Source organism: Hyla sarda, chromosome 4 (assembly GCF_029499605.1).
Source record: "Hyla sarda isolate aHylSar1 chromosome 4, aHylSar1.hap1, whole genome shotgun sequence".
Classification (NCBI taxonomy): Eukaryota; Metazoa; Chordata; class Amphibia; order Anura; family Hylidae; genus Hyla; species Hyla sarda.
The window spans coordinates 159,358,275-159,430,363 of NC_079192.1; the positions used below are offsets into that span (position 1 = coordinate 159,358,275).

A 72,089-nucleotide genomic window follows, 5' to 3' on the forward strand; every position below is an offset into this window, starting at 1 on the left:
TCAAAGTTGAACGCCGTGTTTAAAGTGAAAGTGTGCCGGTTAGCTCAGTGGGCTGTTCGGGATAGCCGCGATGAAATCAAGGCATCCCGAACAGCTTACAGGACAGCAGGAGGGTCCCTACCTGCCTCCTCGCTGTCCGATCGCCGAATGACTGCTCAGTGCCTGAGATCCAGGCATGAGCAGTCAAGCGGTAGAATCATCAATCACTGGTTTCTTATGAGAAACCAGTGATCAATGTGAAAGATCAGTGTGTGCAGTGTTATAGGTCCCTATGGGACCAATAACGCTGCAAAAAAAAAAAGTGAAAAAAAAGTGAATAAAGATCATTTAACCCCTTCCCTATTAAAAGTTTGAATCAACCCCCTTTTCCCATAAAAAAACACAGTGTAAATAAAAATAAACATATTTGGTATCGCCGCGTGCGGAAATGTCCGAATTATAAAAATATATCATGAATTAAACCGCACGGTCAATGGCGTGCGCGCAAAAAAATTCCAAAGTCCAAAATAGTGCATTTTTGGTCACTTTTTATATCATAAGTCAATAAGTCCTATCAATGCAAAAATGGTACCATTAAAAACTTCAGATCACAGCGCAAAAAATGAGCCCTCATAACGCCCCATACGCGGAAAAATTCAAAAGTTATAGGGGTCAGAAATGACAATTTTAAACGTATTAATTTTCCTACATGAAGTTATGATTTTTTCCAGAAGTACGACAAAATCAAACCTATATAAGTAGGGTATCATTTTAACCGTATGGACCTACAGAATAAATATCAGGTGTCATTTTTACCGAAAAATGTACTACGTAGAAACGGAAGCCCCCAAAAGTTACAAAATGGCGTGTTTTTTTTTCAATTTTGTCTCACAATGATTTTTTTTTCCATTTCACCGTAGATTTTTGGGCAAAATGACTGACGTCATTCCAAAGTAGAATTGGTGGTGTAAAAAATAAGCTATCATACGGATTTTTAGGTGCAAAATTGAAAGAGTTATGATTTTTTAAAGGCAAGGAGCAAAAAACGAAAATGCAAAAACGGAAAAACCCCCGGTCCTTAAGGGGTTAATAAAATAAAATAATAAAATTTTTTACACTAACATGCTGGTGTTGCCCCATACTTTTCATTTTCACAAGAGGTAAAAGGGAAAAAAAAGACCCCAAAATTTGTAACGCAATTTCTCCTGAGTACAAAAATAACCCATATGTGAATATAAAATGCTCTGCGGGCACAACAAGGCTCAGGAGTGAGAGCGCACTACGTACATTTGAGGCCTAAATTGGTGATTTGCACAGGGGTGGTGGATTTTACAGCGGTTCTGACATACACGCAAAAAAATAAATACCCACGTGTGATCCCATTTTGGAAACTACACCCCTCACAGAACGTAACAAGGGGTATAGTGAGCCTTAACACCCCACAGGCATTTGACACATTTTTGATAAAGTTGGATGGGGAAAATGAATAAAAAATGCTGGTGTTACCCAATTTTTTTTCATTTTCAAAAGGGAAAATTTGAAAAAAAAAATTTATAACCCCATTTCTTAAGTAACAGCATTCTTCAGTAAGAACATACCCCATACGTGGATGTAAAGTGCTCTACGGGCGCACTACAATGTTCAGAAGAGAAGGAGCACCACTGGGCTTTTGGAGGGAAAATTTGTCCAGAATTGAAGGCCATATGTGTTTACAGATGGCCCCTGACTTCCATTCCAAACAAATTCTCTCTCCAAAAGCTCAGTGGCGCTCCTCTTCTGAGCATTGTAGTGCGCCAGCAGAGCACTTGACGTCCACACATGAGTTATTTCCATACTCGTAAGAAATGGGGCTACAAATTTTGGGGGCATTTTCTCCTATTACCCCCTTAAATTTTTAATTTGGGGAAAAAACAGCATTTTAGTGAAATGTATTATTATTTTTTCATTTACACATCCAACTTTAACAAAAAGTCGTCAAACACCTGTGAGGTGTTAAGGCTCACTGTACCCCTTGTTACATTCCTTAAGGCTAGGTTCAGACTACGGAATTTCCGCCGTAATTTTCGCTTTGAAATTTCCGGCAGAAATTCTGCTTACTATAATGCATAGTGTAGTGAATGGTTTTCCGTTCACAAATTCACACTTCGGAATTTGTGAAGCGGAAAATTCGGATGAAAAATCTGCTAGAAAATTTCCACCTGAAGAAAGGGGTTGCTCTTTCTTCAGGAGGAAATCCTAGCAGAACACATAGTAGTCTATAGGAGACTGCAGTGTCCGCGCGGTCCTAGCGCCGACTAATTCAGTCGGCACAGGTGGAACTCGGAATCTCCGGGCGGAAATTTTCTGCCCGGAGATTCTGTAGTCTGAACCTAGCCTAAGGGGTGTAGTTTCCAAAATAGTATGCCATGTGTTTTTTTTTTTTGCTGCTCTGGCACCAGAGGGGCTTCCTAATTGCGACATGCCCCCCAAAAACCATTTCAGCAAAATTTGCTTTCCAAAAGCCAAATGTAACTCCTCCTCTTCTGAGCATTATAGTTTACCCGCAGAGCATTTTACGTCCTAACATGGGGTATTTCCATACTCAAAAGAGATGGGGTTACAAATTTTGGGGGGCATTTTTTCCCATTACCCTTGGTAAATTTGGGAAAAAAACAGCACTTTAGTGAAATGTTTTCTTTTCATTTACACATCCGACTGGTCCCTGAAAAATTCAGATTTTGAAAAATTTTTAAAAAATTTGAAAATTGCTGCTGAACTTTGAAGCCCTCTGATGACTTCCAAAAGTAAAAACATGTTAACTTCATGATGCAAACATAAAGTAGACATATTGTATATGTGAATCAATATAACATTTATTTGGAATGTCTATTTTCCTTACAAGCAAAGAGCTTAAAAGTTAGAAAAATGCTAAATTACAACATTTTCCTCAAATTTTGGAATTTTTCACCAAGAAATGATGCAAGTATTGACAAAAATGTACCACTATCAAAAATGTCATGAAAAACCTCTCTTGGAATCAGAATGAAAAGTAAAAGCATCCCAGAGTTATTAATGCTTAAAGTGACAGTGGACAGATGTGCAAAAAATGGCCTTGGGGACAGAGGGTTTTCCAGTTTTTGCACTTTCGTTTTTTCCTCCTTACCTTTTAAAAATCATAACTCTTTCGATTTTGCAGCAAAAAATCCATATGCTTATTTTTTGCGCCACCAATTCTACTTTGTAATGACATCAGTCATTTTACCCAAAAATCGACGGTAAAACTGAAAAAAAAAATCATTGTGAGACAAAATGTAAAAAGTAATGCAATTTTGTAACTTTTAGGGGCTTCCGTTTCTACGCAGTACATTTTTCGGTAAAAATGACACCTTATCTTTATTCTGTAGGTCCATACAATTAAAATTATACCCTACTTATATAGGTTTGATTTCGTCGTACTTCTGGAAAAATCATTACTATATGCTGGAAAATGTATACGTTTAAAATTGTCATGTTCTGACCCCTATAACTTTTTAATTTTTCTGCATATGGGGTGGTATGAAGGCTCATTTTTTGCGCCGTGATCTGAAGTTTTTAGTGGTACCATTTGTGTATTGATCAGACTTTTTGATCACTTTTTATTCATTTTTTCATGATATAAAAAGTAACCAAAAAATACGCAATTTTGGACGTTGGAATTTTTTGGCGCGTACGCCATTGACCATGCAGTTTAGTTAACGATATATTTTTATAATTCAGAGATTTCCGCACACGGCGATACCACACATGTTTATTTTTATTTACAGTTTTTAATTGGGAAAAGGGGGGGGATTCAAACTTTTATTAGAAAAGGGGTTAAATGATCTTTATTCACTTTTTTTTGCAATGTTATAGCTCCCATAGGGGGCTATAATACTGCACACACTGATTTTTTACATTGATCAATGGTCTCTCATAGGAAACTTTTGATCACTGATTCTGCCGCTTGACTGCTCATGCCTGGATCTCAGGCACTGAGCAGTTATTCGGCTATCGGACAGCATGAAGGCAGGTAGGGACCCTCCTGCTGTCTTTACAGCTGTTCGGGATGTCGCAATTTCATCGCGGCGATCCCGAACAGCCCTCTGAGCTAACCGGCAGTGCTTTACTTTCACTTTAGATGCCGCGTCTAAAGGGTTAATAGCGCACAGCACAGCGATCAATTCTGCCATGGGTCCTTCCTGTTTTTAGAGGCGTGGCTCCCCGTTATAGACAGGGAGCGGGCTGAGGGCGTACGGGTACGCCCTCCTTCCCCAAGGAGATAAGGAGTTAAGTTGCTGGGTCCTTAAAGGGTTAAAAAAATAAATTAAAAAAATAAAGGTCTTTGAAAAATAAAAGAAGTTATATTATTTAGTTGTCATGGCCAACTGGTAAGCTTTTCCTTTGCACAGATTTTGATAAATCTCCCCCATTGGATGCTTTGTAAATAAAAGTTTAAAGGGGTTATTTAGGAAAAACCTTTTTTTTATATACCAACTGGTTCCAGAAAGTTAAACAGATTTGTAAATTAAAAAATCTTAATCCTTTCAGTACTTATGAGCTGCAGAAGTTGAGTAGTTATTTTCTGTCTAAGTGCTCTCTGATGACACGTGTCTCGGGAACCGCCCAGTTTAGAAGCAAATTCCCATAGCAAACCTCTTCTACTCTGTGCACTTCCCGAGACAAGCAGAGATGTCAGCAGAGAGCACTGTTGCCAAACAGAAAACAACAACAACAACTCAACTTCAGCAGCTGATAATTATTGAAAGGATTAAGATTTTTTAATAGAAGTAATTTACAAATCTGTTTAACCTTCTGGGGCCAGATGATATAAAAAGAAAGTTTTTTTTCCTGGAATACCCCTTTAAATCTTAAAGAGTATCTAAGCAAAATACTAGTGAATACTAAAAATAGATACCTGTAGCCCGCAATACTATGATTTTTGTGCAGCTCCCTTTAACATATATGGAAGTTATGTTAACCGAGTGAAACAGCCCACAATGCTGTTTATAAATTCCTGGCCACTTCTGGCCGCCACAGCCAGACTGGAGGGGCCAGGACTATCTTGTTTAAGAGATAAGTGGAACCCATGTCTATCAGAAAGGTCTAAGAAAAAATTATTAAATTCATCACAGGTTAGAACTTTATTAATGTGTCACAGAGAAGACAATAAAAATCAATATGCATTCCAATGCACTTCTGCTCACAACAATCTATACCACTTAGTGTCAAATAGCATATATACTGTATATTAAAACTTACTTTACTCACAGTTGTCATACTGTGGTAGTATATCTCTGGGTATTTCTACTGTATTAACACTCCAATGAAGATAATGTATGGTATTTGTGAGGGTGAACGTATCACTTCAGAGAATATCAGGACACCAACTCTATGATGACTACACCATCTACCTGTCAGACACTGATACTACACAGTATCTCATGTAAAAATGCTCTCTTTAGCAACCCCAACACAGTACAAGTGTAACCTTAAAGGGGTACTCCACCCCTATTCATCTTATTCCCTATGCAAATGATAGGGGATAAGATGTCTGATTCTGATCACTGGGGGTTGTGGAGGGGGCCATGGCGTGACATCACAAACACAGAAGCCCCAAGCTTCCGTGTTTAGAATGCCACAGCGCTGTCTCGGAGATCACGAGGGGTCCCAGCGGCCAGACCCCCCCCCCCCCGCAATCAGACATCTTATCCATTATCCTTTGAATAGTAGGTAAGATGTATAGGGGCGGAGTACTACTTTTAATACCACTGCCCCCACATGGTAATAGGGCCCCCTAAGTAATACCCAAAACAACTACTCACATGATCCCTTTCCCACAATGCAGCTCACACTACAAGCTTCTTTCAGCCTCTGTTTGTTTAATAGCATAGCGCATGCGGCCATAACAACATCGGTGCATTGCAACAACCTGTGCCAGGGTCCCAGTGCCTCAGAGGCTGTCGCCTGTGGCCTATGAGAGTGAATAGTAGAGCAGGAAGCTTATGGAGCAATAAAAGGGTTAAGCTTATGAGGGCTTAAAGGAAAACTGTCAGCCAGTTCACCCACACTAAACCCAATACACTGGGTTATAGTGTGGGTGAACAGGAGTCCATACACAGGTCACTTATTTTTTTTAGGTTTTCTTGCCGCCGAGTTGTTGTCCTCTAAAGTTCCGTAATTTTGGCCTTCATTTGCGCTCTGAAGGCAGGTCCCCCACCAGCAGCCTTGCTTTGGGTTCTGGAGGAAACCCTTGTTCGCATATTAATTTTCCCCCTGAGCGCAGCACTCTGTCTACAGAACACATGCGCTGAAGATTCTACCCAGCTCTCACGTCCAAAATAGCTCTGACTTGTAAAATATTGGAATCCCCAATAGACGATTGGTCCTTTGGTATCTGGCACCTAGATGTCATCAAGGTGGGACATCCATGGATTATACTTTTCTAGCAAATCCAACTTATGTTGAATTGAATTTAGATATGGACAATATCTAAATCAATATCCAAGTGAACTTTCTAGAGTGCATCCTAGTGCCTTCTCCAGCAGTAAGCATCCTGCAATGAACACGTTGTGGGGAAACAAGGAGGGAATCTCCCTCCTTTTATTCATCCATGGTTTATCTGATGTTTACATGGCCATTGCAGGAACCTTTGGTGGGAAACAGGGACAGCATGGGCAATTAGACCATTTTGCAGCTACACAGCCCTGTAATGCATTTCATGTTCTGACACCTTTCTATCATAGCCAGCATTAATATTTTCAGAAACTTGACCTTTAGTATCTCTTCTGTAGATGCTTGCCCATTTCTCCTTCTTGAAACACATCAGCCCAATAACTCATTGTGTACTTGCTACCTTAAGTATCCTACCCCTTGACAAGATAATCTATTTTTTCTCTCTCTTGTCTGGTGTTTTAGGGTGCTCTCCCACATTGCACTAGCAGCTGTGGCTAGAGCATGCAGGCAAGTAGACTTCCTTATTTAAACAGTAGCGAGATCGGAAGTAGCCCATCAGTGAATATGCAAGCCAGAGTTGGCAATTCACTGATCATTACAGGCTTCACCGGAACTTGCCACAGTTTAAATTAGCAAGTTTAAGACCTGCCTGCAGCTCACAAATGCATGAGCAGCTACCGCTAGAGAAGCATTGAAGAGCACCCTTAAAAGGGTATCCCAGTACTTTGAAACGTATTCCCTATCCACAGGGACTACATTTTTGATCCGACTGATCTTTAGAAGGGGGAACCGTCTCTTCATGTGCATGAAGCTATGTGAAGGCACGATCTCCCTGCAGTCTATATGGAAGCACCGAAGATACCAGAGTACATTTCTCGTGGATCTCTGGCTCTCCCATAGAGAATGCATAGAGCGCACGCTGACACGCTGCTCCATGCACAAGGAAAGACAGGGCCATGTTCTGGAAATCCCAATCAGAAACATATTCCCTATTCTGGGTATAGGGGGTTAGTTTTAAAGTACTGGAGTACCCTATTAAAGTTATGGCTAATTATTAAGTACATCAAAACACCTACCTACACCACAGTGTTAAGAAATCTCAGTTTTGTTTGTGCATTGGGAGCGAACGCTGATTGTCTATAGTTGATTGTAAAAGTCTTTCTAATTTGCTGTTTTATTACCCGGGGTACTTTCTATTTATGCTTATTGTTTTATTACGTGGAGGTTCATATTGTTCCTTGGGATATGTTTATTTTAATCAGCCAAATACAAAAAGCCTGAGGCTGCAATATGTAACCTTTTCATTGCTGTACTGAGACTTAAAACATAATGACTTTGCTTTGCCGTGGACAATCCTGCCAGTCATGCAAGTAAGCTCAAAAGAGTCTGCTTCATTCAATTAGCTTTTGCCTGAGGGAAGAAAAGCCATCAAAATTATTGAAGGAAATAAAAAAGCGGCCTCTGATTTCCAACCCAGCCAATCTATACATTCTCAAATTCAAAGTAGGAAAAATAAATCTTCCAGACATGTGCTTTGGATGTGTGAAATAATGGTTTAGAAAGTTTCAAATATTGCCATAGGATGATATGTAGCAATTGGTTAACTTTCAAGTATCCCTCCAATAATATCATTGTTTATAATTGCATTTGTTCATTACACCTACGCCAACATCACTCTGGGTTGGTGGGAAGAGAGGATAGTATTTTGCGATGGATTTGCACAATACCACCAATGTGTAGTGTACTGGGGTCGCTACATTAATGGTGTAGCATTGATTTGGTCTGGCACTCAAAATCTATTTACACACTTAATTTCTGACCTGAATGTTAGTAAGTAAGCGTATCTGGAAAAAAAAAAAAAAGAAAAAAAAAAACTCCACTAAGAATCTTCAACCTAACAACTCAAATACTGTCTGAAAGAGAGAGAGAGGTCCTAAATAAGGGACTCTCTTTCTGTCCATCAGAAAAGATCAATGAGTTTGATCTTTTTGTGGACTTGAACACATACGTGAGGAAACTAACCCTCGCAAGACATTTTGAGATAATGAAGAAAAACCCTCCGAATATCACAGCAAGCAATACCAATGCCATTACATTAGACTCCCCCCCCCCCCCCCCTATCAACACTGGTTTAAAACCAAAATCAACCTTCTATCCCTTACATCACAGAGGCCATCACCTAGATACATTCCTCTTACTGGTAACTCGTGACTTTACAACCATCAATAAGCATAATCAGTACAAACATAACCTAAGTAAAAAAACAAATGAAGCAATTAAATCTCTGGCGAATAATTCAAATATCATAATACGGAGTGCTGAAAAAGGTGGGGGAGTGGTCATCCAAGATAAAGAGGTCTATGTTACTGAAGCTCTACGAATCATCACTGACCCTGCCTACTACGTACCCCTACCCAATGATCCCACTAAAGGGTTCATTAAAGAGTGCCCCCTCATGGTGGATGAAGCCTTTGAAAAAGGGGTCCTCTCTAAAATAGAGACAGATTATCTTAAGATAAAAATCCAAGACTTCCAATATTTTACCACCTCCCAAAGGTCCATCCACCAGGAAGACCAATAATTTTAGGTGTTAACTCACTCACTAACAAGCAACCTCTCACACAATGTCAACTTCCTCCTTCATAAACACATCATGCAACTTCACTCATACCTAAAAGATACTCCCAACTTAATATAATTACTGGAAGATCAGGTATGGGAGAAGGGGTACATGTGGGCCACTTTAGACATTACCGCCCTTTATTCAAACATCCCACACAAGAAAGGAATTTACACTATATCGAGAATTTTGGATGAGGACCAATCAATGCCAGCCAAACAAAAGTTTGTAGTAGACAGTATTACATTAATCCTATGCCTAAGACAATTACTTTTGTTTCCAAACTAAGATGTTCTTGCAGACCACAGGTACAGCGATGGGAACAAATTTTGCCCCATCGTTTGCCAACCTATATATGGGCAGATATGAGGATGAATATGTTTATACAGAACACCCCTGGAGGAAGTACATCAAATTCTACAAAAGGTACATAGCTGACCTCATATTCATCTGGAGCGGCACAGAAGAATATTTCTTACAGTTCACAGAATATCTCTTAAGAATCTCTTAAGAGCTCTTAAGAATCCACCCGGGATCAAGAAGAATAGGATGGTCAAACAGAAGGAACAGGAACCACAGGAAAACAAAGAATTCAGATATAATTTCATTACCAACTACTTGGCTGGTCATTGAAAAATCATAAACACAATAGAAAAACACTGCTATATTCTTCAATAAGAACAAACTAATACCTGAAAGACTGAGATTCACATATAGTCGGGCTAGAACAGTCAAAAACATCATTGCTCCAAGCCGCTTGAAAGAAAATATAACAACAGAAAGCGTTTCAACCATTCCCGGTTATTGTGGAAAAGAAACAATAGGCTGTTACAGATGCGGAATGAAAACAAGCAAGCTCTGCAAGAACATTAACCATGGAGCAACCAAGTACAAAAGTGACAATACAGGAGAAAATTTTAACATCAGAACCAGTGCTGCTCATCAACTTACATTATTTATCTAATCGAATGTGACTGAAAACTGCAGTACATAGGCAGGACGACACAACAACTCAAAACCAGAATGAATAACCACCGTCATAATGTAACCCATGGATTTTTCAAACACAGTGTGTCACGTCATGCCACTGAATTCCATAATAATGATTTCACAGCATTGCCCTTGAGCAAATACCCACAGACACACATTACTGCTTTGAAAGTCTAAAGAAACTGGAATCATATTGGATTTTCAAAATGAATACACTCCATCCTTTCGGTTTGAATGAAGAATTTGATAACATCTAGCGTCTCTCACTGACTATAATGCACCCTTTAAAATCTGAAGACGTACCAATAACATAAGACTTTCACCATCTAGTAATCTAGATGTTACCGTATATATATATATATGTCCACACCAACCTGCACCATATATATGCATATTGACCAATATACATAAAATGTGTCAATAATAAAGAACCACTTTTTGACATAAAAGTCCTTTTATATATACATTTATACACCCTTTTATTCGCCCAATAAAATAAAAATTTCTGCCCATTCACTTCTACAATGAATTTACAGCCACACATAAATGCATACATACTGCACAGCATATATCTACCCCTTCCTATAATATTCTCTTTCTATCTAGGCATTACAAATATAACTAAATACTATGGCCCGCTCAATTCAAATACAATTGTCTACCTATTCCAATAACTACATCTATATAATACATTCCATTAACTACATCTATATAATAACCTCTCCTCACACAGTTCTCCCGAATATAAGAAAATATTGTTTCCCACCTACTATAAATAACTACAGCCCAATAAATTGGTACATGCATTACATGAAATATATATATCTAATTGGTCCACACTATCATCCCAATCTCTCTTCTAAACATCGCCATATATCTGAATTATCCAGGGGCAGACACTCACAGTATCTGCGCGCAGTATCACTGCATGTCCACGGACAGCTATCTATTCGCACTGCGCGCATGCGCGAACTCCAGCATCCCTAGCAACACTTCTATCTATGAGCTCACTGCCGAACTTGGCCAGGAATCAACCTAGACCTCCGCTGACAGCGAGGAATAACAGACCTCCACTGACAGCGGAGAATAACAGTATACACCACATAAGATCCACAGCTGAAATTACCTCCCCCTGGCACAATACAGCGTGCGGACAAAGAGAACAAGTTTCAATACACCACTTCACATTGTTTTATACAACCAACATCCTGATTAAAGTTCTTTGAACACATCAAACACTGTTTGCACTGTACGTCACTCTCCTGCGTTTCCGGCAGGAGAACTGACGTCAGTCACCTGCTAATCACTTGACTCTGGGCGCCCTTTTTAGCTATATAAGCACACTGTTTTGCACACGGATTGCGCCGAAGACCCATGGATTTTTTCCTGTCTCTCCTTGACCTGAATGTTAACGATTTAAGTTAACAAGAATTCATTAGTATTCTTGGATGTCCTATTAGTAAGAGGCAGGGCAGGAGAAATTAGCACTAATGTATATATAGGAAGCCTACGGCATAATCTGCTCCTTTGGGATAAACATCATCCCTATATATTGAAAAAAGGCATACCCATAAGGACAGTATCTCAGAACAGGAAGAAACCGTTCAACAGACACTGCATTCCTAAAAGAAGCAAAAGACCTCCGGTGTAGATTCAAAGCCAGAGGCTACCCAGATGCTGTGCTTAAAGGGGTACTCCGGTGCTTACACATCTTATCCCCTATCCAAAGGATAGGTGATACGATGCCTGATTGCGGGAGTCCCGTAGCTGGGGATGCCCGTGATCATGCACGCGGCACCCCGTTTGTAATCAGTCCCCGGAGCTATCACGCCTCCTCTCGTAGGCTTGCATTGAGGGGAGGAGCGTGACGTCACACGGGGGCGGAGGCATGACGTCACATGCCACCGTCCCTGCGGTCGACCGTAATCAGACACGGAGCGAACACGCTCCGGGGACTGATTACAAACGGGGTGCTGCGTGCATGATCACGGGCGTCCCTAGCTGCGGGACTCTCGCGATCAGGCATCTTATCCCCTATCCTTTGGATAGGGGATAAGATGTGTAAGCACCGGAGTACCCCTTTAAGCAAGCTTTTCTACATGCCAAACAATCTGATCGGAGGCAACTTTTGGCAACAAAACCTAAAAAGGCGGATCAAACCATCTCCTTTACTCGCATAATTGGTACGTTTGATGCAGCATCAAAGAGGATCAAACATATCATTAACAACTTTTCGCCAATTTTTAGCACAGACTCCATAGTAGGCGACTTGGTGGAGAAAAGACCCTCCATTACATATTGGAGGGGGAGAAACTTGGGTGACCTATTAGTCCATTGTCATTTTCTAGCCCCACAAAAAACGGGCACATTGCTGGACAAGCAGGTATTAGGGACCTACAATTGTGGGTCAAGCAAAGCATGCAAGTATATTAAAATATCCAAAGAATTCCATAGCCTTATGGACAACAGAACCTATAAGTGTCATAATTATGCAAATTGCAAAACCCCTTTGGTAATGTACTTGACCACATGCCCCTGTCCTAAAGCCTATGTGGGCAAAACACTGGGGGAACTCAGACGACGGGTCCTGGAGCACTTAGGCGATGTAAAACATAAACGTGATAAACCACTGGCCATACATATGAATACATGTCATCCAGAAAACCCCCTTGAGCTTAAATTCCAAGTAATTGAAGTCTGTTAAAAGGACCTTAGGGGAGGTAATACAGACAAAGTATGTTTGCAGAAAGAAACACGTTGGATTTACTGTCTTTTTAACAAGGCTTCAAATGGCCTTAATGATGTCATCTTTTGCATCCTTTATTTAACCCCTTAAGGACCGGGGGTTTTTCCGTTTTTGCATTTTCGTTTTTTGCTCCTTTCCTTTAAAAAATCATAACTCTTTCAATTTTGCACCTAAAAATCCATATGATGGCTTATTTTTTGCGCCACCAATTCTACTTTGTAATTACGTCAGTAATTTTGCCCAAAAATCTACGGTGAAACGGGAAAAAAAATCATTGTGCGACAAAATTGAAAAAAAACACGCTGTTTTGTAACTTTTGGGGGCTTCCGTTTCTACGTAGTACATTTTTCGGTAAAAATGACACCTGATATTTATTCTGTAGGTCCATACGATTAAAAAGATACCCTACTTATATAGGTTTGATTTTGTCGGACTTCTGGAAAAAATCATAACTACATGCAGGAAAATTAATACGTTTAAAATTGTTATCTTCTGACCCCTATAACTTTTAAATTTTTCCGTGTATGGGGCAGTATGAGGGCTCATTTTTTGCGCCGTGATCTGAAGTTTTTAACGGTACCATTTTTGCATTGATAGGACTTATTGATCATTTTTAAATGATATAAAAAGTGACCAAAAATGCACTATTTTGGACTTTGGAATTTTTTCGCGCGCACGCCATTGACCGAGTGGTTTAATTAATGATATATTTTTATAATTCGGACATTTCCGCACGTGGTGATACCATATATGTTTATTTTTATTTACACTGTGTTTTTTCTTTTATTGGAAAAGGGGGGTGATTCAAACTTTTAATAGGGGAGGAGTTAAATGATCTTTATTCACTTTTTTTTTTCACTTTTTTTTTGCAGTGTTATAGGTCCCATAGGGACCTATAACACTGCACACACTGATCTCCTATGCTGATCACTGGTTTCTCATAAGAAACCAGTGATCAACGATTCTGCCGTATGACTGCTCATGCCTGGATCTCAGGCACTGAGCAGTCATTCGGCGATTGGACAGCGAGGAGGCAGGAAGGGGCCCTCCCACTGTCCTGTCAGCTGTTCGGGATGCCGCGATTAGCAGCGGCTATCCCGAACAGCCCGACTGAGCTAGCCGGGAACTTTCACTTTCACTTTTAGCTCTGAGCGCACGGTTAAAGGGTTAATAGCGCGCGGCGCCGCGATCGGCGCTGCACGCTATTAGAGGCGGGTCCCGGCTTCACTATGACGCCGGGCCCGCTGTGATATGACGCGGGGTTTCTGTGTAACCCCGCGTTATATCAGAAGAGCAGGACCAAGGACGTACCGGTACGTCCTTGGTCCTTAAGGGGTTAATTGTACATTTCCCGTTTTCAGTGGTGTATTGTCTATGTGTAGTGTAATGGTTAACCCCTTACTCATAGATGGATAGAGTATGAATACAACTTTAAATGGACACTGTCAGATACAAAAGCTTTTTATATGTTGTATATCTTGGCAAAACATTCACCTTTCTAATATACTTCATAAGAAAATGTTATTTCCTTTTTATAGAGATCATGGGCAGCTGATAAAATCATGGCTTTGTCCAAGCTAAAGCACAGGCATGACAAAGTCCAGTAAGTGAGCGTGGACTAGCACTCCTCTGTCTGATAGGACAGGAGAGAGCCCAGATGAGTCCTATCAGACAGGAGAAAATACAGAGGAGTGCTATCAGACAGGAGAGAGTACAGAGGAGTACTATCAGACAGGAGAGAGAACAGAGGAGTGCTATCAGACAGGAGAGAGCACAGAGGAGTTCTATCAGACAGGAGAGAGCACAGAGGAGTACTATCAGACAGGAGAGAGCACAGAGGAGTCCTATCAGACAGGAGAGAGCAGAGGAGTGCTATCAGACAGGAGAGAGCACAGAGGAGTACTATCAGACAGTAGAAAGCACAGAGGAGTGCTATCAGACAGGAGAGAGGACAGAGGAGTACTATCAGACAGGAGAGCACAGAGGAGTGCTTTTACGCCGAGCGCTCCAGGTCCCTGCTCCTCCCCGGAGCGCTCGCGGCGTTCTCCTCTCTGCAGCGCCCTGGTCAGACCCGCTGACCGGGAGCGCAGCACTGTCACTGCCGGCGGGGATGCGATTCGCGTAGCGGGACGCACGCGCCCGCCCGCGGGTCGCATCCCAATCTACTCACCTGTCCCGTTCCCCGGCTGTCACGTCCTGGCGCGCGCGCGCCGGCTCTCTAAGATTTAAAGGGCCAGTGCACCACTAATTGGTGTCTGGCCCAATCAGTGTCTATTAGCTTCCTTGCTCCACCTGTATATAAATCCACTTCCCCTTCCTGTCATTGCCGGATCTTGTTGCCTAGTGCCCAGTGAAAGCGTTTTCTGTGTTCCCAAGCTTGTGTTCCAGACCTTCTGCTGTTGCCCCTGCCTACGACCCTTGCTGCCTGCCCTGACCTTCTGCTACGTCCGACCTTGCTCTTGCCTTGTCCTTCTGTACCGCGCCTGTCTCAGCAGTCAGTGAGGTTGAGCCGCTACCTGTGGACCCGACATGGTTGCTACCACCACAGCAAGACCATCCCGCTTTGCGGCGGGCTCTGGTGAAAACCAGTAGCAACTTAGAACCGGTCCACGCCAATCCCTCTCTGCCACAGAGGATGCACCATCAGCCTGCCGAATCCTGACAGTAGATCCGGCCATGGATCCCGCTGAGGTGCCACTGCCAAGTCTCGCTGACCTCGCAACCGTGGTCGCCCAACAAGGACAACAGCTGTCGCAGTTGACCGCCATGCCACAGCAGCTTCTGCCTCTACAGCAGCAACCCTCCGCCTGCTCCTGCTTCTCCTCCGCAGCAAGTTGCCACTTCCAGACTCCGCTTGTCCCTACCTGACAAGTTCGATGGGAACTCTAAATTGAGCCGTGGGTTCCTGTCCCAGTGTTTCTTGCACTTGGAGATGATGTCGGACCAATTCCCCACTGAACGGTCTAAGGTGGCTTTCGTGGTCAGTCTCCTGTCTGGAAAGGCCTTGTCATGGGCCACACCGCTCTGGGACCGCAACGATCCTGCCACTGCTACAATCCAGTCCTTCTTCGCTGAAGTTCGTAGTGTCTTTGAGGAGCCAGCCCGGGCCTCCTCAGCCGAGACTGCGTTGCTGAACCTCGCCCAAGGGAGTTCTTCCGTAGGCGAATACGCCATCCAGTTTTGTACCCTCGCCTCAGAGCTATACTGGAACAATGAGGCCCTCTGCGCGACCTTCAAGAAAGGCTTATCCAGTCACATCAAAGATGTGCTGGCCGCACGAGAAATTCCTGCTACCCTATCTGAACTTATCCAGTTGGCCACCCGCATTGATATGCGTTTTTCTAAAAGACGCCAGGAGCTCCTCCAGGAAAAGGACCTTGATCTCTGGGTACCTCTCTCCCAGAATCCTCTGCAATCTACTCCTGTGCCTCCCGCCGAGGAGGCTATGCAAGTGGATCGGCCTCGCCTGACCCAAGAAGAGAGGTCTCGTCGCAGAGATGAAAATTTGTGCCTGTACTGCGCTAGTACCGAAAATTTCCTAGTGGACTGCCCTATTCGTCCTCCGCATCTGGGAAACACATGCACGCACCCTGTTCACGTGGGAGTGGCGTCTCTTGGCATAAATTCTGCCCCTCCACGTCTGACCGTACCTGTGCGGATTTCTCCTTCCGCCAACTCCTCCTTCTCAGCAGTGGCCTTCTTGGACTCAGGTTCAGCAGGAAACTTTATTTTGGCCTCATTCGTTAATAGGTTCAGTATCCCAGTAACCCGTCTCGTCAAGCCGCTCTACATTTCTTCTGTCAACGGAGAAAAATTGGACTGCACTGTGCGTTACCGCACAGAACCCCTGCTTATGAGCATTGGACTGCATCACGAAAAAATTGAATTTCGTGTTCTGCCCAACTGCACCTCTGAAGTCCTCCTCGGTCTGCCATGGCTCCAACGTCATTCTCCTACCCTTGACTGGACCACCGGGGAGATCAAAAATTGGGGTCCTTCTTGTCACAAACGATGCCTCACATCTGCTCCCACTTGTCTAACTCCTGAGGTTCCACCCTTACCGGGCCCTCCCAAGGCTTACCAGGACTTTTCTGATGTTTTCTGCAAAAAGCAAGCAGAGATCTTACCTCCTCATAGCCTCCTTCCTGGTACCACTCTGCCCCGTGGCAAGATTCACCCTCTGCCCCCCCTCCCCATTCCCACTTCTTCTGGAGTTCCTGCCATAGATGAAGTAACCCGGGACTTCTCCGTTATCTGGAAGGAGACTCAAGAGTCGCTCCCACTGGCCTCGTCTCGTATGAAGGGACATGCAGATAAAAAGAGGGGGAGACCTAAGGGGGGTACTGTTACGCCGAGCGCTCCGGGTCCCTGCTCCTCCCCGGAGAGCTCGCGGTGTTCTCCTCTCTGCAGCGCCCCGGTCAGACCCACAATACAAAGTCAATGAGTACGGTTTGCAATACGGTTCCATACGGTTTTGACACTCAAACCGTATACGGGAACTGTATTGCAAAAACGTGGTGTGAACCCACCCTTATCTTTACCACAGTGGGGCAGTTTTCTGTCAGTTAGCTTCAGCAATTCTTTATATGAATGTCAGGTCAGGGAAAGGAGGATGCTGCTGTGGGAACTTGTAGATGAGCAGCCACATAAAACCAGCACATTCAGATGGAGCTGCCCTCACCCTCTTCCTCTGTTCCGACATCACTGCAGAGACCAGGAAGGGCCCTCCTCAAGTGTCACTTGGCCTAGGCTTTAAGCTGCAGTTTCTGGCTCCTGGCAGCGCTGGAGCGCTCAGCCGAACAGAAGCCCTGGTGTACTGGTGGTGCTGCTTCCTGATTTGCCACCTAATGATCATGTGACTTGCCTCACTTTGTATCCTCCCAATCATCTGTGAGTAGCTTTTGAATTAAAACGTCCTGGCTCTGCACTGATTGCTTGCAGAGATGGAAAGTTTAACCCCTTAAGGACGCAGGGTTTTTCCGTTTTTGCATTTTCATTTTTTCCTTATCAACTTCAAAAAATCATAACCCTTTCAATTTTGCGCCTAAAATTCCATTTTATGGCTTATTGTTTGCGCCACTAATTCTACTTTGCAGTGACATTAGCCATTTTACAAAAAAAATCCATGACAAAAGGGGAAAAATGTCATTGTGCAACAAAATTGAAGAAGGTCCATACGGTTAAAATGATACCCTATTTATATAGGTTTGATTTTGTATTACTTCTGAAAAAAATCATAACTACATGCAGGAAAATTTATACGTTTAAAATTGCCATCTTCTGACCTTTATAATTTTTTTAATTTTTCCGCGTACAGGCCGGTATGAGGACTCATTTTTTGCAGCAGTACCATTTTTGTATTGTTCGGACTTTTTGATCGCTTTTTATTAATTTTTTCATGATATAAAAAGTGACCAAAAATATGCTATTTTTGAATTCTGAATTTTTTTGCACGTACGCCATTGACTGTGCGGTTTAATTAACAATATATTTTTATAGTTTGGACATTTCTGCACACAGCGATACCACATATGTTTATTTTTATTTACACAGTTTTTTTTTTTAATGGGAAAAGGGGGCGATTCTTACTTTTATTAGGGAAGGGGTTAAATGATCTTTATTAACCTTTTTTTTTACCCTTTTTTTTTTTTTGCAGCGTTATAGCTCGCCCTAGTGGCTATTACACTGCACATACCGATCTCATACACAGATCATTGTCGTGCATTAGCACGGCAAAGATCAGTGTTATCGGCGGTCAATTGCTCAAGCCTGGATTTCAGGCTTGGAGCAATCAATCGCCGATCGGACGCAACAGAGGCAGGAAAGAGATACTTCTGCTGCGTACTAGCTGATCGGTACATCCCGATTTCACAGTGATGGTCCCGATCTGCCCGAATGAGCTGCCGGGAAGCCTTCACTTGTATTTTAGATGTGGCGATCAACTTTGAACGCCGCATCTAAAGGGTTAATAGCATGCAGCACAACGATCGGTGCCGCGCGCTATTAGCCCAGTGCCCCTGCTTTCATTAGCCCCCGGGACCAACCCGGTACGACGTGACTCCGCGTTATATACCGGGACCGAGTCCAGGGCGTCCTTAAGAGGTTAAAGGACAGCTGTACTGCATGAATTTTACATATTCCTGTGCCTGGGCTGTAAAAATAAAATAAACTTTATCTCACCTTCCTACGCTCCCCCCCCCCCCCCCATTGCTCCGGTATTGTGCTCACATTCCTCCGCTGCGATCCTCTTGTTGCTTCCTGGGGACGGGAACGTCACAGAGCCGTCATCGTGTCACCGGCCGCAGCGATGTCCCGCCTCAGCCGGTTATACATGACAATGCGCTCAGCCTATCACCGGCCGAGGCGGGACATCGCTGCGGCCAATGACACGATGACGGGTTTGTGACGTTCCCGTCCCCAGGAAGCAGCAAGAGGATCGCAGCGGAGGAATGTGAGCACAATACCGGGGGAACGTAGGAAGGTAGCCTAAGCACAGGAATATGTAAAATTCATGCAGTACAGATGTCTTTTAATTCAGAAGCGGGACAGCGTTCTGTTCCCGGAAAGCGGAACATGACCCCAAAATAGGGAATTTCCCGCAGGATGTGGGATGGTTGGGATGTATGTGGAAAGCTGTCAAGGCATGCTAGGAGTTGAAGACTTGCAACAGATGGAAGCACCCTGGCAACTCCCAGCATTGCCATACAGCAGAAAGCTGTCAGGGCATGCTGCCTGTTGCATTTGTAAAACAGCTGTAGGCACCCCTGTTGTAATAACGTTATATACAGGCAACTGTATAATGCTCCAACACTGCTGATTCTAGCTATGAAGACTGTTGTCTACATTCGAGGGGATATTCATTGGGGAGGAACTTTATGATCATTTCCTTGGGGAGAGAGCAGGGGGAGGGCAGCAGCTTACAGGAAGTAAGTGCAAGGAATCATGGGCAATGTAGTTTCTAGGCGCAGCACCTTATTTCTCCGGCTGGACCGATTTGGACTGGAGAGTCATTGTTACATAGGTATTTCCAAGACCTATTGCATAAGGTCTCCTTTAACGATCTAGCAATAATCATATATAGTGTCAGCCACAACTTGCCTATGGGGCACTCATTTATATTCACTGATGTTTCCCAACCAGGGTGCCTCCAGCTGTTGCAAAACTACAACTCCCAGCATGCTCGGACAGCCTTTGGCTGTCCGGGCATGCTGGGAGTTGTAGTTTTACAACAGCTGGAGGCACCCTGGTTGGGAAACACCAATATACACACACTCATACATTTCTCCCATTGTACTGTACTTCCCCTTGTCAGCATACACATGCATCACTTCCATTTTATTCATGTACAGACAGCAGCTTCCCTATATATCCCCCTATATCAATCTGTATCGATGATCCAGCCCCCCTGTATCGAAGATTTGGCTCCCGTCATCTCCAGCTTCCTCCCAGCTGGTCATGTGACTGACACGTCATATACCTGCGCCTTCTGCTGCCCTCAGTATAGTCCACTCTCTCCCCTGTGGGGTCAGAACTAACACGCTGATCTGGTGAGCTGCTCCGCTCCTTCCCCTTATACTGGCATTGCCTGTATATACACATTACCTCTGTATTATGCATGAAAACTGCCTTATGCTGACCTGTACTGTTTACTTGTATGGCCGCTCTATATACTTTACTATAGCAGTGCTGCAACCTATCATACTCTGCTAGTACACTGCATTCACCCTGTTAACACCAGGATTATAGGGGGGACATTTACTATTGCTTTTATGGGGATTTTGTGGCGGCAAAAGGGCAGTATCTTTGAGCACAGCGTGTTAACCCCTTAAGGATGGGCCCATTTTTAACCTTAAAGGAGATGTCCGGTGCTCACTTTTCTTATTTTATCTGTTCCGGGCTGAAAAATAAAAGAAAACAAATTTTCTCTTACCTGCCTAGGCTCCCCCGGTGCTTCAGTACAGGTGTTCGGTCCTCGGGCTGTATTCTTCTTACTTCCTGTTAGCCCGGCACGTCACACGGAGCTTCAACCTATCACCGGCCGCAGCGATGTCCCGCCTTGGCCGGTGATAGGCTGAAGCTCTGTGTGACGTGCCGGGCTAACAGGAAGTAAGAAGAATACAGCCCGGGGACCGAACACCTGTACCGGAGCACCGGGGGAGCGTAGGCAGGTAAGAGAAAGCTTATTTTCTTTGTTTTTTTTGCAGCCCGGAACGGATACAATAAGAAAAGTGAGCACCGGACATCCTCTTTAATGACCAGGCTCTTTTTAAAAAATTTGACATGTCACTTTAAAGGGGTACTCCGGCACTTAAACATCTTATTCCCTATCCAAAGAGTAGGTTATAAGATGCCTGATCGCAGGGGTCCTGCTGCTGGGATGCCCCCTCCCATAGGCTTACATTGAGGGGGCGGGGTGTGATGTCACACGGGGGCTGAGCCGTGACGTTACATTGCTCCAGCCCCGTGATCGACAGTAATCGGACCCGGAAGAACACGCTCTGGGGACTGATTTTAACGGTGTGCGGCGTGCAAGATCACAGGGGCCCCAGAGGCGGGACCCCGTGATCAGGCATCTTATCCCCTATCCAAAGGGGATAAGATGTCTAAACGCCGGAGTACCCCTTTAAATTGTAATACATTTAGAACGCTTTTCTGGGCGGAGCGATTCTGAGATTGACATTATAACCCAGATTTATCAAATAATGTCTATGGTAGAGCTATTGTCCCACGTTTATTTGGGTGGTGGGTTTGACTAGCGTGCATCTTATTTATCAAGAAGGTGCAGCAGGATGATGAATTTTGCGCAGCGCTGCTGTGGTGGGAAAAGCTCTACCACATACACTTTTTCTAGACGCTTGTGAGTGAGGGAAGTAGACACTTTCCCGGGTCCTGAATTTGGCAGTTTAGGTGTTTTACTTATTTTCACAGAACTGCCGGGACATTTTAACTTTCATTTTAGACGCTACAATCAAATTTTATTGCGGTGTCTAAGGGGTTAAGCTGGGCATCGTTGTGACCACCCAGCTATGACCCACACTCAGCTCCTGAGCACGTGTCATAGAAGAGGAGTGGGACGCTGTCACCCACAAGAGGTTAAAGGTTTAATTGCGGAAGGTAGAAGTGACGCCTACTGGTAGATGGTGTAGCTTTGTGCCTAAAAAAGTACCTTTGCGCACAAAATAGCGACGTTTGACAAAGGTCGCAAATGATAAATATGTGACCACTGCATGGTCAAAAAGAAAAAGTTCTATGGGTAGGCAAAAAGAGTGAAACTGTCTATATCAAACGACGCATAAAAGTTGCTAAATATGCTGCTTGCGCCTGAACTGCGCCAAAACAGACAAAAAAAAATGCTCTAAAAGCAATGATAACTCTCCCCCCCATTGTACTTCCTATAAGTGGTGCATTTTTGTTGATACATGAAGCATTTTTTGTGGAAAACCTCCAAAATATTGTGAAAAACTGGAAAATTTCTGGCGTTTTTATTTTGTTCACTGTGCGGTAAAAGTGATGTTATATTTATTGCTGGCAAGTCATGCCCATTTCTACCAAACCACTACCGTTTCCTTCTATTTTCACTCTACAATCTCTTCATCTGAGGATGGGATATGAGGACAAGTACTTCCGCCTAGGATTAGTTAGGAAAAACCGGGCAGGGTTCTCTGCAAGTATATATGTGTGTGTGTGTATGTATGTGTGTATATATATATATATATATATATATATATATATATATTTATTAAGGGACTTACACTGGATTTTTGGTGTATATTTGCCGCAAAAAAGTCACATGTGCGACTTTTAGTTGTACGCCGAGCTGCGTAATTTCTCACAATCCAGCTGTTTTACATGAGTTCTGTTTTTTGTTTAGCTATAGGCAGGGATTTGTCCCGAACAGCGTAATCTACAGCAAAAAAATGTGGCTTATAAAAAGAAGCGTAAAGTCCTGCCCGCATCTAAGGCTGCTTTCACACTATAGAATGCTCCGTTTTAAAAATCTGTTATAATGACCCATTAACAAAACCATTCAAAACGGACGTCAAACGCCCATTAAAGTGTCAAAATCCCATTATAGTGTAAGAGATTTTTATTAACCGTTTTAGCCAATCATAGACCGCTATTAACCCCTTAAGGACGCAGGACGTAAATGTACGTCCTGGTGAGGTGGTACTTAACGCACCAGGACGTACATTTACGTCCTAAGCATAACCGCGGGCATCGGAGCGATGCCCGTGTCATGCGCGGCTGATCCCGGCTGCTGATCGCAGCCAGGGACCCGCCGGCAATGGCCGACGCCCGCGATCTCGCGGGCGTCCGCCATTAACCCCTCAGGTGCCGGGATCAATACAGATCCCGGCATCTGCGGCAGTTCGCGATTAAAATGAACGATCGGATCGCCCGCAGCGCTGCTGCGGGGATCCGATCATTCATAACGCCGCACGGAGGTCCCCTCTCCTTCCTCCGTGCGGCTCCCGGCGTCTCCTGCTCTGGTCTGTGATCGAGCAGACCAGAGCAGAAGATGACCGAAAACACTGATCTGTTCTATGTCCTATACATAGAACAGATCAGTATTAGCAATCATGGTATTGCTATGAATAGTCCCCTATGGGGACTATTCAAGTGTAAAAAAAAAATGTAAAAAAATGTAAAAGTAAAAAAAAAGTTAAAAATCCCCTCCCCCAATAAAAAAGTAAAACGTCCGTTTTTTCCTATTTTACCCCCAAAAAGCGTAAAAAACATTTTTTATAGACATATTTGGTATCGCCGCGTGCGTAAATGTCCGAACTATTAAAATAAAATGTTAATGATCCCGTACGGTGAACGGCGTGAACGAAAAAAATTTTAAAAAGTCCAAAATTCCTACTTTTTTAATACATTTTATTAAAAAAAATTATAAAAAATGTATTAAAAGTTTTTTATATGCAAATGTGGTATCAAAAAAAAGTACAGATCATGGCGCAAAAAATGAGCCCCCATACCGCCGCTTATACGGAAAAATAAAAAAGTTATAGGTCATCAAATTAAAGGGATTATAAACGTACTAATTTGGTTAAAAAGTTTGTGATTTTTTTTAAGCGCAACAATAATATAAAAGTATATAATAATGGGTATCATTTTAATTGTATTGACCCTCAGAATAAAGAACACACGTCATTTTTACCAGAAATTGGACGGCGTGAAAACAAAACCTTCCAAAATTAGCAAAATTGCGTTTTTCGTTTTAATTTCCCCACAAAAATAGTGTTTTTTGGTTGCGCCATACATTTTATGATATAATGAGTGATGTCATTACAAAGGACAACTGGTCGCGCAAAAAACAAGCCCTCATACTAGTCTGTGGATGAAAATATAAAAGAGTTATGATTTTTAGAAGGCGAGGAGGAAAAAATGAAAACGTAAAAATTAAATTGTCTGAGTCCTTAAGGCCAAAATGGGCTGAGTCCTTAAGGGGTTAACCTGTTCAGAACGTAGGGCGTATGCATACGCCCGGCATCCCGAGTCCTTAAGGACGTAGGGCGTATGGATACGCCCTTGGGAATCATTCAGCAGGCATCCCGGCACATCCCCCGAGTCGGGATCACGTTAGTCGTGTACGGAAGCACAGCTTGATGAATTCCCCCCAATGTGTGTATGTTCCAGCATAATTTCTAAACGGTTAAGATTTTGCTCCCAAGACTCAGAGCAGATGTGCCATCACTGTAAGGCTAAGTTTCCACTTGTTTTTTTTTCCTGGCAGTTTTTGAGCCAAAGCCAGAAGTGTATTCAAATGGAATTCGACATATAAAGGAAGGACTTACACTTCTCCTCCGTTATGGATCCACTTCTGACTTTGGCTCAAAAACTGCAGTGGCAGATATCCAAAAACTGCCAGAAAAAAAACCAAGTGGAAACTTGGCCTAAGGGAGACAGCCTGAGACGCCCCTCCAGCCAGCAAGATGAAAAAGTAACTCAGCAGCAAATAAATGCTTTTTTCTCTGGATATATAGGTTCAAGACACATAAAAATCCGGATTAGGTACTGAGTAACATATCATTTTTTTTTTTTTTTGGGCATAATGACAGGTACACTTTAAATTAACCCTAACCTACCCCATGCAAGTATATAGGGCTTCTGGTACCTTACTGCACAAGCCCCCGCTCTGCATCTCCTGGTAAATGTGTCAGTCCGGCTGACAAGCCACACCCTCCTCACATTCCATGCCCCTTCTTGAAAATACACGCCCACCCTTTAAGCCGCACCCCTTTAATTTTCAGCTTACGATATCTTCATCACAACTCACCCCACCTGAGGACAGGAGATGAGGAATAGAAATGACAGGATATGAGGATGGGATTTGGGGTCGGGATATGAGGACAAACATCTTCTCCTTTGTTGCTTTTCCTCCCCACAAGGATTAGGTAGGAAAAAACGGGCAACGCCGGGTACTCAGCTAGTATATTTAAAAAATTCTAATATTGAGTAGCACCTTATTGCTAGAATTGTACCATGTGTAATCATACATCTACCGATCTATCATATCAACTACCTTTCTTTGTTTTTTTTGTTTTGTTTTTTTTGCGCACATGACTAGTACTTCTCAAGCAAAATATTTAGATTAAGTATGCCAGTTCTTTCTCTTTTGTTTATATATGTGTGTTTACTGCCTACTAAGAGCACGTTCACACTGCTGGAGTGCTGCGCTAAAGGGAGCGCCATCGATCAGCCTAACTGAAGGACGGGAGTTGAATGGAGATAAAAAAACAGTGCTACCGTATATACTCGAGTATAAGCCGACCCGAGTATAAGCCGAGACCCCTAATTTTAACCCAAAATCCCAGGAAAAGTTATTGACTCGAGTATAAGCCTAGGGTGGGAAATACATCATCCCCCCCCCCTGTCATCATCCAGACCCCCGTCATTAACATCCTCATCATCATCACCGCCTGTCATCATCCAGACCCTCATCATCATCACCTGTCATCATCCCACACCCCCCCCCTTCATCATCCCCTTGTCATCATCCCCACCCCCCTTCATCATCATCCCACCCCCCCCCCTTCATCATCCTCTTGTCATCATCCGCCCGCAGTGGTCTTCAACCTGCGGACCTCCAGAGGTTTCAAAACTACAACTCCCAGCAAGCCCGGGCAGCCATCGGCTGACCGGGCTTGCTGGGAGTTGTAGTTTTGAAACCTCCGGAGGTCCGCAGGTTGAAGACCACTGCGGCCTTCGACATCATCCAGCCCCCTCTCACCCCACTTTAGTTCTGTACAGTACTCACCACCACTCGGCGCTGGTCCGGTCCTGCAGGACTGTCCGGTGAGGAGGTGGTCCGGTGGGATAGTGGTTCCGGGCTGCTATCTTCACTGGGGGCGCCTCTTCTCCGCGCTTCCGGCCCGGAATAGAGGCGTTGCCTTGACAATGACGCAGAAGTACGTTGGCAATGAACGTACCTCTGCGTCGTTGTCAAGGCAACGTGACTATTCTGGGGTCGGGCCCGAAGCGCTTAGAAGAGGCCTCCCCGGTGAAGATAGCAGCCCGGAACCACTATCCCACCGGACCACCTCCTCACCGGACAGTCCTGCAGCACCGGACCAGCGCCGAGCAGAGGTGAGTACTGTACAGAACTAAAGGGGGGTGAGAGGGGGCTGGATGATGTCGAAGGCCGCAGTGGTCTTCAACCTGCGGACCTCCGGAGGTTTCAAAACTACAACTCCCAGCAAGCCCTTGCTGGGAGTTGTAGTTTTGAAACCTCTGGAGGTCCGCAGGTTGAAGACCACTGCGGGTGGAGAGTTCACTCGAGTATAAGCCGAGGGGGGTGTTTTCAGCACGAAAAATCGTGCTGAAAAACTCGGCTTATACTCGAGTATATACGGTATATCTTTTTTTTTTTTTTTTTTTTTTTTTTTTGTCCACTCAACTCCTGTAAAACTCCCGACATTCAAGTCAATATGATCTATTGGGATTCGGTGGTCACAGTTCTGCGCAAAGAAAAAAGAGCTGAACGAATGGATGGGAGCACATTGACCCTGTGAACTTAGCATAAGGCTATGTTCACATGGTGGAATGTCCACAAGGAAAATTTCCAGTGCAATGTCTCATACACGGCAATGCATTTCCTTGGGAAATCTGTAAAAACATTGAACATGTTCATTGTTTTTGTGGGCACCCGAAACAGGATTGGCTCGGAACATTGCCATGTGAACAGAGCAGAAGTATTCCATTGGACTCTGCTGCTGCAGAGTGTTTGTGCGGAAGATTCATGCGAAATTCTGCAGACATTCTGTGTGAACATGGCCTAAGCCTGTTTTAAGAGGTATGGTAGCTTAGGGTAAGTTCACACTACTGAATTCAACGTGGAAACTTTCCTCTGCAGTTTTGTGCACTTTCTGCCGGTAAGCGAAGAAATTATGCTGAAGCGACACTTCTTTCCACAGTGTTTTGCTGGGAAAAAAGCGCCCAAATTCCAAGTCCCGCAGATTTATGGACTTTTACTGTTGGATTCCTGCGGAAGTTTAGTTGCAGAACTGTTGTGTGAACTGAGCAGCACAAACCCTGTTAAAGGCAATGGAAGTGTGCTGAAAGACAAAGTTTCTTGCGGCTTCCACATTCGAATTCCAAAATTTGAACAGGCCATTTATACTGTATGTGGTTCTGATGCCTTCTCTGTAAATTCCATTCCCTTTTCTCATCTGCCTTTCTGTATGCATACTGGATTTATTGCATTTACTGAATCACTTTTTTTTTTTTTTTTGTCCATATTAATTGTAAACCCTCTCTGTCCAATGTACTGGAACAACTCTTACCACCTGCTTGTTATTGATTACTTATTACTCAATATGCTTTGTATGGGTTTTTCCTGTCATGGGATTAAAGTGTTCTTTTAATTAATATTATTGATTATTTGATTTATGATTATTATAAATTATAGTTTTTTTTTAAAATACCTTTTTAAGGATTAAAGTGTTCTTTTAATTACTTATTATTATGAATTATTACTGGATTCCCTGACCACTTGGTATGGGCTTTTCCTGACACAGGATAATAGTGTTATTGTGTTGTGTTATTGTCACTTTTGTTGTATTTATTCACCCCGGTATTTTAATTTGTGTTTTCCACAGTGTCTGATGAAGATCCGCTTGTTCTGGACTGAAACATAATCTATTTGTTTGAATTGCATACACAATAAAACCTCCTGAATGCATACCTTGAGTGAAGTCTAACATTTAATATGTGTATAAGCATGAGGTAAACCTATTTTGACACCCAAAAAACTGATTGGCCTTTTGGAGCTCCTGGACACCAGTGACGTGCCAAAGTGACAACCAGAAGTTTATAGGAATAAAGTTATTGTTCACGGATTGAAAAACAACATGGCGGCATCTATGGTTAGGGTCACAGGTAATACAGGTTTAACAAGAGAGCTTGTGTTAGTGCACAGCCATTACTTAACACTGAGTCACATATAAAAGGATGATGTTACTATTGTGCTGTGCACTGCAGATGATGCTGCTCTCAGGGAGGGGGGAATCTGCAGTGTCTTATGTCACAAAGCATGCATGACAACCAGGACACGTAATGGTGTCTAAAAGGGGTAGTCTGACCTTACTGAACACCTCTGCTCCTACTGTACATTATGCACAATGCGCCCTGAAATAAATTAAGAGGTGACAGTTCTCGGAGACGGGAATATATTTGTGTGTATGTGTGTATTATTATTTTTATTTTTTTAACAACAAATGGGGGATAACCTCCACTAGACACCCCCACAAAATTTTTTAAAATATAACCTTTTATTTTATGCCAAAAAAAATAAAATATGAAAATCTGTAATGGTAATTCACCTTTGCCACCACTAGGTGTCAGTATCACACAGAAGTGAATTAAAAACACAGCTTGTCGTGCACTGATGTTCAGTTAGTAATTCAGGGTCGCCAACATGGTGTGCCACTATATCTTATGGGCAACTCAATGGCTGACAGATTATTGAGCTAAGGCTGACCTAAAATGCTGCTGATTAAAATGTCACGTTAGCCTAAGTCCTGGCGTTTTGCTGGAAGCCCACCCACCGTGGTACTAGTAGCTGCCAGTCCTCTGATGAAGCTGGGTTTCCAGCAAAATGTCAGGACTTAGGCTAATGTGACATTTTAATCAGCAGCGTTTTAGGTCAGTCTTAGCTCAATAATCTGTCAGCCATTGAGTGTCCCATAAGATATAATGGCACACCATGTTGGCGACCATGAATTACTAACTGAACAGCGGTGCATGACAAGCTGTGTTTTTAATTCACTTCTGTGTGATACTGACACCTAGTGGTGGCATAGGTGTATTACCGTTAGTTTTTCACCATTTTATTTTTTCCGGCATAAAATAGGTTATATTTTGACATATTTTTCTGGGGGTTTCTAGTTTAGAGTAGCCCTTGGGGGTTATCCCCCATTTGTTACTAGTATTACTCTGTTCCCTCTGGGGGTTTGTTGTTTTTGTGTATATCTATCAGACAATCCATGTACGATCAGTGGGAGTGGGTGTCTATGTAAAGTTTTGGTATTCTTTCCTTATATGCAAACCAATATCATCTATGTTTTTTAAACTAAGATGAGAGTTTTGACTCTAGAATTTTGCATTTAAAGGTTTTCTATGTAGACTTCATGGTGCCATCCATACAGGGAGGAATTTGGCATCTTCAGCAACTTTGGATCAGAAGATACCCAATGCCTTATGGAACTTGGGACGCCTGAATCATGTAGCCATTGCTGTACCTGACTTACAAAAAGCCAAATCATTATACCAAAATGTTTTGGGAGCAAAAGTGAGTGAGACCATTCCCCTTCCCGACCATGGTGTATATACCATATTTGTCGAACTCGGAAACACAAAACTGGAACTCCTTCATCCACTTGGACAGAACAGCCCTATCTCTGGTTTTCTTCAGAAAAACAAGGCGGGTGGAATGCATCACATATGCATTGAGGTATTGTTACAAAACCATTAGATGAAAATAATTTACTTATATGTGAATTTATCAATCATGTGCTTTTCCTGGAATTCCAGGAGAAATGGTGGAACGTGGATAGATCCTTGAGTCGCATGAGGGCTCACTTAAGTGGTTAGCCAATTCCCCATTTATTTTTTAAATGGGCACTGTCAGATACAAAAACTCTTTATGTTGTAAAGCATGCAAAACCAATAGGTTTTGCAATTGCTTTCATTAGAAAGTTTTCAGTATTTCATACTAAAAAAGCAAGTCAAACAACTGCCCCCCCTGTCTGCTTGGACACATACTAGTCCTGCTGTGTCCATGCGTCATCACCTATGTCATGGACACACTTCCTTGATTGACAGCTCAAAGGGCTCAAAGCTGTAGGAAAAATCCTTCCACCGTCAGCTTGTGTCCCGCTACTGTGAGGACAAGCCAGGAGTTGTAGTTTTGCTAATACTAGGGAGATGTGAGCAGACAGCATACTGAGGGAGGGGGCGGAGACCTGCAGTGAGGCCACACCCACTCCCTTTGAGAGGAATTCAGACTAGTGAGCTAAATTAAAAGTGTAAGAAAATAAATAAAGGTGCTAGACACATAAAAAAAATAGATGTACATGGTCAGGATTAGGTACTGAGTGATATATTTAAAAAAAAATTGTTTTTGTGATGGGTACGCTTTAATTATTATTATTTTTTTGAGTAAACCATATAATGTACTACAAAACAGACAAAAAATATTGGTCTGGAAAAAAAATCTGAAACTTTTAAGGTATTAAGTTTTTGCACCATTACTTGTAGTAAAACTGATATACTGGCCTAGATTTATCATAATGTGTGAGAAAAAACTGAAGATATTTTGCTCATGGCAACCAATCACAGCTCAGCTTTCATGTCTTAAGCGAAAGTTTAGCTGTGATTGGTTGCTGTGGGGAAATTTCTCACACAGTTTGATAAATCTGGGACATTATCTTAATTCTGCACATCAGGATGATTACTGCAATACACAATTTACTGTATATATTTTTATGTAAAAAATGTAACATTTTTATGATGATAAAAAAAATGCTTTCAAGGGGTTATCCACCATAAGGTGATTTTAGTATGTACCTGCTAGACAGTAATAGCCATGCTTAGGAAGGATCCCTGCTTGTCTTGGGGCTAAATGGCTATGTTGTTAGATTCCCGTAAAGCTAAGGCTTTTTGTGAACTGGCTATTTCCTGTTAGTTTGTTCCATTAAAGGGGCAGGGGTGTGGAAATAAAATAAAAAAAACTACTTGTCCAAGGGACTAAAGCGGAACACCATCTACTTGTCCCTCAAGAAAATCCACTTGTCCTGATAGATAAAATAATTTCAACCAAAATAGTACGATCCACCCCACTAGACCACCAGGGATGGATATAAGATCCCTTTAGACACTGCTGTCAACTTAGACAGCGCTGATCTAATGGTTTAATAGCGGCCACGGTGATCACAGCATGCCAGGCTATTAGCGGCAGGAGGGCTGTAGCTAGCTCCTTTTACACCTGAGGCAAGCCCAGAAAATTGCGCGCCCCCCCCCCCCCCCAATCTGACCCCCATAACTCCAATTTTTCCATATACAGGGATGTATGAGGGTAATCTTATGTGGCATGAGCTGTAGTTTTTATTGGAACCATTTATCAGAACTTTTATTAGGAAAGGGGCTTATTCACATATATACGCACTTATTAAAATATTTTAATCACTATTTTTCAGTCTTCATAGGGACTTATACATGGAGTCTTTTGATTGGAAAACACTGAACTCTGCTGTGTTACGGTGTTACGGGGGGGGGGGGTTGTTCTGCTTCTCTAGTTTGTGTGGTTCATTTTATTTACTCTAATTTGTGTCATTATGTTGCATTTAGTTACTAGATAACTACAACTCCCAGCATGCCCTGATGCAGCCTATGGTTGTGTGGGTGTTGCAGCATGTTGCACTGTATAGGACAGTTAAGGTTATTGTGTAACATGCTGGGAGTTTTGGTTTGTGTCAGCTGCAGAGCCATAGGATGTGTCAAGGAATACTGGGAATTGCAGTTAGTAACTACAACACCCAGCATGCCCTGATGCAGCCTATGACTCTGCAGCTGACCCGAACCGAAACTACAACTCCCAGCATGTTACACTTTATAGTTCTACAGATTAGGTTATGGTGCAACATGCTGGAAGTTGTAGTTTTGTTCGGACGTGTTTGCGTGCATCCGTGGGGCTCTTGGTCGGCGGGTGAGTATGAAGGGGGTGGAATTCTGGGGGTGCAATTTAGTGCGGGTGGCCAGAAGACGCTAAAAATAAATTAAAAAAATTAGATGGCACAAATGGCAGCAGCACTTGTCAGTCCGCCCCTGTACAAAACATACATGCATACACATCATACATACACATATACATACACCGGCCACTGACCCCTATATTATACATTCATCATACATAAACACATCACACCCACCGCTGCCCCTCCCCCACATCATACATTACATACACACATCACACATACACACATCATATATACACATCACACATACACTAATACTATACATACACCTGCTGCTGCCCCCCCCCCCCACATCATACATTTTATACACACATCACATATACACCATACACACATCATACATACACTGGGCTGCTGCCCCCTATATCATACATAACATACACATCACACACAGACACATCATACATACACACATCATATATACACATGACACATACACCATCCATATGCACACATCATACATACACCCGCCGCTGATACACCCCACATCATACAATACATACATATACATGCCGGTGTGAGGTGAAATCCCCAGCCTGTGCAGAGCAGTTCAGTATGTCTCCTCACACACATCCTCTCCCCTCCCCCCGCTCTGTGTTTTCCCCCGTGATAAGCGAGGTCCTGTGTAGACAGAGCAGGGGAGGGGCTGTGTACGTCCTCATTCTCCCCCTGTCGTCTTGTATTATGCAGAGCTGCGCTCTCCATACTCCGGGAGGGGGATGAGGGGGCGTGGCTTAACCATCTTCTGCAGACCGTCCTCGGGCTGGAGGGGCTCTGAACAGCGGCCCCTGGCTACTGAAATCAGCTGCGGGCCGCTGTGAGGTGAGATGGGTTCGGAAATCTCACCTCACACCGCCGCCCCCTCCATACACCCTTGCATCGGCTCCTGCGCCTCACACCGGCATTAAAGAAAAATAAGAGGGAAGTCGGTCCAGCCCTGCTTGCCCGATACAGGGCTAAATATATGACAAATTCACCTGCCCGGTGCCCAAAACTACATGTCCCGGGCGTCGGGCGATAGGATTTCCACATCCCTGAGGGGTATTCCAGGCAAAAAAAAAATTAGAATATATCAACTGGCTCCAGAAAGCTAAACAGATTTGTAAATTACTTCTATTAAAAAATCTTAATCCTTTCAGTACTTAGGAGCTTCTGAAGTTAAGGTTGTTCTTTTCTGGCTAAGTGCTCTCTGATGACACCTGTCTCGGGAACCGGACAGTTTAGAAGAGGTTTGCTATGGGGATTTGCTTCTAAACTGGGCGTTTCCTGAGACAGGTGTCATCAGAGAGGATTTAGACAGAAAAGAACAACCTTAACTTCAGAAGCTCATAAGTACTGAAAAGATTAAGATTTTTTTAATAGAAGTAATTTACAAATCTGTTTAACTTTCTGGAGCCAGTTCATATATAGAAAAAAAAGTTTTTGCCTGGAATACCCCTTTAACCCCTTAAGGACTCAGCCCATTTTGGCCTTAAGGACTCCTTCTAAAAATCATAACTCTTTTTTATATTTTCATCGCCAGACTAGTATGAGGGCTTGTTTTTTGCGCGACCAGTTGTCCTTTGTAATGACATAACTCATTATATCATAAAATGTATGGCGCAACCAAAAAACACTATTTTTGTGGGGAAAACGCAATTTTGCTAATTTTGGAAGGCTTCGCTTTCACGCCGTACAATTTATGGTAAAAATGATGTGTGTTCTTTATTCTGAGGTTCAATATGATTAAAATGATACCCATTATTACATCCTTTTCTATTATTATTGTGCTTAAAAAAAATCACAAACTTTTTAACCAAATTAGTACGTTTATAATCCCTTTATTTTGATGACCTCTAACTTTTTTATTTTTCCGTATAAGCAGCGGTATGAGGGCTCATTTTTTGCGCCATGATCTGTACTTTTTTTTTGATACCACATTTGCATATAAAAAACTTTTAATACATTTTTTATAATTTTTTTTTTTAATAAAATGTATTAAAGTAGCAATTTTGGACTTTTTTTTTTTTTTCCGTTCACGCCGTTCACCGTACGGGATCATTAACATTTTATTTTAATAGTTCGGACATTTACGCACGCGACGATACCAAATATGTCTATAAAATTTATTTTTTACGCTTTTTGGGGGTAAAATAGGAAAAAACGGACGTTTAACTTTTTTATTGGGGAGGGGATTTTTCACTTTTTTTTTTACTTTTACATTTTTTTTACATTTTTTTTTACACTTGAATAGTCCCCATAGGGGACTATTCATCGCAATACCATGATTACCATGTACATGAATACCATGTATAGGACATAGAACAGATCAGTGTTATCGGCGATCTTCTGCTCTGGTCTGCTCGATCTCAGACCAGAGCAGGAGACGCCGGAAGGAGGAAGGTGAGGGGACCTCCGTGCGGCGATCCGATCGTTCATTGAAATCGCGCACTGCCGCAGATGCCGGGATCTGTATTGATCCCAGCACCTGAGGGGTTAATGGCGGACGCCCGCGAGATCGGCAGCCGGGATCAGCCACGCATGACACGGGCATCGCTCCGATGCCCGCGGTTATGCACAGGGCGTAAATGTACGTCCTGGTGCGTTAAATACCACCGCACCAGGACGTACATTTACGTCCTGCGTCCTTAAGGGGTTAAACTACAAATCCCATCATTCCTTGTTTGTGTGAGGTAATTTTTCTCCCTTCCACACATCAGCCACCCCACCCATTGAAACACACCTGCGATCTGTTCAATGCAAAAGACCAGTGTTTTCCTACCAGGGTGTCTCCAGCTGTTGCAAAAACAGAATGATCTTCCTCCCACCACAGTTGCTCCACCCATTGAAGCAAAGACAAGCTTCTGCTGATCACATGACTAGTGATGTAATGTCTCAAGCCACACTGCGACCTGGGAAAACCTGAGACCTTTTGTGTGCTGTACCTTAGGGCAAAAATCACAGAAGAATTGTGAGACCACCATCAAACACTGGCACTATATCATGAACTACACTAGCTTTACATCCCCTGTAGCATAGTCAAAAAAATATCCTGGGATTCCCCATATTCTAACCCCCCCCCCCCAAACATTTTAGTTTTTCATCTATGGAGCTGTATGATTTTTTTTTTATTTTTTTTTGTGCTGTGATCTGTATTTTATATTGTCAATAGGACTGTCCGGACATGCAGGGAGTTGGAGTTTTGCAGTTTGGAGACCACTGCCCTAAGGGTATCTATGTACTGCGTTAATCTGAGATCTGTGCTCTACTGGTAAAGCCTGTCACAGACAGGCTTCATCAATAGAAGCGTTCCAGCAGCCAAGAGGCCTTGGGCTGCCCTAACAACTGAACAACTCCCTGTGGTCCTCTTCCTGATTGCCAGGGGTCAACTCGTCAGATTGCAGCTCAGCTAATGGGTGTCCACAGCGATGTCCCATCTTGGCCAGTGATTGGCGGAGCGGCAGTGTGGTGTATGAAGCCCCAGTGCACAGCTTTCTCCAGCGCTCCTATACAAATGAATGAAGTATGTGCCGTCTACAGCACGTGCTCCGACCCCCCCCCCCCTGTGATCAGATGCTTATCCCCTTTCCTGTGGATAGAAGATAAACTTATTTTTGCTGGATAACACCTTTTAGATTAACCTCTTAAGGACGCAGGGCGTATCCATACGCCCGTGGGAATTCCGGCCCCCACCGCTAGCCGGTTGGGGACCGGAGCCGGATGCCTGCTGAAATCGTTCAGCAGGCATCCCGGCATATCGCCCAGGGGGGTCATTATGCCCCCCCATGTCGGCGATCGCCGCAGATCGCTGGACAATTCAGTCCAGCGATCTGCGGCGATTCCGGGTCAATCGGGTCTCCAGTGACCCGGTGACCCGGAATTACTGGCTGTTCGGGGCCGTCTCTGATGGCCCCGAACAGCCAGAGCCTGCAGGGGTGAGGTGGCACTGGTGCCACCTCACGATCGCCCTGATTCGTCGGCCAGATTACCGGCCGACCAATCAGGGCGCCTGCTGCGGGCGTCACTCCCGCACCCGCTCCGCCCCTCTTCCGGAGGGCGTGAGCGGGTGCGGGAAGACGACCCCCGGTGCTGGGGACCCCGATCCCCGGCGTCCCTGTTGGGATCGGGGCCCCAGGAGCGACGGCGGCGGCGAGGGACAGCCTGCGACGGAGCAGCAGCAGGAGGTGAGTTACAGCCTCCTGCTGTTGCTTAGCAACAGCTCCCAGCATGCAAAAAGGGCATGCTGGGAGCTGTAGTTATGCAACAGCAGGAGGCAGACCACCACAACTCCCAGCATTCCCTTATGGGCATGCTGGGACTTATGGTTTTGCAACAGCTGGAGGCACATTTTTTCTATGGAAAAGTGTACCTTCAGCTGTTGTATAACTACAACTCCCAGCTTGCACAAACAGCTAAAGTGCATGCTGGGAGTTGTAGTGGTGCATCTGCTGGTTGCATAACTACAACTCCCAGCATGCCCGTTGGCTGTCGGTGACTGCTGAGAGTTGTAGTTTTGCAACAGCTGAAGGCACACAGGTTGTGAAACTTAAGAGTTTTTTTTTTTTACCTAACTCAGTGTTTCACGACCGGTGTGCCTCCAGCTGTTGCAAACTACAACTCCCAGCAGTCACCTTACACCATGCACCGTACATGCTGGGAGTTGTAGTTTTGCAACAGCTGGAGGCACACTGGTTTTGAAACACTGAGTAAGGTCACAAACTCCGTGATACATAACCAGTGTGCCTACAGCTGTTGCAAAACTAAAACTCTCAGCATGTACAGTCTGTCAGTGCATGCTGGGAGTTGTAGTTATGCAACAGCTGGATGTCCCCCCCAATGTGAATGTACAGGGTACACTCACATGGGCGGAGGCTTACAGTAAGTATCTGGCTGCAAGTTTGAGCTGCAGCAAATTTTCTGCAACAGCTCAAACTGCCAGCGAGAAACTACTGTGAACCCCCGCCCGTGTGACTGTACCCTAAAAACACTACACTACACTAACACAAAAAATAAAATAAAAAGTAAAAAACACTACATATACACATACCCCTACACAGCCCCCCTCCCCTCCCCAATAAAAATGAAAAACGTCTGGTACGCCACGGTTTCCAAAACGGAGCCTCCAGCTGTTGCAAAACAACAACTCCCAGTATTGTCGGACAGCCGTTGACTGTCCAGGCATGCTGGGAGTTTTGCAACAGCTGGAGGCACCCTGTTTGGGAATCACTGGCGTAGAATACCCCTATGTCCACCCCTATGCGATCCCTAATTTAGGCCTCAAATGCGCATGGCGCTCTCACTTTGGAGCCCTGTCGTATTTCAAGGCAACAGTTTAGGGTCACATATGGGGTATCGCCGTACTCGCGAGAAATTGGGCTTCAAATTTTGGGGGGTATTTTCTGCTTTTACCCTTTTTAAAAATGTAAAGTTTTTGGGAAAAGAAGCATTTTAGGTAAAATTTTTTTTATTTTTTTTACATATGCAATAGTCGTGAAACGCCAGTGGGGTATTAAGGTTCACTTAACCCCTTGTTACATTCCCCGAGGGCTCTAGTTTCCAAAATGGTATGCCATGTGTTTTTTTTTTTTGCGGTCCTGGCACCATAGGGGCTTCCTAAATGCGGCATGCCCCCAGAGCAAAATTTGCTTTCAAAAAGCCAAATGTGACTCCTTCTCTTCTGAGACCTGTAGTGCGCCAACAGAGCACTTTTCACCCCCATATGGGGTGTTTTCTGAATCGGGAGAAATTGGGCTTCAAATTTTGGGGGGTATTTTCTGCTATTACCCTTTTTAAAAATGTAAAACTTTAGGGAAACCAAGCATTTTAGGTAAAACAATTTTTTTTTTTTTTACATATGCAAAAGTCGTGAATCACCTGTGGGGTATTAAGGTTCACATTACCCCTTGTTACGTTCCCCGAGGGGTCTAGTTTCCAAAATGGTATGCCATGTGGTTTTTTTTGCAGTTCTAGCACCATAGGGGCTTCCTAAAGGTGACATGCCCCCCAAAAACCATTTGACGCTCCTTCCCTTCTGAGCCCTCTACTGCGCCCGCTGAACAATTAACATAGACATATGAGGTATGTGCTTACTCGAGAGAAATTGGGTTTCAAATACAAGTTAAAATTTTCTCCTTTTTACCCCTTGCAAAAATTCAAAAATTGGGTCTACAAGAACATACGAGTGTAAAAAATGAAGATTGTGTATTTTCTCCTTCACTTTGCTGCTTTTCCTGTGAAACCCGTAAAGGGTTAAAACGCTTACTGAATGTCATTTTGAATACTTTCGGGGGTGCAGTTTTTATAATGGGGTCATTTATGGGGTATTTCTAATATGAAGACCCTTCAAATCCACTTCAAACCTGAACTGGTCCCTGAAAAAAAGCGAGTTTCAAAATTTTGTGAAAAATTGGAAAATTGCTGCGGAACTTTGAAGCCCTCTGGTGTCTTCCAAAAGTAAAAACTCATCAATTTTATGATGCAAACATAAAGTAGACATATTGTATATGTGAATAAAAAAAAAATTATTTTGAATATCCATTTTCCTTACAAGCAGAGAGCTTCAAAGGTAGAAAAAATGCAAAATTTTCTAATTTTTCATCAAATTTGGGGATTTTTCACCAAGAAAGGATGCAAGTTACCAAAAAATTTTACCACTACGTTAAAGTAGAATATGTCACGAAAAAACAATCTCGGAATCAGATTGATAACTAAAAGCATTCCAGAGTCATTAATGTTTAAAGTGACAGTGGTCAGATTTGCAAAAAATGGCCGAGTCCTTAAGGTGAAAAAGGGCTCAGTCCTTAAGGGGTTAAAAAAAAAAACTGATACTACTGTATATGCTGTAATGTTTCCATTGCTTTATCCTAAAAAAAATCCAGTATAAGTCAGAGATCTGTTTAACTTGGTTATAAAACATATCTTTTGTAACAACCAGGTGACTCTGGCAGTAGTGGAAGCAATAACCATAATGTGAACAGACCCAAGGTTCACATTTGCAGTTTTGTATCCATTTGTGATACATTAGCAGTAAGGCTTCAGTGATTTTTCAGTTTCCTGATCCTCCACTCCTAGGCCTGTAGCTGTCAGCTCATCCCTTCTTGTTGAATGTTTCTGATAATGTTTTTTAAAGGAAACAAACTACTGTGATATATCTCAATGACACATATAAGAAATATACTTTATGCATGAATACAATTGTGAGAAATCTGTTTTAACCTTTTAAGCGAAATCTAATTCACTGGGGTCCAGTAATATCAGCATGTGTTCCATGTATATACAGCAAGCCCAATCTGCTTCTGCCCCTGGTTATTAAAAAAAAAAAAAAAAAAAAAACATTTTATTTATAAGAAGAAAATGAGGATGAAATATTCTTTACATCTTTGTTAATCAGTTTCCCCAGCAGAGGGCATCAAACCCTCCCTCTACAATAAATCAGTGGCTGCCAGAAGTGTTAAAAATGAATACAAATCATGTAATTACTGAACTGCAAAATAATCTATCACTACAGACATTCAGTCATAAAAAATAGACTGACAAAAAACAAATCCTGTCAATACCACTCTCAGTATTCATATTGTGAAATACATTATTAGAGATTTAAACAGAATTCATCCTCTACAGCAGTGGTCCCCAAACTGTGGCCCTCCAGATGTTGCAAAACTACAACTCCCAGCATGCCTGGACAGCCGATGGCTGTCCAGGCATACTAGGAATTGTAGTTTTGCAACATCTGGAGGACCACAGTTTGGGGACCACTGCTCTACAGAGTAGTTCTAACCCTGGATGGTAAATATCAGCAATATTATCTCTGCCTCAATATATGGAGCATTATATAGGTCTTTTATGCCAGGGCTTGACAAATTTGCTTTGAATCTAGGAGCCAGCAAAATAAGATTAGAGCCAGGATTCTTTCAAAAGGACCAGCACTTTTTTAGTTTTTGTACTGTGACTTTCTAATCACTTATTACTTTTTTTTTTTTTTTTCTGGAATGTGTTCAAAAATCAGCAAATTTGGATATTTAGAATTACGTTTGACAAATATGTTTTATTTTTCTTTTCATTTTTTTTATTTGGAACATGGGACAATGAAGTGATTGTCATTTTTATTGGGGAGGGAGGGTCACAGCAGTGACACAAGGGGCAACAGTAGGAAGGGTGATGGTAGGTGCAGCAGGAAGGAGGAGGAGTCACAGGAGATGCAGCAGGAAGGATGGTGATAGCAGTGACAGGAGGTGCAGCAGGATGGAAGGTACAGCAGTAATAGGAGGGGGACAGCAGTGACAGAAGGTGTTAGGGATTTGTGAGCCAAATACAGAAGCTTTATTCTGCCGCACGCTCATTCTGACATCCACTGCTCAGGAAGGGGATTGTTCGAAGCAAGCACTGAGCGTACCCTCACTCACCATGCATTCACTTTTTCCCTATGTCTTCTGTGCTGTTCTTGGTCTGTTCATCCAATAACCGCAGGCTGCTCTGTAACCCCCTCCTCTCTGTTTTCATGCTGCAGAGTCTGATAGACAGGACAGGAGTGAGCACAGAGGAGTGCCATTCCCACCCTTCCTTACTTCCTGGACTTTGTCTCAGCTGAAGCATAGCAGTATGATTCTGCAGCTGGACCCTAACAGCCTTTTTGGGTGATTGCTTTTTCTAGAGCCCCCCAAACATCTTATAATATGTATTGTAAGGTTTATAACATTTATTTTTTTTTGGGCTATTTTCTTTTGGGACATAATTTGGATCAAAAGTGCAGATCTTGTGAGGTGTTTCAGATATGCAGTAAAAATCTGTCCCAAAAGCGCAAAAAAAAAAAAATGTTTTTTAGCTTTTGTTTTTTTTTGTGAGGGGGGGGGGGGTTTATAAAAAAACATATATTTTCTTTTAGCTGTAAAATACAACTTAAAAACATTAAGGCACAGAGTGTAGTTTATTAGCATACAGGAGTATGCTCATACAGTATTGGTATAGTTAGTATATTAACCCCTTAAGGACGGAGCCCATTTTCACCTCTAGGACGAAGCCCTTTTTTGCAAATCTGACCACTGTCACTTTATTAATAACTCTGGAATGCTTTTAGTTATCATTCTGATTCTGAGATTGTTTTTTCGTGACATATTCTACTTTAACATAGTGGTAAATTTTTGCGGTAACTTGCATCCTTTCTTGGTGGAAAATTCCAAAATTTGATGAAAAAATTAAAAATTTAGCATTTTTCTAACTTTGAAGCCCTCTGCTTGTAAGGAAAATGGATATTCAAAAAATTTTTTTTTTGGGATTCACATATACAATATGTCTACTTTATGATTGCATCATAAAATTGATGAGTTTTTACTTTTGGAGGACACCAGAGGACTTCAAAGTTCAGCAGCAATTTTCCAATTTTTCACAAAATTTTCAAACTCGCAATTTTTCAGGGACCAGTTCAGGTTTGAAGTGGATTTGAAGGGTCTTCATATTAGAAATGCCCCATAAATGACCCCATTATAAAAACTGCACCCCCCAAAGTATTCAAAATGACATTCAGTAAATGTTTTAACCCTTTAGGTGTTTCACAGGAAAAGCAGCAAAGTGAAGGAGAAAATTCAAAATCTTCATTTTTTACACTTGCATGTTCTTGTAGACCCAATTTTTTAATTTTTACAAGGGGTAAAAGGAGAAAATGTATACTTATATTTGTAGCCCAATTTCTCTCGAGTAAGGACACACCTCATATGTCTATGTAAAGTGTTCGGCGGGCGCAGTAGAGGGCTCAGAAGCGAAGGAGCGACAAGGGGATTTCAGAGAGTACGTTTTTCTGAAATGGTTTTTGGGGGGCATGTCGCATTTAGGAAGCCCCTATGGTGCCAGAACAGCAAAAAAAAAAACACATGGCATACCTTTTTGGAAACTAGACCCCTTGAGGAATGTAACAAGGGATAAAGTGAGCCTTAATACCCCACAGGTGTTTCACGACTTTTGCATATGTTAAAAAAAAATAAAAAATTCACTAAAATGTGGGTTTCCCCCCAAATTTCACATTTTTGCAAGGGTTAATAGCAGAAAAGACCCCCCAAAATTTGTAACCCCCATCTCTTCTGAGTATGGGATACCCCATAAGTGGACCTGAAGTGCACTGCGGGCGAACTACAATGCTCAGAAGAGAAGGCGTCATATTTGGCTTTTTGAGAGCAAATTTTGCTCTGGGGGCATGTCGCATTTAGGAAGCCCCTATGGTGCCAGAACAGCAAAATAACCCCCACATGGCATACCATTTTGGAAACTAGACCCCTCACAGAATGTAATGAGGGGTACAGTGAGCATTTACCCCCCACTGGTGTCTGACAGATCTTTGGAACAGTGGGCTGTGCAAAATTTTTCATTTTCACGGACCACTGTTCCAAAGATCCGTCAGACACCTGTGGGGTGTAAATTCTCACTGCACCCCTCATTACATTTCGTGAGGGGTGTAGTTTCCAAAATGGGGTCACATGTAGGTGTGTTTTTTTTATGCGTTTGTCAGAACCGCTGTAACAATCAGCCACCCCTGTGCAAATCACCTCAAATGTACATGGCGCACTCTCCCTTCTGGGCCTTGTTGTGCGCCCCCAGAGCACTTTGCGCCCACATATGGGGTATCTCCGTACTCAGGAGAAATTGCGTTACACATTTTGGGGGGCGTTTTTCCCTTTTACCTCTTGTGAAAATGAAAAGTATAGGGCAACACCAACATGTTAGTGTAAAAATGTTTATTTTTTTACACTAACATGCTGGTGTTGACCCCAACTGTTCCTTTTCATAAGGGGTAAAAGGAGAAAAAGCCCCCCAAAATTTGTTAGGCAATTTCTCCCGAGTACGGCGATACCCCATATGTGACCCTATTCTGTTGCCTTGAAATACGACAGGGCTCCAAAGTGAGAGCGCCATGCGCATTTGAGGCCTGAATTAGGGACTTGCATAGGGGTGGACATAGGAGTTTTTGTTTTGCAACAGCTGGAGGCTCCATCTTAGAAACACTGCCATACAATACGTTTTTCATTTTTATTGGGGAGGGGGGTGGTGGGGGGTGGGCAGTGTACGTGTGTATATGTAGTGTTTTACTCTTTATTTTATGTTAGTGTAGTGTTTTTAGGTTACATTCACACTGGCGGCAGATTACACTGAGTCTCCCGCTAGGAGTTTGAGCTGCAGCGGAAAATTTGCCGCAGCTCAAATTTGTAGCGGGGAACTCACTGTAATCTGCCGCCAGTGTGAATGTAGCCTGTACATTCACACGGGAGGGGGGTCAAAACTACAACTCCCAGCATGCACTGACAGACCATGCATGCTGGGAGTTGTAGTTTTGCAACAGCTGGAGGCACACTGGCTGGAAAACCTTGAGTTAGGTTCTATGACCTAGCTCAGTATTTTCCAACCAGTGTGCCTCCAGCTGTTGCAAAACTACAACTCCCAGCATGTACTGATTGCGGAAGGGCATGCTGGGAGATGTAGTTATGCAATGGCTGGAGGCACGCAAGTACAACTCCCAGCATGCCAAGACAGCCTTATGCTGTTCCTGAATGCTGGGAGTTGTAGTTTTGCAAGATTTAGAGGGGTTCAAGTTGTAAATCACTGTCCAGTGGTCTCAAAACTGTGGCCCTCCAGATGTTGCAAAACTACAACTCGCAGCATGCCCAGACAGCAAACTGCTGTCTGGGCATGCTGAGAGTTGTAGTTTTGCAACATCTGGAGGGCTACAGTTTGAGACCACTTAGTGATCTACAACCTGAACCCCTCTAAATATTGCAAAACTACAAGTCCCAGCATGCCCACACAGCAAACAGCTGTCTGGGCATGCTGGGAGTTGTAGTTTTGCAACATCTGGAGGGCCACGGTTTAGAGACCACTGTAAACTGTGGCCCTCCGGATGTTGCTAGACAACAACTCACCTAGCAGGACCCGGAAGTATTGCTGCCGCCGCACGTTGGGGAGGATCGCGAACGGGGATCCGGGATCCAGGTAGGGACCTCCGGCGCCGACCTTCCCCGGACGGTTCCCCCGTTTTGCCCGGACACCGATAGGTGGGCAAAGCGGGGGAACCGTACTTTAACCCCCCCTCCCCCGGTCTGCTATTGGTCGGTCGCTCGGCCGACCAAAAGCAGGGATAGGAGGGGTGGCACCCCTGCCACCAAACTCCTATCCCTTTAGGGGGATCGAGGGTGTCTTGGACACCCCCGATCCCTCTTATTTTCCGGGTCACCAGTGACCCGTATGACCCGGAATCGCGCAGATCTGAATTGACCTGCGATTTGCGCGCATCGCGGTCATGGGGGGTCTCAGGACCCCCCTCGGCGATGTGCCGGGATGCCTGCTGTTACATAACAGCAGTCATCCCGGCCCGATCACCGCTACCGGTGACGCGGCGCTCCCGGAACCCCGCGACGTACATGTACGTCGCCGCGCGCCAAGTGACACTTCGCGGCGCCGTACATGTACGTCGCTCGTCGTGAACGGGTTAATATAGTTAGTATAAAAAAAGGAAATTTTATAAACAATATGATAAAAAAAAAAAGTAAAGAACAGTCTAAAGAATAAACATTTGGTATTAAAGACAAATAGGGCATACAATGAAATAGAGTCTGTAACCTGAAGCATTTATTTAATGTTAAATGTGAACAGACGAAAAAAAAAAACAATTCTTCTCACAGTAAAACCTATGTGAGTTACAAAGTTATTCATGATTTACTTATTTATTTGTTTTGTTTCTAGGTTGATGACATCAAAAAGGCAATGGCAGATCTGAAACAGAAAAACATTAGGTTATTAAGTGATGAACCAAAAACTGGTGCACATGGTAAACCAGTTGTCTTCTTGCACCCAAAAGACTGTGACGGAGTTCTGGTGGAGCTGGAGGAAGCATGATGCAAATGGAGACGTATAAAGAAATGGGAAAATGTAAAGATCATGGTAATCCAAGAAGTGAAATCAAATGATGTTGCCATATCACTGATTTTCTACACTACACTGAAGTAAAGACTCTTATGAATAAAATAAATGCCTTTTATGTGCTATTGTTCTGAGAAATCTATTACTAATATAATTTGTGGATCCAACTGTATCTCTATGTGTAGCTGAATTGTGATGAGCTGTGTATGACCATCAGTGTTTGGGCTTGTTCACATTGTAATTGTGCCTTATGAGACATGGTTACCTCTGCAAAATGGCATGTAAAGTATCCTGGCACAGACCAGTAAAAGCCCTATTGATTTCAATGGCCAAATCAAAGTCAGCTACTGACTATGTTTTGGCTATTTTTTGTGTGTATAAAAGTTTAGCTTGAACTCAAAAGTATGGTGTGCTGCATTTTGGTTCCAAGTAAAAACTCGTATTGATTGAAAGAAAAAAAAAAAAAAAAAGGACATAGCTGAATAGGTGTGGGCCATTGAAATCATGGAATCAATATCTGTTCTGCATCTCCGTCAAATACATATGCATATCTAGGACAGTTGACATTTTGGCCACTAAATGGTGGTGTTACAGTGGGTTGAGCTCCTTGGAGTGCAGAGACCTGGCAACAGCCGCATCAAGCTGAGACCTGTGCTTTTATTAAACAGAAGTATGTGACCATGGTTATTGTTGGATATGGTGCAAGCTTAAAGGGGTACTCCGCCCCTAGACAGCTTATCCCCTATCCAAAGGATAGGGGATAAGATGTCTGATTGCGGGGGTCCTGCCACTGGGAACCGCTGCAATCTCCAGGCCGGTAGCGGCGGCATCCGGAACATAAAAGCTTGGAGCTTCCGTGTTAGTCACGTCACGCCTCCTCCCGTAGACATGAATGGAGGAGGCGTGGTGGATGTAGTCGCCAGTCATTCAGCACAGAGTGGAGTTTGCTCCATGCACGGATGACCGGGGTGCCGCTCCGGAGATTGCAGGGGGTCCCCAGCGGCAGGACATCTGGATAGGGGGAAAAGAAGTTTTTCGCTGGAGTACCCCTTTAACCTCTTAAGGACCCAGGACGTACGGGGACGTCCCCGCACCCTGGGCTTTAAGGACCCAGGACGTCCCCGTACGTCCTGGCGTTTTCCGATCCCTGCCGTGCGCCGGGCAGAGATCGGAACGGCATGTCTGCTGATATCCTTCAGCAGGCATGCCGTGCAAATGCCGAGGGGAGTCACGGGACCCCCGCATATCGGCGATCGCCGGAGATCGCTTGCGAAATCACGCAAGCGATCTTCGGCGATTCGGGTCATTCGGGTCACTTGTGACCAGATGACCAGGAAATAAATGGTGATCGGCGGTGTACAATTACACCGCCAATCACCTACAGTTGCTGGGGAGCGGTGACAATACTGTCACCGCCCCAGCAACGCTGCTATTGGCCGGCGATCGTCCGGCCAATAGCAGAGCAGCAGAGGAGGGGTTAACGGTCCCTTCCCGCTGCTGGACCCGCTGTTTTCGTTCAGTCAGCGGGTGCAGCAGCAGGAAGAGGACCGTTGATCCCCCCTCAGAGCTCCGGAGCCCCTCAGGAGCTGTAGAATAGGGAAAGCTGAGTGCAGGGACAGGTAGGAGCAAATAAGTAACACAGTGTAATAAAAGTAAAAAAAAAAGTTTTAAAAAAGTACCCCCCCCGACCCCCTAATAGGTCCCCAAGGGTCCTATTAGGGTCTGATCCCTGACCCCGGGTCCTATTAGGGGTTCAGGGAGCTGTGTGTGCCACCCCCTTTTTCTTTTGGCCGCAGCTTTTTTTTTTTTTTAAATCCCCCCCCCTGTCCCCCTTATAGGTCCCCCAGGGTCCTATTAGGGTCTGATCCCTTACCCAGGATCCTATTAGGGGTTCAGGGAGCTGCGTGCGCCACCCCATTTTTTTTTTTGGGCCACAGCTTTTTTTTTTTATATTACTGTTATTACACTTTTTACACCAAGCACCACACAGTACATACTTCCCCGCCCCACCCCCGCACCCCCCCCTCCCTCCCGCCAACGTAGAAAAAAGGCGATGGTCCGCCGGGCATTTTCGGTAGCGGAGGCTTACGCTTTTTTAGCCTCCGACTCCGAATCTGCCAGTGAGGACGATGAAGATCCAACTTTTTTGTGTTCTTCATCGCCCTCCTCATCATCTAGTAGTGATGATGAGTCCCCTGTACGGCGGCGGAGACGCCACCAGGCGAGGCCACGCACCCCCCATGAGAGTGACCCAGTGGCCGACACTAGTACGAGTGGCAATGCCGCTCGTAATAGGAGTCCGGCCCCCCAGACAAGTGCAGCGGAGCCCCCTTCCGCTAACCCTGTCTGGAGCCCCCCAGAGGATTATCAGCCACGGATTCCTGAGTATGTTGGCGACTCAGGAATCCGGATTGACACGGCTGGGTTCACTGATCTGGACTTTTTAAAGTTTTTTTTTCAGTGGCAGCCTGGTCAATCTAATGGTGGAGCAAACAAACTTGTACGCCCAGCAGTTCATTGCCCACAACCCCGATTCCTTTTTGGCCAGGTCCAATGAATGGCGCGCCATTGATGCAGCGGAAATGAGGACATTTTGGGGCCTCACGCTGCATATGGGCCTGGACAAAAAAACAAGTGTCCGACATTACTGGAGCGGGGACTTCCTATACCAGACCCCGCTTTACAGTATGGCGATGACACGGATGCGGTACGAGGCGATTTGGAAATGCCTGCATTATGCAGATAATGCGGCATGTCCGCCCCGAGGTGATCCCACCCATGACCGGCTTTACAAAGTGAGGCCGGTCATCGATCACTTTGGGGACAAATTTTTGGAGGCCTACGTACCGCTCAGGGACCTCTCGGTAGATGAGTCTCTCATCAGTTTTAAGGGGAGACTCATCTTCCGCCAGTATATTCCCTCAAAGCGGGCACGGTATGGCGTGAAGCTCTATAAACTCTGCGAGAGTACCTCCGGGTACACTTGCAGGTTTAGAGTATATGAGGGACGAGATTCCCGTATTGAACCCCCAGATTGTTCCCCCACTCTGGGTGTTAGCGGGAAAATCGTTTGGGACCTTATGCACCCATTGCTGGATAAGGGTTTCCACGTATACGTGGACAACTTTTATACCAGCATCCCTCTATTCAAATCCCTTTCCGCCAGATCCACGTCCGCTTGTGGGACCGTGCGGAAGAATCAGAGAGGCCTCCCTCTAAATTTTGTTAAGACGCCTATCCCCAAGGGTGAGTCCCGTGCCCTGACCCATGATAACCTGTTGTTGGTCAGGTATAAGGATAAGAGGGATGTCCTTATACTCACCACTATTCATGGGAATGGCAGCACCCCTGTCCCTGTGCGAGGTACCGCGGGACCGGTCCTTAAGCCCGATTGTATTCTGGACTACAATCGGTATATGGGGGGAGTTGATCTCTCTGATCAAGTCCTCAAGCCATATAACGCCATGCGGAAAACACAAGCATGGTACAAAAATGTTTCGGTCTACTTGGTACAGGTTGCCATGTACAACGCTTTTGTACTATCCCAGTACGCTGGCAACACAGGGACATTCCTCCAGTACCAAGAAGAAGTCCTAAGGTTCCTGATCTTTGCTGACCAGGAAAGAGCAGGCCGGACTTCCCAAGGGTCTGGAGTTATAGGCGCCAGAAAAAATGCAGAGTGTGTTACAGGAGGGGGATTCGGAGGGACACCAGGTACCAATGTGACGCTTGCCCAGATAATCCGGGCCTCTGCATAGGCTGCTTCAGGGAGTATTACACTTCCATGGAGCCCTAAATTTTCCCTTTTCATTTGAATTTTCCATAATTTGACCAATGTACCAAGTCCAGAGTACATTCCAAAATATAACCCCCATAAATCACTAAATTGCCCCCCAAAAAACTGAAAAAAAAAACAAACAAAAAAAACCCTGATAAGACCTCTTTGGGTATTTTTTCAAAAATGGGTCATAGGTCACTGAGTCACTATCATCGGGGACTTTTTATGTTGCCTCAAATGCGCAGCGCTCTCTCTCCACCTGAGCGGGGTGCGCATTTGAGGCAACACACCACATTAGGGACGGCCACACACATCACATTCCCAGAATGATGACTCAGAGCATAGAGTTTGGGGCGGGCATATTTTTTTTTAGTTTTGGCTATGCTCTGGGTCATCATTCTGGGAACATATCCTGTTTTATTATTTTATGATTTATAGTTTTCTGGCCCACTGTACCCCATATTACGGGCCTCTGTACCCCACCTGTCTACCCCAGTTACGGCCCATTGTCCCCCATAGTGTTCCCCTATTTTAGGGCTCAGTGCTCCCCCCCCATTAATGCTCCTTGAGGGGGGATCCCACATCCTGGCTGCTATAATAAGCTCAAGGCCCCTGACTGACTTCCCACTCCAAGACCTGGTGTGCACCGCGGAGCGAAAATCATAAAAAATTAAGGTATGTCCTTATTCCAAAGAAATGTATTTACAAATTTGGGGGTGTCTTTTCTGCTATAAACCTTGTAAAAATGTAAAATTTGGGGGAAAACCCACATTTTAGTGAAATTTTTATTTTTTTATTTTACATATATTTTACATATATTTTACATATGCAAAAGTCGTGAAACCCCCCCATTTCAGCAAAGTTTTCAAATGTGACTCCTTCTCTTCTGAGCATTGTGGCACTCCTGCAGTGCACTTGACGTCCACTTATGGGGTACCTCCATACTCAGAAGAGATGGGGTTACAAATTTTGGGGGGGTATTTTCTGCTATTAACCCTTGCAAAAATGTGAACTTTGGGGGGAAACACACATTTTAGTGGAAAAAAAAAATGTTACATATGGAAAAGTTGTGAAACCCCTGTGGGGTATAAAGGCTCACTTAATTCCTTGTTGCGTTCCTCAAGGGGTCTAGTTTCCAAAATGGTATGCCATGTGGGGTTATTTTGTTGTTCTGACACCATAGGGGCTTCCTAAATGCGACATGCCCCCCTAGCAAAATTTGCTCTCAAAAAGCCAAATAGGACTCCTTCTCTTCTGAGCATTGTAATTCGCCCGTAGTGCACTTAAGGGGAACTTATGGGGTACCTCCATACTCAGAAGAGATGGGGTTTCAAATTTTGGGGGGTATTTACTGCTATTAACCCTTGCAAAAATGTGAAATTTGGGCGGAAACACACATTTTAGTGAAAAATAAATAAAAAAAATGTACATATGGAAAAGTCGTGAAACCCCTGTGGGGTATTAAGGCTCACTTAATTCCTTGTTACGTTCCTCAAGGGGTCTAGTTTCCAAAATGCTATGCCATGTGGGGTTATTTTGCTGTTCTGGCACCATAGGGGCTTCCTAAATGCAATATGCCCCCCAAAAACCATTTTAGAAAAACATACTCTCCAAAATCCCCTTGTCGCTCCTTCGCTTCTGAGCCCTCTACTGCGCCCGCCGAACACTTTACATAGACATATGAGGTATGTGCTTACTCGAGAGAAATTGGGCTACAAATACAAGTATAAATTTGCTCCTTTTACCCCTTGTAAAAATTCAAAAATTGGGTCTACAAGAACATGCGAGTGTAAAAAATGAATATTGTGAATTTTCTCCTTCACTTTGCTGCTATTCCTGTGAAACACCTAAAGGGTTAAAACGCTGACTGAATGTCATTTTGAATACTTTGGGGGGTGCAGTTTTTATAATGGGGTCATTTGTGGGGTATTTCTAAGATGAAGACCCTTCAAATCCACTTCAAACCTGAACTGGTCCCTGAAAAATAGTGAGTTTGGAAATTTTGTGAAAAATTGGAAAATTGCTGCTGAACTTTGAAGCCCTCTAATGTTTTCCAAAAGTAAAAACTCGTCAATTTTATGATGCAAACATAAAGTAGACATATTGTATATGTGAATAAAAAAAAAATATTTGGAATATCCATTTTCCTTACAAGCAGAGAGCTTCAAATTTAGAAAAATGCTAAATTTTCAAATTTTTCATCAAATTTTGGGATTTTTCAAAGTAGATTATTTCACGAAAAACAATCTCGGAATCAGAATGATAACTAAAAGCATTCCAGAGTTATTAATGTTTAAATTGACAGTGGTCAGATGTGCAAAAAAATGGCCGGGTCCTAAGGTGTAAAATGGCTGGGTCCTTAAGGGGTTAAAGCTTTGTGTCTCTGTTCCTATAGTCTAGAGCAGTTCTAAAGAGTTGTATTCTAGAGAGTTCCAGTATTCTAAGGTCTCTGTCACACAGCAGAAGATCCACACAGAAAAATTTCAGACAGACATTCTCCGCTTGGAAATGAATTTCCGAAAGGATTCAAATAAAAGAACTAACGTGTTAATTCCTTCTGCGAAGTCCAGGAGGGGAACATTGGCGGCAATTCTGCAACGTTACTGGGCTCTAATGCATTGGGTAATATATCTATTGTAATATTTTTGTTTGTAGTGGATATGGCTGCGGTGCATACGTTTTATACATCTGTATCTGTATAGCAGGGTACACAACTTATTCCCAGTTGTCTAGATAGCAACGTATATGGACACAGTGCACATTTTTTTCCAGTTATGAAGTACATCTGGATAGCTCAATGGAAGTAGAGTATTTGTGTACATCATGACATTAATGTATGTACGCAGGTTGGTGGTCCCACTCATGAATATAAAGAATACAGAGTGTGCTGCAGGGTGTGTCCCTGTCACCAGGTGTATGCTGTCCTTAGGTGATGGGTTACCTCTAAAATCTCTAAAAGAGAAGCATTGGATGGTTCTGCTTAGAGTAATCAGTCTTTCAGGCTTTTTACTTGTTAAAATAAAATAAATACTTGTCCATTTCAAGGGTTCTTCCGGCCATCTTGTATGGAAACTCACCTTCCCAACCATCATTTTTATTGCAAAGACAAATGTAGAGCTTCCCTCTAAATTCATTTTTATATAATTTTTTTTATTTTTATTTGTTTTATTCTAAATGTATTCAAATGCACTAGGTGATAATCTGTGATCTATATTTGACAGAATAATTTCATTATTAATGGCATTGGTATGTCTCACCTTAACCCCTTAAGGACCAGGCCATTTTACACCTTAGGACCAGAGCGTTTTTTGAACATCTGACCATTATACCTCTGGAATGCTTTTAGTTATCATTCTGATTCCGAGATTGTTTTTTCGTGACATATTCTACTTTAACATAGTGGTAAAATTTTGTGGCAACTTGCATCCTTTCATGGTGAAAAATCCCAAAATGTGATTGCAAAAAAATGAAAATTTAGCATTTTTCTAACTTTGAAGCTCTCTGCTTGTAAGTAAAATGGATATTCAAAATATTTTTTTTTTGCATCACATATACAATATGTCTACTTTATATTTGCATCATAAAATTGATGAGTTTTTACTTTTGGAAGACACCAGAAGGCTTCAAAGTTCAGCAGCAATTTTCAAATTTTTCACAAAATTTTCACTCACTATTTTTCAGTGACCAGTTCAGTTTTGAAGTGGATTTGAAGGGTCTTCATATTAGAAATACCCCATTATAGAAACTACACCCCCCCCCCAAAGTATTCAAAATGACATTCAGTAAGTGTTTTAACCCTTTAGGTGTTTCACAGGAATAGCAGCAAAGTGAAGTAGAAAATTCAAAATCTTCATTTTTTTACACTCGCATGTTCTTGTAGACCCAATTTTTGAATTTTTGCAAGGGGTAAAAGGAGAAAATTTTTACTGGTATTTGTAGCCCAATTTCTCTCGAGTAAGCACATACCTCATATGTCTATGTAAATTGTTTGGCGGGCGCAGTAGAGGGCTCAGAAGGGAAGGAGCGACAAGGGGATTTTGGAGAGAACATTTTTCTGAAATGGTATTTGGGGGGCATGTCACCTTTAGGAAGCCCCTAGGGTGCCAAAACAGCAAAAAAAAAAAAAAAAACACATGGCATACCATTTTGGAAACTAGACCCCTTGGGGAACGTAACAAGGAATTAAGTGAGCCTTAATACCCCACAGGTGTTTCATGACTTTAGCAAATGTTATAAAAAAAAAAAAAAATTTTTACATAAAATGCTTGTTTTCCCCCAAAATTTACATTTTTAAAAAGGGTAATAGCAGAAAATACCCCCCAATTTCTACTGATTCAGAAAACACCCCATATGATGGTGAAAAGTGCTCTACTGGTGCACTACAGGTCTCAGAAGAGGAGTAGTCACATTTGGCTTTTTGGAAGCAAATTTTGCTCTGGGGGCATGCCGCATTTAGGAAGCCCCTATGGTGCCAGGACAGCAAAAAATAAACCACATGGCATTATATTTTGGAAACTAGACCCCTTGGGGAACGTTAACAAGGGGTAAAGTGAACCTTAATACCCCACAGGGGTTTCACGACTTTTGCATATGTAAAAAAATAATAATAATTTTATCGAAAATGCTTGGTTTCCCAAAAATGTTTCACTTTTACAAAGGGATAAAACAGAAAATACCCCCCAAAATGTGAAGCCCAATTTCTCCCGATTCAGAGAACACCCCATAGGGGGGGGGGGGGGGGTAAAAAGTGCTCTGCTGGCGCATTACAGGTCTCAGAAGAGGAGAAGTCACATTTGGCTTTTTGGAAGCAAATTTTGCTCTGGGAGCATGCTGCATTTAGGAAGTCCCTATGGTGCCAGGACAGCCAAAAAAAAAACACATGGCATTATATTTTGGAAACTATACCCCTTGGGGAACATAACAAGGGGTAAAGTGAACCTTAATACCCCACAGGGATTTCAAGACTTTTGCATATGTAAAAAAAAAAATTCACTAAGATGTGGGTTTCCCCACAAATTTCACATTTTTGCAAGGGTTAATAGTAGAAAAGACCCCCCCCCCAAAAAAAAATTTGTAACCCCATCTCTGAGTATGGAGGTACCCTATAAGTGGACATCAAATGCACTGCGGGCAAACTACAATGCTCAGAAGAGGAGGAGTCACATTTGCAAACTTTGCTGAAATGGGGGGGGGGGGGGGGGGGGAGACATGTCGCATGTAGGAAGCCCCTATGGTGCCAGGACAGCAAAATACCCCCCACATGGCATACCATTTTGGAAACTATACCCCTTGAGGAATGTAACAAGGGGTAAAGTAAGCCTTAATACCCCACAGGGGTTTCACAACTTTTGTATATGTAAAAAAAAAAAAAAATGTTTTCACTAAAATGTGTTTCCCCCCAAATTTTACATTTTTACAAGGGTTAATAGCAGAAAAGACACCCCACAATTTGTAAATACATTTCTTTGGAGTAAGGACATTCTTTATTTTTTGATGATTTAGGCTTGGCGGGTGCACAGCAGGTCTTGCTTGAGTGGGAGTGCAGTCAGGGACCTTGAGCTTGATATGGAGCCAGGATGTGGGACCCCCCTCAAGGAGCGTTAATGGCGGGAGCACTGAGCCCTAAAATAGGGGAACACTATGGGGGACAACGGGCCGTAACTGGGGTAGACAGGTGGGGTACAGAGGCCTGTAATATGGGGTACAGTGGGCCAGAAAATTATAAAACATAATAAAACAGGATATGTTCCCAGAACAATATGCCCGCCCCAAACCCTATGCTCTGAATCATCATTCTGGGAATGTGATGTGTGTGGCCGTCCCTAACCTGTTGCCTCAAATGCGCACCCGCTCAGGTGGAGAGAGAGCGCTGCACATTTGAGGCAACATAAAAAAGTCCCCGATGATAGTGACTCAGTGACCTATGACCCATTTTTGACAAAACACCCCCAGAGGTCTTATCAGGTTTTTTTTTTTTTTTTAAGGTTTTTTGGGGCAATTTAGTGATTTATGGGGGTTATATTTTTGGAATGTACTCTGGACTTGGTACATTGGTCAAATTATGGAAAATTCTAATAAAAAGGGAAAATTTAGGGCTCCATGGAAGTGTGATACTCCCTGAAGCAGCCTATGCAGAGGCCCGGATTATCTGGGCAAGTGTTACATTGAATGGTGGTGTCCCTCCGTCTCCCCTTCCTGTAAAACACACTGCATTTTTTCTGGGGTCGTCCCTTCTTTCCACTGGGGGAAGTGGGGGGGACCTCACCTGGAAAGTGTTGACCTGGGACGATCCTGGCGCCTATAACTCCAGACCCTTGGGAAGTCCGGCCTGATCTTTTCCGGTCAGCAAAGATCAGGAACCTTAGGACTTCTTCTTAGTACTGAAGGAATGTCCCTGTGTTGCCAGCGTACTGGGATAGTACAAAAGCGTTGTACATGGCAACCTGTACCAAGTAGACTGCAACTTTTTTGTACTTTGTACCATGCTCGTGTTTTCCGCATGGCATTGTATGGCTTGAGGACTTTATCTGAGAGATCAACTCCCCCCATATACCGATTGTAGTCCAGAATACAATCGGGCTTGAGGACCGGTCCCACGGTACCTCGCACAGGGACAGGGGTGCTGCCGTTCCCATGAATAGGGGTGAGCATAAGGACATCCCTCTTATCCTTATACTTCACCAACAACCGGTTATCATGGGTGAGGGCACGGGACTCACCCTTGGGGATAGGCGTCTTAGCAAAATTTAAAGGGAGGCCTCTCTGGTTCTTTCGCACGGTCCCACAAGCGGACGGGAATCTCATCCCGGAGGTACAGTGATTGGCGGTGAATTGTACACCGCCGATCACCATTTATTATCGGGTCACAAGTGACCTGAATGACCCGAATCGCCGAAGATCGCTTTCGTGATTTTGCAAGCGATCTCCGGCGATCTCCGACATGCGGGGGTCCCGGGACCCCCCTAGGCATTTGCACTTCATGCTTGCTGAACGATTACAGCAGACATGCCGTTCCAATCTCTGCGCGGCAGAGACCGGAGAAACACCAGGACATTCTGGAACGCCCAGGGTGTGGGGACGTTCCAAAACGTCCTTGGTCCTTAAGGGGTTAAAGGGGTACTCCACTGGAAAACTTTTTTTTTTCTTCTTCTTTTTTTAAAACAACTGGTGCCAGAAAGTTAGAGATTTGTAAATTACTTTTACTTAAAAATCTTAATCCTTCCAGTACTTATCAGCTGCTGTATGATCCACAGGAAGTTCTTTTCTTTATGAATTTCCTTTCTGCTTACCCCAGTGCTCCCTGCTGACACCTCTTTCCATGTCAGGAACTGTCCAGAGCAGGATAGGTTTTCTATGGTGATTTGCTCCTACTCTGGACACTTCCTTACATGGACTGAGGTGTCAGCAGAGAGCACTGTGGTCAGGCAGAAAGGAAATTCAAAAAGAAAAGAACTTCTTCCTGTGGATCATACAGCAGCTGATAAGTACTGGAAGGATTAAGATTTTTAAATAAAAGTCATTTACAAATCTTTTTAACTTTCTGGCACCAGTTGATTTAAAAAAAAATGTTTTCCAGTGGAGTACCCCTTTTAAAGTTACTCTGTTAGCTCATATTTATGATGTGAGCTGCAGACAGTCAGGTGACAAGACGAAGATATCAACCTTTGTTAGTGTTCATAAGTTTGCCAGAACTTATAAAATTTGGGTTTTCTTCCTAGACTTATGTCAAGGGGGCAGGGCTTAGTTGCTTAAAGGGGTACTCAGGTGGAAAACTTTTTTTCTTAATCAACTGGCGCTAGAAAGTTAAACAGATTTGTAAATGACTTCTATAAAAAAAATCTTTACCCTTTCAGTACTTTTTAGCAGCTGTATGCTACAGAGTAAATTCTTTTCTTTAATTTCTTTTTTGTCTTGTCCACAGTGCTCTCTGCTGACACCTGATGCCCATATCAGGAACTGTCCAAAGCAGGAGAAAATCCCCATTGCAAACCTATGCTGCTCTGGACAGTTCCTGACACAGACAGAGGTGTCAGTAGAGAGCACTGTAGACAAGACAAAAAAGAAATTAAAGAAAATAATTTCCACTGTAGCATACAGCTGATAAAAAGTACTGGACGGGTAAAGATTCCCAGTAGCCCATCGGCCTGGGCTACTGAGACAGAAGGATGGAACTTCCCTGGCAGAGGTAGGAGATGGTCCCTCATGAATTGGACTAGTGCTGGCTCATTGCCAAATAACCACTTGGGTAGTGGTGGTGACTGGGGACGTGCTGGGGGCTGCCGGATCTGGGGCACTGGCTCTGGACTGGGGTTTGATGGTGGGGTAGAAAACACAGCCTCGGCCGGGTTACTCACTTCTGACTCCTCCGTGTAGATCTCTGCCCAGGATCATCAGGTCCGGTGGTAGGGCGACAGCCTCGCCTACGACGGCTCTCTTGAAGACTTCGGCGTGCCTTCCGCCGGGGTTGCAGACCATTCTCCGTCGTCCTCGGGCAGCGGGACTTTATAGCAGGCCTCCTCGGCCCCGATGGAGATCTTCTGGAGACGATCCGCTAACTCCTGGAACATGTGCTCTGTAGTGACTCTCCATCTTCTTGCTCTCACCAGGAACTTCCGCAAGACTGAAGAGGTTGAGCTCCACTTACTATACCGGTTTCCAGCAAAATGGCTGCCGGCCAGAACTACTTCATCAGCAGGGCCCGGGGACCAGAAGTGACTCAGCGGTGCGTTCTCTTCTTCTGCCCCCCTGGCAACACTGGGTGAACCTTTCAAGTTCCACTTGGGACTAGGATTTATAACTTCCACGCCCGGGGGCAGGACACTGGCCATGGCGGGATCCTTTTGCTCGCTTTTTTTCCAACAAATTAACCCTTTCAGGTATGGCGGCAGACATCTTGGGACATAACATTACTTCAGTACGAATTTTGCACGTGATGTTCATGACTTCAGGGTTTTCTTCAATAACAAGTGACAGTCTTTTGTATGTTTACTTACCTTACTGCACCTGTCAAATGGAGCAATTGTTTGTGACCCAATTTCCAATGGTAAATACTTTTTAATATTGTCTTAATGTTAAAACAATAGGCATATCAAATATAGATCACTGATACATATTTATTGTCATATAAGTTGCATTATGTTTATTTGTACATGCATATAAACTCAATTAATATTCCACACTTACTTCTTATACAGTGATATAATCAGTGGTGGATTAACTGTACCATATGCCCTGGGCTAATCACAAAACTTGATCTACCTGTTTTTTTTTCTTCTCATTAAAAGACTTTATTGAGTGCGATACAAGGAGATCATCCAAAAACAAGCAACAGTAGCGAGCATACATGCAGTACATTGAGATACAGTCTTAATATATGGTCAAAATATTGAAAGAAAATATCCAAAAAACATCTTGTTTAAACATAGAGTGCATGGCTCTCCGGTTGTATATACCTGGTTTGGTTATCTCCAAGAAATCCAACGGGAATATATCTATTTCAGTAGGACATCAAAAATGAGAGGGTGACTGGAGAGGGGGTTGGGGGTAGCATAAGGGGGGTTACTTGGAAAGAGGGTAAGGATAGCAATGAGGCGACTCAAGCAGCCAGATCCAGCGGGAGGAGGATGGAGTAAAGTGGAAAAATGATAAGGAAAAAGGTGGCGGGGGGGGGGGGGGGGTGACGGGTGATGGAATAAGGGAGTATACAGAGGTTCGGGATACAACAAGAGAGAGGTTCATACAGCTCCAGGAAACCTGTGCTCCTACCTGTAACGTGACGAAAAGCAACCTCCACTACCTCTGATTCCTGCACCGATGGTGTCTGCGTCCTAAAATAAACCAGGAACAGGGAAGGGCCAGAGAAGAGGTCCTCTACACTACCGGTGTGTCCACTGTGACATAAAGGGGGGATTCTACAAAGGCCAACCAGGGTTGCCAGATTGCCCCGTATCTTTCCTGTCTGCCCGATGAGTCCGCCATGAGTTCCTCCATGCGGTTCAGAAACAAGACCTCTTTATACCATTCCGCAATGGTCGGTGGGGAAGAGTCCCTCCAGTGTCTAGGGATCACCGTTCTTGCCGCTACAAGGAGAAAATTGACCAGGATGCTGGAGGGAGTTCTTCTGGAGATCGGCATTATGGACAATAGAAGGACCTTGGGATCATTTTGGTAGGAAATACCTGTGATTGATGTAATGCGAGACACCACCACCGACCAGAAGTGCGCAATGGCGGGACAGGACCACCAGATATGTGTCATGGTGCCCCTGGCCGCCCCGCATCGCCAGCAGATATCAGACACATCCGGGAACATGCTATGCAAGGTGGTTGGTACCCGATACCACCTCGATAGTATTTTATAATTGGTCTCTTGGGCTTTGCATGATATGGATAAGCGGTGACACATTGCAAAAGCCGAATGACCAATCGATTGGTGAGAAGGTGATCTGCAGTTCCGACTTCCATGCCTCCACAAATCGTGGAGGAGAGTGAGCTATCTCGTCCATGAGCAGACTGTAAATCTGCGAGACTGATTTATTAGGTGGGGAGTCCGAAATGCACATCCTCTCAAAGGGTAACAATGGCCTCGCTAGATTCAACTCTCGACCCTTGGACCTGACAAAGTGACTCAGTTGCATATATTGCATAAGAATAGGTGCTTGTAAGTGGTGCGGGACAATGTTGGTATATGGTCGTAGTTGTGTACCGTCCAGAAAGTCTCCGAGGGTAAGTAATGGGGTGTCCACACAGCCCAGAAAGGAAGTCCTACCCATCCCTGGCAGAAAAAAGGGATTGTCCAATATGGGGGTCAAGGGGCCATTGGGTTCGACCAGTCCAGACCTTGCTACATATCTTCTAAATGTCACTGTCAGCTCTCTAGGGACCCAGGGTAAACGTGAATGGGCTGACTCCTGTGTAGCCTCCGTGATTAGCCACGGAAAGTGAACACCCGTTTGGCTGGCAGAGAGTCTCTCAACCGCAACCCACCTCTTAGAAGTGCTACAATATATAAGGTCCAAAAAACGTGTCATCGTAGCGGCAATGTAAGAGGCCCTACAGTCCGGGACCGCCAGTCCACCCTCCTTCTCGTCATAATCTTTTTAGCTATCCTCGACTGTCTACCTGCCCATTTGAATCTCCGAAACATGCTCTCTAATCTCTTGAAAAAGGTAGCGGGGAGCGCCACAGGGACCGTCTGAAATAAGTAGAGGAGTCTAGGGAGAACATTCATTTTTAGGATGTTTGCTCTCCCCAGCCAGGAGAAGGTGCCTGTGGACCATCTCTTGAGATCATTGTCCAGGGCCGCTATCAGGGGATGGAAGTTAAGTGCGAAGCTATCCGTGAGGTCTGCCAAACCTGCACCCCCAAGTACTTTATGGATGTGGGATTCCAGCGGAAAGGGTGTTCTCGTTTAAGTCTCTCAACCTCAGCTCCCGAGAGCGTGATGTTAAGGGCTACGCTTTTTGAAGGTTAACCTTGTGGTTGCTGAAGTGTGAGTATAACTGGATAGCTCGGGAAATTGCTGGAATGGAAGTGGAAGGCAACATCACGTATAAGAGTAAGTCATCCGCGAAGGCGGAACAGAGGTGACTCTTCGCCCCCCCCCCCCCCCACCCGACTGAAACCCTCGATGGACCGGTCCACTCGGAGCGCGTTCAGCAGATGTTCCATGCATAACACACAGAGCAGTGGGGAGAGGGGGCACTCCTGTCTCGTGCCGTTACGGATGGGGATTGGCGAGGAGAGGGAGCCGTTAACCCTCACTCTAGCTTGTGGGTCCCTGTATAGCGCCGTTATCCTCCCCAACATTGTTGGGCCTAAGCCTATCTGTGTGAGAGTGGCCCTCAGAAACCCCCCAGTCCACCTGATCAAATGCTTTCTCGGCATCAAGTGATAGTAGCATCAGTGGCTGACGGTTCAATTTGGCATGGTGAATGATCGAGCTTGGTATCGACGTTCAGCAACGAAATTGGGCAATAACTGCCACACAGATTGGGGTCCCTGCCGTCCTTGGGTATTACTGTAATGTGGGCACTCAGAGACTCGGTAGGGGAAACAGAGCCCTGGGAAATGCTATTGAAGGTTTCACAGAGGAGGGGAAGCAGGCCGTCCCTCAGCGTTTTAAAGAATTTGGCGGTGTACCTGTCCGAGCCTGGACTCTTACACGAGGGCAAATTAGTAATAGCTGCCGACAGTTCCTCCTCTGTGAAAGGAGCTTCCAACAGCGTGATGTCTGTCTCTGTCAATCGTGGGAGGGCGGTTTGGGTTATGTAATCGTTCAGGGAGGGCTGGGGTGGAAGGTGAGGAGTGGACCTGGAGGCGGGAGGTTGTACAGTTCTTTGTAGTAATGCTCAAAGGCAGGTCAAATTTCGTTAGTAAGGTAAGTTTTACCAGTCCTAGTTGAGGTTAGAGATGGGACATAGAGCGCTGCTCTCCTGTCCCGGAGGGCCCTAGCTAAGTATTTCCCTGGCTTGTTACCCCATTCATAAAAGGCTTTGGAACAGTGTTGTCTGTAGTATTTGTATTTGTCGTTTAGTAGTTTACATATATCATGGCGTGTTTTGATCAAGTCTCTTAATGAGGATTCCTGCTGGGATCTTTTATGTAGGGCTTCTAGGGAGCTCAGCGTCTCGAAGAGGCGCCTCAATTTTTCCGACTTCTCCCTCTTCAGGCGAGCACCATGCCCAATCAAGATCCCTCTGAGCACACATTTAAGTGCCTCCCACTGTGTCGGCAATGGCGTCTCATCTGAAGCATGGACGGCCCGGAAATTAGCGATTGCTGTCTTTAAGTCTGTCAAACATAGTGAGTCCTGTAGTAATGATTCATTAAGTCGCCAGTTAAATTGAGGTTTGTTAAGTGAAGGCATATGAATTGTGCAGTAAACAGGAGCATGGTCTGATAGGAATAAGTTACCAATTTGGGTGGAGGAAACCCTGGGATGATAAAAATGGGCGAGGAAGATGTAGTCCAGTCTACTGTAGGAGTTGGGGGGGGTGGAATAATTGGTGTAGTCCCTATCCTGGGCATGTTTGAGACGCCACACGTCACCCAGCTGCAACGTGTGCAGAAGAGATCGCAGCTTACTTAGTTGTTGGTAGGGGATAGCTGAATGCCGTGTAGACGTATCCAACAATGGCTGGAGTGGCAGGTTGAGGTCCCCCCCCAGTATCAGCATGCCCTGTGTGAATGAGTCCAAGTCCTCTAGTGTCCTCAACAAGAAGGGTACTTGAACGCTATTAGGAGCGTAGACAGTCGCTACCGTCACCACCTGGTACAAAATTGACCCTTTTACGAAGAGATAGCGAGCATTTGGGTCAATGTTCACATCCAGCACGTAAAAGGGGAGGGTGCGGTGGAAACCAATTGAGACCACTTTTGAGCGGAATTTGTACTATGGAACCAGGTAGGAAAGTATCGACCGAGGCTTCCCGGGGTGTGACCTGACTTAAAATGAGTCTCCTGGAGACATACTATCTTAGCTTTCTGTTTGTGTAAATGATATAGAATTTGTGACCTCTTCTCTGGAATATTAAAGCCCTGAACATTTAGGGTGGTTACCTTCAAATCAGCCATTGAGGAATCGGCATGTGGGTCTAAAGCAGGACGTGCGGAGGTCTAGCGGAGATGCAGGAGCTACGGGTGCCTAGAAAAAGGAGAGGGAGGAAAAAAAGGGGGGAGGGTAAGGGGGGGGAGGGAGAGAAGAAAAAAGGGTAAGTACAACAAAAACAACAACCTATGAAGAAAAAAGCAAGTGTACTTGCGAGTAGATTCTAAAGGCAGAATAGGGCAACTGCCAATCAGGTGTAAGTAGCTTACACCTACCCTAAGTGGGAGTATGAATGAGGACTAGTCCTAGGGAGCAGATACACATTAGTGTAATTAGCAGGGAGTCTTAGATTACATGCAGGGCGAGTTCGCCTAACAGCGGCCTATGGTAGGCAAATGAAAGGGCTCACAGTGGAGCCCCGCTTATGGCTTGGTGCGATGGAGGGTGCAAGTAAACTAGCTATGGGCTACTATAGGGCGTGAGGGATCTATGGTACAGAGTAGGTTGCCTCGAGTTTGGCTCAAGTGGGGACAACACACAGGTCATGTCAGGAACATAGTGGAGAATGGAGTGCAATCTTAGGAAGTGCTCCGGTGAAGCCCTGCAAATCGGCACTTGATGTTAAGTCTCTATGTCCTCGTTCAGGGGTCTGGGAGGTTGTCGCCTTTGCTTCTGTGGGAGTGGGCCTCCAGGTATGGGCCATCTAGTTGTGGACCTCTGAGAGGCCCTCAGCGCCGGAGGAGGAGCATAAGGATCCCTCAAATAGGCCACCCAGCCTGGGAGAGTCAATGGAGGAATTCCCAAAAGTGAGAGGAATGAGGGCGGATCTCCAGTGTGTCGGAGTGACGCGGTCACATCCCCCACAGTGACATGTAGGGCAAACGGGAAACCCCATCTATAGGGGATATGTCTTTCTCGTAAGAGTCCAAGCAGGGGTCGTAGGAGGACTCTCCTGCGGACAGGTGCACATTCTCCTGAGCAGATGGACCCCCCCCATGTTTCCAGCATACCAGGGGGCCTGGGGTCTCATAGGTACCAGCGGTTCCAGCATGTTGTTCATCTGTGTTGGGATATGGCTCTGTGCTGGTGGATGCAGCAAGGAGGGAGGAGGGGGATCATGCAGCCCCATGCATTGTGAGCTGTCCCCAACTGACCGAGCAGCCTCCCGCCCCTGGTCAGCAGCTGAGGTGCTAAGTGAGGGGTCAGGGGAGGGTGATCACTGAGGGCTTCTAAAGAGTTAAGGCAGGCTCTGTGATGGTGACTGAGCCCTGTCACTGAAGGAACTGGGGGATGGCAGTAGCGCTGAAGTCCCAGGTGGCTGGGGACCAGGAGTCACTGTATAACTAACCTCCGTAACCTCCGGTGGAGGTGTATTAGCGGAGCCAGCGGAGGTCCATGTCACACTTTCTGTCCCCGCGGCTGCTTCTCTGGAGGAGAGTCCCCGGCTGGTAAGGTAGGCAGGGAGGTACAAATGGAATTTATTAGCCTTCCCAGGAATGGTTGATCAACAAAGATCACACCAAAAGCAAGACTTATAATAATCCATTTCTATTCTTTAACCCCTTCCCGCCCCAGGACGTATGCATACGTCCAAGTTGCTAGCTTGTTAGCGCAACTGGACTTATGCATACATCCTAGCGATGTCCTGCTCTGCGCTGCAGGAGATTGCCAGTGGGACCCGCCTGTCAATCACAGCCGAGGTCCCGCTGCAGCTCCCTGCAGCATTAAACTCATAGATGCCATGATGAAGCCTGATCACGGCATCTATGGTGTTGACAGGGGGAGGGTGGTCCCCCTGTTCACCAACAGTGCCGCCGCCATACGATCGCGCGTCCCCTTTGGTTGCTATGGCAGCAGGAGGTCAGATGATGACCTCCTGTCTGCCTGCTATGGAAGCCTGTAAGATCGAGCCAGAGGCTGGATCGCACAGGCTGTAGTGTGTGCAGCTCATCAGGTCATACTGTGCTGCAGTACAAATGTTTTGCAGCATAGTATAACCTGTAAAAAGGGGGAAAATAATAATAAAAAAGGTTCTTCATTAAAAATATTAAGTTTAAAAACATTTAAAAAAATAAATGATGTGTACTATAAAGCTATAATGTAAATTATCCCGCACGGTGAACGCCAGAAAAAAAAACAACAAAGAATTGCAAAATTTGCCAATTTTGGTGCAAATAGCGGAATAAAAAAGATCATAAGCATGTATTTCAAAAATGATACCAATAAAAAGTACAGCTTGTCCCGCAAAAAATAAGCCCTCACTCAGTTTTTTCAGATGAAAATATACTATTTTGCTCAGAAAAGGAAAAAACTAATCATATCGACCCACAAAATAAATATAACCTCACTTTTATCGCACAGTGAACACCATTTAAAATAATACTAATAATAATTTTAAAAAATGCCAGAAACTCCAGTTTTCACAATATTTTGGAGTTTTCACCAAAAATGCTGCATGTGTCAGCAAAAATGCGCCACTTATATAAAGTACAATATGTTATGAAGAAACAATCTCAGAATCGCTCCACTCAGAAAAAGCGTTCTAAAGTTATTACCATTTAAAGAGACACATGTAAAAAAAAAAAAGCCTGGTCATTAAGGTAAAAAATGGGTCTGTCCTTAAGAGGTTAAAGCGGTACTCCACTGGCCAGCGTTTGGAACTAAATGTTCCGAATGCTGTTTTCGCGCTTTGGGGGTTCGCCACGCCCCTCATGATGTCACAGCCACGCCACCTCAATGCAAGTCTATGGGAGGGGTCATGACGTGACCATGACATCACAAGGGGTGTGGCAAGACCCCCGCAGCGTGAAAACAGCATTCGGAGTATTTAGTTCCGAACACTGGCCAGTGGAGTACCCCATTAAGACCACACTTGTTCTCATCATCTGATGGCTACTTTCAGTAGGATAGTGGACCATGTCACAAAGTTAGTATCATCCTAAACTGGTTTCTTGAACATGACAATGAGTTCGCTGTACTTCAATGGCCTCCGCAGTCACCATATCTCTTTCCAATGGAGCACCTTTGGGATGTGGTGGAATGGGAGATTCACATCATAGATGTGCAGCCGACAATAAAATCAGCTCTGTCTTTCTAATCCCGGAAACGCTTTTAAATAAGAAAGGGTATGTTTGGAGAACATGAAACAATACATTCCCCTATAAAAATCTTGTATATGGTTTGTGCCTGTTTTGGTGCATGTGGGCCAGGATGGAACAATGGAACAGTGAACATTCTGAATCAGCAAATTACTATATTGATACCAGCTCTATTGATTGATACCAGCTCTACACAGCCTCTGCAGACCATAAAAGTCATTACAGTGCAATATATCCAGTGACTCACAGATAATGTTTTCTTGGAGTTGTTCTCTTAAAAAAAAATCTTGTTTTCTAATAGAAATAGAATAAACATTTTTTTTTTTTTTTTACCAAAGAAGACATACTGCTAATTCTCTGATGGCTTCCCTCTAATTCCCTTTGCCCCCCCCAAATGACCTTACATAATCACAGTAGCTAAGCTGCTTATCTCAACAAAATGGAGAAAGACTGATCCTTTAACTATCTCAATGTGGTTCTCCAAGCTAGACTTTGTATATAGAATGGAAGAACTGCTGAGATGGGAACTCAGGAATCATGAATTATTATAAATGTCAAAACCATGGCTCCCCTTCCATAATGCACAAAACACCACCACCTGACCCTTCCTAAGCTACTCCCCAATATCTCCTAATATAACACTTAAAGGGGTACTCCCGGGGAAAACTTTTTTTTTTAAATCAACTGGTGCCAGAAAGTTAAACAGATTTGAAAATTATTTATATTAAAAAATCTTAATCCTTCCAGTACTTTTTAGGGGCTATATACTACAGAGGAAATGCTTTACTTTTTAGATTTCTCTAATGTCATGACCACAGTGCTCTCTGCTGACCATTTTAGGAACTGTCCAGAGCAGCATTTGTTTGCTATGGGGATTTTCTCCTGCTCTGGACAGTTCCTAAAATGGACAGCAGAGGTCAGCAGAGAGCACTGTGGTCGTGACATCAGAGAAATCTAAAAAGTAAAGCATTTCCTCTGTAGTATACAGCCCTTAAAAAGTACTGGAAGGATTAAGATTTTTTAATAGAAGTAATTTACAAATCTGTTTAACTTTCTGGCACCAGTTGTTTTAAAAAAAAAAAAGTTTTCCACGGGAGTATCCCTATAAAGGAGTATTCTGTGCCGTGTGCTGCCTCCGAGATGGGGACATGACGTCATGGCCACGGCCCTAGTAACGTCACGCCCCCTCCATTCATTCCTGTGGGAGGAGGTGTGAGGACCGTCACACCCCCTCCCATAGAAATGAATGGAGGGGGCGTGGTGGGACGTCACTAGGGGGCGTGGCAGTGACATCACATCCCTGTCTAGGAGGCAGCGCCTGGCCCAGCAGCGGGACCCCTGCAATCATACATCTTATCCAAAGGATAGGGGATAAGCTGTATAAACCCAGAATACCCCTTTATCTACAGGAGCCCAACATCCATCTACCCTTATACCTTCTCTTTACCTAATGGCTAAATACATTGTCATGTAAAAAGTTCATTTTGGAGTTAGATTGTAAACCCCAAAATAATGGTGCTATAAAGAAAAAATAAAAATAATACAGTGGTCCCTCAAGTTACAAAATAATTGGTTCCATGATGACCATTGTATGTTGAATCCATTGTATGTTGAGACCATAACTTTATGGAAACCTGGTAATTGGTTCTGAAGCCCCTAAAATGTCATCCAAAAATAGGAAAAAGTGAGGATTAAAGAAAAATAAGTAGATAACTAATATAGATAAAGCAAATCCTTACATATAAAAGTAATAAAGATCTGCTGGGACCTGTAATCACTGTCTATGTAGAGGACAGGAGCTTCTTCAGGGTCCTATACAGAACACACAGTGTCCTAAAAAAAAGTAAAATGGAGCCACCCTCACCTGGTGTCTAAAGGAGCAGCTAACCCTGGCACAGGTAAAGAGTAGTACAGAACATGTAGTACCTCCCTGTACTGTAGGGGGTGCTACCAGACACCAGTCAGTGCATACACTTCAGTAATACAGGTGTTTTACCAGTAAAATGCCCATTCTGATTGGTCGGTTCTTCCAGCCATTGACACGTTTTGCAGATCTGGACTGCCTGTACATTGTATGTTGAGTCTGGTTTCAAGTTACAATGGTCCAGAAAAGACCATTGTATGTTGAAACTATTGTATGTTGAGGCCATTGTAAGTTGAGGGATCACTGTAATAAGTAATCATGGTTATTGATTACACGATTTCTATTCAGTCCATATCTGTTTGCTGATATGTTTCAGAGTCATCATCATCATCAGTTCAGCAAATACAAGGTGGAACTCCAGTGGGAGTTGCTGCTTTATACTGAAGAGTAACTGCCCCGCTGTGTGGCTTCTCTCACTCCGGGTCGTCATATGTTAGAGAGCATGGCAGCAGTGGGTCTAATTTATTCACTGTCTAAGGTCAGAAAGCAATGGTTTTACTAGGATTAGCCTGATCATTTGTGGAACTCTTTCCATACTAATTCAAGTAATTGGCAGAGCAATGGACAGAAATGTCAGCTCACCCCCAACGGTCTGATAGCGCACGGACTGTGCAAGGCAACACAACTTGAACAGCAGAAAGGCAGGGATTGACCAGCACAGACTTTATGCAAAATATATTCTTTTATTCAAAGTTTAAAGCCATAACAGAAGTAAGAAGTTACGCGTTTCAGGTGTATTAGCGGCACCCTTAGTCGTACATAAGTGAACGACTAAGAGTGCCGCTGTACAACTAAGGGTGCTGCTAACGCACCTGAAACACTTTACTTCTTACTCCTGTTATGGCTTTTAAAATAAAAAAAGAATATCTTTTGCAGGAAGTCTGCGCTGGACAATCCCTGTCATACTGCTAATGAAAGTAATTAGACTTAGGACTTTATCTTCTACATACACAGGATTAAACATGTTGTGAAATATGATTATATCACATTAGTCACTTTGCTTTGGGTGTAAACCCATGATTAGTGTATTGTCCACACTTTCTGTATGCATGACTTTGAGGCAATTATAACCTCATTGATTCCTAATAGCTTTTAGTCTTTAGGATATTTCCTGGTAAATTAGTTACATTCACATCCAGATCCAAATCCGTTTAAAGGAACAATGTGGTACTAGAAACACTGGTACAAGATGTTTCTGAAAAAATCTGTTCTTCTAAATCTCTACATACCCTAAAAAGCATCAACAGCATAAAGGACATTATACATTATATAGCAGTGTAAGCTGTGAATCAAGCCATGAGATTAGTGCTAATATACACAGTAAGCACTTGGCTGTCTCCAATCACTCACCTTTCCATTTTCACCCTCACCCCTCCTCTCTCTGTAGACTTGTATGGGCAGCATGTACAATGGTCCTTCAGTGAGCTGCTAGTCTATCTTGTAAACATATGATGGAATTAATGTGAATCTGGATTGCCTGCACAGAGAGTCTGACAGGTTGAGACGCAGAATCACTGCTTGTGTGCCGCAATCTGCTGACAAGCGAGTCCTTGTGTCATTCAACAGGCAGAGAGAATGTGACATCACAGGAGAGAGAGGCATAACAGCCCTAGGGCATAGTGGACACTTAAAGTGGTACTCCACTGCCCCAGGATCTGTAACATCTATTTCCGAATGCTGGATGCGGGCTGCGGGGGTTGTGATGCCAAGGCCATGCCCCTCTTAACATCACACCACTCCCCTCAATGCAAGTCTATGGGAGGGCATGGTTGCCGTCACACCCCCTCCCATAGACTTGCATTGAGGGGGCGGGGTGTGATGTCACAAGGGGCGTGGCTGTGACATCATGACCCCCGCAGCCCGCACCCAGCTTTCAGAACTAAATGTTCCAGACACTGGGGCAGTGGAGTACCCCTTTAAGGACCCCATATAATTTTTTTAAAGGAATAAATCAACCAAATGCCCAAAGAAAGGTTTGACCTTTATGGGGACACTACCCCTACCACACTGTGTTGGCAGTTTAACAGGTCATGATAGATTGTACAGTTGCTGAGGCTTCTGTATTTTGAGTGAATGATAATTTAAGCGGTAGAGTAGAGTGAATGATAATTTAAGGGGTAGAGTAGGAAAGCTTGATAGGAAGAGTAAGAGATATTATAATCTGATATAATATAGCATTTGATCGGTGGGGAGAGACACAGCTCACGATAGGTGATATAGTTGCCAAGGCTACTGTACTACACCCAGCAAATTCCGTGCTATTATGGAAAAAAATTTAAATAAAATACATTGCTTATAGTGTGTTTAACCCCCTCCCCCCTTTTCTATATTTCAAATTCAAAAATATAAACAAAAAAATTAAACACATTTGGTATCACCCTGTGCAGGATTGTCTAAATTAACATTATCACAGCATAAACAAAAAAAAGTCAAATAGCAGAATTTTAACCCCTTAAGGACGCAGCCCTTTTTCACCTTAAGGACTGAGCCCTTTTTCGCAATGATGACCACTGTCACTTCACGAATTAATAACGCGAAAACGCTTTTACCGAATATTCTGATTCTGAGATTGTTTTTTTCGTGACATATTTTACTTTATTTTGGTGGTAAATTTTTGGCGTTAATTGCATCCTTTTTTGGTGAAAAATCCCCAAATTTCATGAAAATTTAGAAAATTTTGCATTTTTCTAACTTTGAAGCTCTCTAATTGTAAGGAAAATGGATATTCCAAATAAATTAAATTTTGCTTCACAAATACAATATGTCCACTTTATGTTGGCATCATAAAATGGACATACTTTAGCTTTTTGAAAAAATTAGAGGGCTTCAAAGTAGAGCAGCAATTTTAAAAAATTTCATGAAAATTGCTAAATCTGAAGGGACAGATGTTACAGAACTACAACTCCCAGCATGCCTGGGCAGTCGAGGCATGCTGAGAGTTGTAGTTTGGCAACATCTGGAGGGCTACTGTTTGGGCACCACTGTAACAGTGGTGTCCAAACTGTGACCCTCCAGATGTTGCAAAACTACAACTCCCAGCATACCCAGACAGCCTTTGGCTGTCTGGGCATGCTGGGAGTTGCAGTTTGGCCCCCCTAGTGGTTGCCACAGGGTGCCTGCTGAATGATTTATGTATGGATACGCCCTCGGTCCTTAAGGACTCGGAATGCAGGGCGTATCCATACGCCCTGTGTCCTGAAGAGGTTAAGCAGCATCATAAATCAGAAAAACTTACATACAAAGTGATCACAAAGTTCATTCTACGAAGAATTGAACTAATGAAAACCAGTCCACATCACCAAAAATTTGCCTCATGCAGGCCTATTGACAGAAAAATTTAAAGTTTATGGAGAAATTTATAGCATATTTATAAAAAAAAATAAAAAATAAAAAAAAGTTTTTTTGAAGTAGTTATATAAATGCAAATCTATGGGACTTCCTGTACATTTTCCACTCTTGTGTGAGTTTTAAATATCCTGCTGTTGACCATTGTCATGATAAAGTATCATTTAACTGTCTGGCAGGCAAGTGCAGACAGTAGTGCGGGGGAAGGGAGAAGGGATGATGAGGGTGGGGAGAGAAAAGATTTATTCAGGGCTAAGAGAGGGGCAAGAGAAGACATTAGAGCAGAAGGTTGAGGGCATGACAGCGCTGCTGCAGTGAGTATTGCAAGGTAGATGAACATCCTATCACTGCTGGGGCTTCCGGGGACTGGGAAAGCTGGGTGACACAGAGTACACAGTCCAGGGCTCACAGAACTCCCCCTGCTCCCAGTCTCTTGGACAGATTGGGGGAGATTTATCAAAACCTTTGCAGAAAAAAAGTTGAACGGGTTGTCCGTAGCAACCAATCAGATCGCTCCTTTTATTTTTAAAAAGGTCTCTGAAAAATCAAAGAAGCGATCTGATTGGTTGTTTTGGGCAACTGGGCAACTTTTCCTCTTCACAGGTTTTGATAAATCATGCCCATTATCTTTCTGGTGAAGCAGCCATTTTGGAGACATGACAAGAAGTAGCAGATGTCATTTAGCTACTGTATTTCCAGAAATTAAACTGATTTAATTATTGGTTAGTTAATTATTAATTGATTGTTTGCCTCCAATGAAATGTAAAGCTACAGACAAAGTAATAAAATCTGGACTGTGTTGCTTTTCCTCTTCCACAAAGTTAATGAAGGAAGGCTGGGCAATGAATGCTTGGTATTCAGCTTGTTGGAAATATAAATGCCAGGTTCCACTATAGATTCCAAAAGACCAAAACCCGGAAAAACTGTGGTGCAAGACTCTTTATTTTAACCTTTCCCAGCATTCCATGCAGGTTGAGACAATAGAGGTCAATTATTAAGGTCCAGATCAGCCTATATATTTGCAAAGTTGCGGTGCATAGCGATTTTCACTGGTGTATTAGGCTTTCTCCCTTGCGAATCGCCATCCTCACTCGATCCAGTATGTGAGTTCTGTGGGTATGGCGACATGTTTTTTCTAGGAAGTTTACACGCTGATTTCTGACATGACTTTCGCAAAGGTCGCACAATTTTGTGCAACGGTCATTCCAGCTGGGACCAGGCGCAGGCTGCAGCGCCGGGCTGACTGACAAGTCAATCTAGAAGTGCAATCTAGAAGATCAGCTTTCTAAACAGATCTAGGAGACCCCAGCCATCCAAAAGTCACACATAAACATTAACTGGAATTTATCAAAAGGCATAAGCACCTTGATAAATGCTGACCAACTCCACCTGGCAAAAAAAATAAAGCAAAGGTTGCACATGTTAAAAAATAAAAAAATTGACTTCTGAAATAGAATTATTTCAGAAGTCACATGGTAG

At 43.8% G+C, this 72,089-nt stretch overlaps 1 protein-coding gene across 3 annotated transcripts; it reads left to right on the forward strand.

Moving 5' to 3' along the window:
• Window positions 1-19,728: 19,728 nt before the first annotated feature.
• MCEE (methylmalonyl-CoA epimerase) lies at window positions 19,729-45,240 on the forward strand. 3 transcript variants are annotated; one of them, XM_056569280.1, is made up of 5 exons: window positions 20,293-20,332; window positions 25,040-25,183; window positions 27,887-28,166; window positions 29,399-29,739; window positions 44,741-45,240. In XM_056569280.1, exons 3-5 carry the CDS (start codon window positions 28,139-28,141, stop codon window positions 44,891-44,893), a joined length of 522 nt encoding a protein of 173 aa, XP_056425255.1. In that variant the 5' UTR covers window positions 20,293-20,332; window positions 25,040-25,183; window positions 27,887-28,138; the 3' UTR covers window positions 44,894-45,240. The 3 variants fall into 3 exon arrangements, with proteins under 3 accessions (XP_056425256.1, XP_056425254.1, XP_056425255.1); XM_056569281.1 differs by lacking the exons at window positions 20,293-20,332; window positions 25,040-25,183 and adding an exon at window positions 19,729-19,806; XM_056569279.1 differs by lacking the exon at window positions 25,040-25,183 and having other exon boundaries at window positions 20,256-20,332.
• The last annotated feature ends 26,849 nt before the right edge of the window (window positions 45,241-72,089 follow it).

Coding starts and splice junctions, on each gene's coding strand:
- MCEE (XM_056569281.1), top strand. CDS start 28,139: ATGGCGGCATCTATGGTTAGGGTCACAG. Junction 28,167..29,398: donor ATCTATGGTTAGGGTCACAG/GTAATACAGGTT, acceptor TTGCATTTAAAG/GTTTTCTATGTAGACTTCAT. Junction 29,740..44,740: donor TGCATCACATATGCATTGAG/GTATTGTTACAA, acceptor TTTTGTTTCTAG/GTTGATGACATCAAAAAGGC.